We start from the raw sequence: 72,089 nt of genomic DNA on the forward strand, positions 1-72,089 counted from the left end.
CGCTCCATCCGCGTCACAATCGCTCCACCCGCTCACTCGCTCCACCCGCTCACTTCGCTCCACCCCGCTCACTCGCTCCACCCGCTCACTCGCTCCACCCGCTCACTCGCTCCACCCGCTCACTCGCTCCACCCGCTCACTCGCTCCACCCGCTCACTCGCTCCACCCGCTCACTCGCTCCACCCGCTCACTCGCTCCACCCGCTCACTCGCTCCACCCGCTCCCTGCCCACTCGCTCCACCCGCTCACTCGCTCCACCCGCTCACTCGCTCCACCCGCTCACTCGCTCCACCCGCTCACTCGCTCCACCCGCTCACTCGCTCCACCCGCTCACTCACTCCACCCGCTCACTCACTCCACCCGCTCACTCACTCCACCCGCTCACTCACTCCACCCGCTCACTCACTCCACCCGCTCACTCACTCCACCCGCTCACTCACTCCACCCGCTCACTCACTCCACCCGCTCACTCACTCCACCCGCTCACTCACTCCACCCGCTCACTCACTCCACCCGCTCACTCACTCCACCCGCTCACTCACTCCACCCGCTCACTCACTCCACCCGCTCACTCACTCCACCCGCTCACTCACTCCACCCGCTCACTCACTCCACCCACTCACTCACTCCACCCACTCACTCACTCCACCCACTCACTCACTCCACCCACTCACTCCTCCACCCACTCACTCCTCCACCCACTCACTCCTCCACCCACTCACTCACTCCACCCACTCCACTCACTCCACCCACTCACTCACTCCACCCACTCACTCACTCCACCCACTCACTCACTCCACCCACTCACTACTCCAACCAATCACTCCTCCACCCACTCACTCCTCCACCCACTCACTCCTCCACCCACTCACTCCTCCACCCACTCACTCCTCCCACCCACTCACTCCCTCCACCCACTCACTCCCTCCACCCACTCACTCACTCCACCCACTCACTCACTCCACCCACTCACTCACTCCACCCACTCACTCACTCCACCCACTCACTCACTCCACCCACTCACTCACTCCACCCACTCACTCACTCCACCCACTCACTCACTCCACCCACTCACTCACTCCACCCACTCACTCACTCCACCCACTCACTCACTCCACCCACTCACTCACTCCACCCACTCACTCACTCCACCCACTCACTCACTCCACCCACTCACTCACTCACCCACTCACTCACTCCACCCACACTCACTCCACACTCATCCAACCACTCACTCCTCCACCCACTCACTCCTCCACCCACTCACTCCTCCACCCACTCACTCCCTCCACCCACTCACTCCCTCCACCCACTCACTCCCTCCACCCACTCACTCCCTCCACCCACTCACTCCTCCACCCACTCACTCCTCCACCCACTCACTCCCTCCACCCACTCACTCCTCCACCCACTCACTCCTCCACCCACTCACTCCCCACCCACTCACTCACTCCACCCACTCACTCACTCCACCCACTCACTCACTCCACCCACTCACTCACTCCACCCACTCACTCACTCCACCCACTCACTCACTCCACCCACTCACTCACTCCACCCACTCACTCACTCCACCCACTCACTCACTCCACCCACTCACTCACTCCACCCACTCACCACCCACCCACTCACTCACTCCACCCACACACTCACTCCACCCACTCACTACTCCAACCCAATCACTCCTCCACCCACTCACTCCTCCACCCACTCACTCCTCCACCCACTCACTCCCTCCACCCACTCACTCCCTCCACCCACTCACTCCCTCCACCCACTCACTCCCTCCACCCACTCACTCCTCCACCCACTCACTCCTCCACCCACTCACTCCTCCACCCACTCACTCCTCCACCCACTCACTCCTCCACCCACTCACTCCTCCACCCACTCACTCCCTCCACCCACTCACTCCTCCACCCACTCACTCCTCCACCCACTCACTCCCCCACCCACTCACTCCCCCACCCACTCACTCCCCCACCCACTCACTCCCCCACCCACTCACTCCCCCACCCACTCACTCCCCCACCCACTCACTCCCCCACCCACTCACTCCCCCCCACCCACTCACTCCCCCACCCACTCACTCCCCCACCCACTCACTCCTCCCACCCACTCACTCCTCCACCCACTCACTCCTCCACCCACTCACTCCTCCACCCACTCACTCCTCCACCCGCTCACTCCCTCCACCCGCTCACTCACTCCACCCGCTCACTCACTCCACCCGCTCACTCACTCCACTCGCTCACTCACTCCACCCGCTCACTCACTCCACCCGCTCACTCACTCCACCCGCTCACTCACTCCACCCGCTCACTCACTCCACCCGCTCACTCACTCCACCCGCTCACTCACTCCACCCGCTCACTCACTCCACCCGCTCACTCACTCCACCCGCTCACTCACTCCACCCGCTCACTCACTCCACCCGCTCACTCACTCCACCCGCTCACTCACTCCACCCGCTCACTCACTCCACCCGCTCACTCACTCCACCCGCTCACTCACTCCACCCGCTCACTCACTCCACCCGCTCACTCACTCCACCCGCTCACTCACTCCACCCGCTCACTCACTCCACCCGCTCACTCACTCCACCCGCTCACTCCTCCACCCGCTCACTCACTCCACCCGCTCACTCACTCCACCCGCTCACTCACTCCACCCGCTCACTCACTCCACCCGCTCACTCACTCCACCCGCTCACTCACTCCACCCGCTCACTCACTCCACCTCGCTCACTCACTCCACCCGCTCACTCACTCCACCCGCTCACTCACTCCACCCGCTCACTCACTCCACCCGCTCACTCACTCCACCCGCTCACTCACTCCACCCGCTCACTCACTCCACCCACTCACTCACACCCACCCTCCCTCACTCACCTCCACCCACTCACTCACTCCACCCACTCACTCATCCACCCACCTCCACCCACTCACTCCACCCACTCACCCTCCACCACTCACTCCTCCACCCCACTCACTCCCTCCACCCACTCACTCCCTCCACCCACTCACTCCCTCCACCCACTCACTCACTCCACCCACTCACTCACTCCACCCACTCACTCACTCCACCCACTCACTCACTCCACCCACTCACTCACTCCACCCACTCACTCACTCCACCCACTCACTCACTCCACCCACTCACTCACTCCACCCACTCACTCACTCCACCCACTCACTCACTCCACCCACTCACTCACTCCACCCACTCACTCACTCCACCCACTCCACTCACTCCACCCACTCACTCACTCCACCCACTCACTCACTCCACCCACTCACTCACTCCACCCACTCACTCACTCCACCCACTCACTCACTCCACCCACTCACTCAACTCCACCCACTCACTCCACCCACTCACTCACTCCACCCCCACTCACTCACTCCACCCACTCACTACTCCAACCAATCACTCCCTCCACCCACTCACTCCTCCTCCCACTCACTCCCTCCACCCACTCACTCCCTCCACCCACTCACTCCCTCCACCCACTCACTCCCTCCACCCACTCACTCCACTCCCTCCACCCACTCACTCCTCCACCCACTCACTCCTCCACCCACTCACTCCTCCACCCACTCACTCCTCCACCCACCACTCCTCCACCCACTCACTCCTCCACCCACTCACTCCTCCACCCACTCACCCCCCACCCACACTCACTCACTCCACCCACTCACTCACTCCACCCACTCACTCCCTCCACCCACTCACTCACTCCACCCCACTCACTCACTCCACCCACTCACTCACTCCACCCACTCACTCACTCCACCCACTCACTCACTCCACCCACTCACTCACTCCACCCACTCACTCACTCCACCCACTCACTCACTCCACCACCCCTCCCACACTCCTCCACCCACTCACCCCCCCCCACTCCCCCACCACCCCCCACCCACCACCACCCACACCCACCACCCCCCACCCACTCACCCCTCCACCCACTCACTCCTCCACCCACACCCTCCACCCACCACACTCACACTCCCACTCACACTCCTCCACCCACTCACTCCTCCACCCACTCCACCCACTCCCCTCCACCCACTCACTCCTCCACCCACTCACCTCCCCCACCCACTCACTCCCCCACCCACTCACTCCCCCCACCCACTCACTCCCCCACCCACTCACTCCCCCACCCACTCACTCCCCCACCCACTCACTCCCCCACCCACTCACTCCCCCACCCACTCACTCCCCCACCCACTCACTCCCCCACCCACTCACTCCCCCACCCACTCACTCCCACCCACTCACTCCTCCACCCACTCACTCCTCCACCCACTCACTCCTCCACCCACTCACTCCTCCACCCACTCACTCCTCCACCCACTCACTCCCTCCACCCACTCACTCACTCCACCCACTCACTCCACTCCACTCACTCACTCACCCACCCACTCACTCACTCCACCCACTCACTCACTCCACCCACTCACTCACTCCACCCACTCACTCACTCCACCCACTCACTCACTCCACCCACTCACTCACTCCACCCACTCACTCACTCCACCCACTCACTCACTCCTCCCACTCACTCACTCCACCCACTCACTCACTCCACCCACTCACTCACTCCACCCACTCACTCACTCCACCCACTCACTCCACCCACTCACTCACTCCACCCACTCACTCCACCCACCCACTCACTCCACCCACCCACTCACTCCACCCACCCACTCACTCCACCCACTCACTCCACCCACTCACTCCACCCACCCACTCACTCTCCCCCCCCCCCGCCCCCCCCCCCCCCCCCCCCCCCCGCTGCTGGTCCGTCATGGTCCCCACCCGCTCCTGGTCCATCATGGCCCATGCACCTCCTACGTACATCATGCTCATTTTTATGCTAATTCCTTTGTCAAGCTTTTTGCTTCCTCCCACATAGCTTAAAGGACGCGACATGGGCTTGGCTGTTTTCACTCCAACGCTGTCCTCATGACAGCACGGTCCCTTCACCTGATGAAGGCCACTTGTGTTGTGGCCGAAACGTCGTGATTTTTGTTATTTTCTTTTTTACCTACGTGACTTTATAGAACCAAAGAGTATAATGCTTTTTTTCTATATTTCACCATTACGCCCTGTATGGGTTGGTGAAGCGAGGGGGGGCAGGACTGATTCTTCTTCACTCGACTGCTTTCAGGCCATGGGTTTGTCATGTGGTGCATCTAAGCACTGCAACTGCTCCACCTGATATTCCTTTGCACCGTTGCACGTAAGATATTCTATCGCAATAGATTTTCCAGATTAAATATTTTCTAAAATAAAAAAATGGAATGCAGGAAAAACAGAAAAACTGCCACGACACGGTGGGCAGGTGTGAGATAGAATGGATTAAAATGATCACGACTGAACACCCATCCCGAGCACACCGTAGTGGTGTTCACTTCATCTGGTGGCGAGATGTTAATGAACACCTTGTGAAAGGCCCAAGGCAGATCCCTGGGTTTGATCTTCCAAGAAGCTCATGGTCCACCCTAAACCGCATCCACTGCACAAACCATGGCAGATGCAGATACCTGATGCACAAATGGAAAATTAAAAACTCTCCAGTGTTCAACTGTGGTCATCCAGAACAGACCAATCAACATACAATGAAGCAATGTCTGATCCACATGACAATGACACACTGCGCTACTCTTTACGTAGTTATCTGGCTTGACCACCTGAATGTGAAATTGTAGTTGTTACTCTGCATCTACATCAGCCATCTGAAAACAGAAGACAAAATGATAGGGGAGGGAGGGGTAGAGAATGGGAAATGGAGAAGCGGTGAGGCTTTAAGAGAGGAACAGAATGAGGTTAAGGAGGGGGACTGCTTAATGTGCTGGGGAAGGTTATTCCAGTGGAGGTGTCCAGAGAGAAGGATTGGGCGTAGGGAGATGGAGGGACAGGGAAGATTGGGAACGGAGAGGACGAGAGGGCACATGGAAGGAGATGAGGGGCAAGATGAGGTGGGGCAAGGCCCTAGAAAGATTTGAAGATGAGCATCAGGCATTTTAAAAGGCAGCGGTAGTGAACGGAAAGCCAGTGAAGTTGAAGTAGGAGAGGTAAAATGTAAAAAATAAATGGTAGATTGAAAATAACTTGCGTGGAAGAATTTTGTATTTGTGGAGGAGAGTAAGGGTTGATTCAGGGAGACCAAGACGACGAGAATAACAGTGGTCCAGACGGTTAAAGATCAGAAAATTAACTAGGAGTGGGATAATAGTGGGAGGGATTAGTGGTATAGTGGGCGTGGCAAGCTGTGAAATTGGCAGATCTTAATGGTAGTGGGCTGGGTTAGTGATGAAGTGGGTTGGGCTAAGTGAGGGAGTAGGCGGGCCTCGTTGGGGAGTGTGCGGGTCTCATGATGGAATGAGCATCCCTAGTGGTAGAGTGGGCGGTGCTAGTTGGGGGGGGGGGGGCTCTCTGTATGATTCTCTGGACGTTTTCGTGAGTCTGTAGCTTTGAGTTGATATGAGTCTCTTTGTGAGTGTGTTTGTCGAAGCAAGACTGTGCCTTGTGTGAGTCTATGCATCCCTGTAAGTCTCTAGCTCAGTGTGAGTACATTTCTGTTTGTCTTTTTGTGTCTATATGAGTCTTTATATCTAAATGTGAGTCTGCGGATATCTCAGTTTATGGGTCTGTCTGAAACCGAGTGTTAGTGGAATGCATTTGACTGGTAGCTCTGTGATATCCACTTTTGTGGGCCGCTATCGAACACAAATGCTTGCACTGCACCGTGAGATATCCAAACATTATGTTATTAGTCTCGTGACACCATTAGTACGGTCGATGATAGCATTGGGTACAATATCAAAACTATTCAATAACATTGAAATATTTAAATGGCAACGCTGCATAAGTAACCAGAAGAGTCCTCTTGTGAGTTACACCGAGTTTGTATTCTCCAGCACGTAGTCCATGCGAGAAGTTAGAATGCTTGACAAGCAAGAGAAGCAAGTGGAGTCAGACAAATGGACATTTCCTAAACCTCCTGCATCAAAAGCTCAACGCGCTGACACTGGGAGCGGAGGAGTGGAGTCACTGGGAGTCTCTTCTCTGTTCCCGTGTTTCATCATCACCATCTAAACCACGGCTACCCCCACACACAAGTACAACACAGATCCCCCATATACAGTACACACACACACACACGGAAACATACACAGATTCCCCATGTAGCCTCCACAAGCTGTTGGGGAAAGTCCAGTTAGTTAGCACCTATTCAGGCTGACATGGCACACGAGGGTGTGGTGTGGCCAGTGCCACGCTCGGCCACCTTTGTCTCCCCAGTGCTGATGTTTACACACTGCGATGGATACTCAGTTAAGGCTGAGTAAACAAATATAAATCTACACCTAATAGCAGAATCTGAACATTTATACTGGAGTAATGCAATGAGTGCAGTAGAGACAGGACAAAAGTTACAACAACCAATACAATACAACACGATAAGAGTGCACAGTAAAGTAAAGGTGAACAAATCACTTAAAATATACAAATGAAACTAAACTCTTTTTTTTATCTTACCAGGAAAGGCCCAGAGCTATTATCTAATTTTTCAGAAGCAAGCCACTAATAATAGCTCGAGGAAGTGGATTATCACGTGAAAATTTATAGCAGCAAATACATCTAAACGGATGTTTCTAAATATGGAGAGAAAAACTGGAGAACCCAGAGGAAAAAAAAAACAAGTGACCACGGAGAGAACATGCAGACTCCAACTATACAGCAGGTGTCATCAGGGTCGAAATCCAACCCCTGAACTCTTGCATACCAGGCGAGGAAGATGACATCACACCACCATGGCGTTACTTAAACAAATACCTAAAAGTATGCAAGTTCAAATTGCATCAGTTCCCAAGCTTGGGAAAGGCAGTAAAACAACAGCAATAAACATTCCCAGACCACACCCAGACAATGACAGTCTGCCAATAAATGTATACATTACAATTTAATTATTGATACATTGTTAAGCATTTCGAGGCTGTTGAAGTGCTGTTATTTGGTATACAGATGTGTATAATCAAAGATAAGAAATATCAAGTGTATTTGTTTAGCCAGGTTTTTAACCTGGATAGTTTCAATTGCAAGTGTGATCCGAGGCACCAAAATCGAAAACTAATCAATTAGAGCAATGAAAGAGAATTCAGAGTAAAACAACTTTAAAACAATCGTTAATAAATGTATTCTATCTGAAGTCGGCTTGGAAGATTATTTTTAGACCGATCATAGCGCAACTGAAAGTTAAAATACATGATTATAAAAAAGATAGAGGGTGAATATTGAAGTCATACATAAATAGACGAGGATATCTGCATGAGTGTGATACACACCCCTATGTACGCACATTCATGAAAAACATTCCTACTCAGTGAAACAATGGTGAGCTGCCAGACCATTTAAAAGCCACCGACACCCCTTCCGCATGCCACCAACATCGCTTCCCTATACAACATATTCATAAATACACTTACACATTATTACACATTATTGGAATCACCACACTCATCAGCATCTTGGAGTCGCGTTCACCCTTGGCTCCATGTGGAGCTCACAGAGAAAGCTCCCAGCTCATTGTCGTCTCAGAGTCAGGGTCGACGATCGGTGCGGTGGAGGTAAAATGAGCCGGGCTGCTGTTCAAGTCGTGCGTGGACCAGCTCCATCTGCTGCAGGGCCAGCACGGCCTCTCAGCTTATATCTAAATATCCAGGCCTCCTCGGTGAGTCCATCTGCTCCTCAACTCCTGCTTCCCTTCCTCACTGAAGCGATTGCCATCCACCCTGCAGCACAGAGAGAGGTTCACGCTGACGCGGGTTCACACAAAGACCCACGCAGCCCCCACAACAACCATGCTGGATGAAGGTCTCTCCATGCCATGAGAGCTGCTTCACCATACTTCACCACGCGGGTCAGTGCAGGCCTGTGATGGCAAGGACTGCAGATCTAGGATCGTAGTGAAGTACAACGGTGGATTGTGCTGCACACTGCAGTCTGTTGTCTGCAACTTAGCTCTGCTGCCTATAACTCCTGTGGTTATGCGCGGTGGTCACCCGTCTCAGCACTCCAGGCTAAAGCCTGCTTATCTTGCAGATTTAAGATCAGGCGCATTTCCAGTCGTTTGGACATGTTCATTGGTCTGATAATGAATATTGTGATTATTTGGAGGAGCGGGGTCAGCCAGGTGGGGTGTTGGCTGTTGTGCTGTTCGGTTCTGTGTTGTGTTGCATTGTGTTTCTAAGTTTGCTATTTTTTTTCATTCTTACCTGATGATGGTTGCTTGTGTTGCAATCGGAACGTCTATTCTATTATTATTTGATTTTATTTTCTACGTGACTTTACCGAAAGAACCAAAGAGAATATTAAATGCACTGGAATACACTCCACTACTCACTCCACTTCTGGCAATGGCTCTCATAGCACACAAACATGCTGTGAAGGTCAATTTCCAAAACGTTGCCTTTTCCATATTTTCTCCTGCTAAGGCCACAGTGTTACTGACGAATCTAAGTTGTTTTGTTTGTAGCAACAATCAGAGCGCGTATGAGACACAAGCTGCATAACTTACCCGAGCTTCCTCAATGCTTTGTTGGTGATCATGATGTCATGGAGAGCTGGGATCGATTTGTCCGTCAGTGAGCACTCTATCAGACTACAGGGAGAGAAGAGGCACTGAGTGGGGTGAAACTGGAAAATAAAAGTGTACACACTCACAAGACATGGAGAGCAACTCAACACCTTTTAGTACAATAAGGGTGGAAATCTCGTAGAATCAGCTAAACAGAGGGAGTAATCATTTCGGACCCAGGAACGCAATCCTATTTGTCTATTAATTGTTTAATGTGGCTTTGTCCAACACGGCATTTTACAGGAACGTAACCCACCGCATTTGGCGAGGTCTGCAATATTTTGTATTAAAAATCGCGTTTGTCCATGCAAGGCCACTAGATACAGGCAGAGGAGCCAGAATATAAATCTGAATATTTATTTATATTAGAGAATCTGAAAAGCTAAAAAGCTCTTTTTCACAGATGTCCACGTAACCCATCACGAGGCAAAGGCTAGTTTAAACTGTATATTGGGTAAGGTTAAAATAATGTTCAAATGTATCGGGTTGGCGAATAAGAGCCATTGGTGATTTATGGCTTTAATAAGAGTTAGGTTGTGGTGTTATTAATGTAAACGTATGGGTGGGCAATTAATGTCAAGATTGCAGCCGTTCATTATATAAAATTCTTAATTGTAATCTATGACATTAAATACAGATGATCATTGATTATATCCAGAGCGTGCCTATCTGGGTTCCAACATCCGATGAAACCGGTAAAACCGCTCCAAAAGCTGAACCAGTCCGGCGATCGGCACAAAGTGCGTGACAAAACAAGCAGCTATGCTTTATTTCAGTGTCAAATAATATATACAGTTCATTACACACTACATACAACAACTTAAACAATGAAAATACTGCACGTATATAAATGTTTCATGACTAATAACTAGTCATAGAAACAGAAAGTATAAAGTGCGATCTGGTGAAAATTGAGTGGAATTCGGCATTCACCAGAGCACCGGTCTGAAGGCTACATCAGTCCAACTATTGACAAACACAAGTTTTTGTTGTTGTCAAACACAAGTTGTTTAACAAGAGCATAGTACACACATCACCCCATGCAGAGTCTTTGATATTGGAGTGGTGAGTGCGGTTAGTAAATGTTGTGGCCAAAACGTCGCGATAATTTTATAATGTTTTATTTTTATTATTTTATTATTTCCATTCTACGTGACTTTACCGAAAGAACCAAGAAGAGTAAATAGTCACTTTTTACAGCAGGATATTCATTTTGTCTTTGTATATTTACTTTTAGCGATTTTTAGATCGCAAACTATTTAATAACATTAAATATATATACAGAACACCTAAAAATATAATCGTATTTTTAGCTCTTTCGGTAAAGTCACGTTGAAGGGAAACAATAAATAATAAAATATATAAAGCAATAAAACATATATTGTTTTATATATATTTTATTGTTTCCCTTCAACGTGACTTTACTGAAAGAGTTAAAAATATGAATTACTGCAGTCACGAAAGCTTTAAATCAAAATATAATCGTATTTAAGAATATGCAAAAATAAGCTATTTTAAATAATTATGCGATTATCTGGTTGTGTTTGAAAATCTGGCTGCCGGATAATCGATGATCTAATATATTAACATAATATAATTTAAAACAATATCATTGGTTAGAGTTGGTTATGTGACCATTGTAATTGTATTGTTATTTAATAGTGGTTAACAGTGCTGTAATAAGTGTGGCTAATAACTTAATTGATAAGTGCATACAAATTAAGTTATAATCGACGTTAAATATACAACATTATCATGCTATACTGAGTATCTTGGTGTTTTGTGTCTGTATATGTGTATATATTTGTTCAGGTGTACTTATATTAGTGTGTGTGCATCAGGACATTACTCACACTAACGTCTCCAACCTCCCTTCTCTCTCCAACATCCCGTCTGCTAAAAGTCGGAGGCCGCTGTCTCCAATCTCGTTGCGACGCAGCCTAAACCCGGGTGGACGGGAGAAGGGACAGCGCTGACTCACTGAGCCCACGGGAACCGCGGAGTGAAACACGCGGTGAGTGAGGGACACTCACAATGGCGGTGCACGTGACCACAGCACACACGTTCATGAGCAAAGCTGCTCATTGTTTAATGCTTCTGTTAGACATTTTATATAGAATAGGTGGCATTCACAAATATCAGTTTACTCGCGATCATCCATTCAATTATACTGCACTGTACCTTTATAATATGAAGTGTTTGTGTTTATATAAACACAAAGTTACAAGAGAGGATCACACACAAGTGAAGTACATTTTCATCGAGAACACAGGGAGATGTTTTCAATTAATGTATCTGCTAACAATGTTGTGAATATGAATATTGCTTTAACCTATGTGATAAACTAAACAAATGTGTTAAGATTACAGTAAAACATTTTTAAAGTGGACTCGATTAAGCAGGACAGCAAGATTAAATGTGTTCACATTCAAATGTTTACTTCACAACGCGTTGCACCAATAATTAGCAGTTAGTGCACAGAGCGCAAGTGAGAAACGAACAGCAGAGCTTACCTGAGAATCTTCAAACCTATGTTGGCCTTGAGGATGACACTGAGAGAGGAACCCGACTTGTCCGTCAGTGAACAAAGATACAGACTGCAGGAAGAGAAGAGGTGGTTAGTCGGGGCAGAGCGGATGGGTGGAGGGTCGGGGCACAGAGTGGGGGATGGTGAGGGATGGTGAGAGGTGGTGGTGGTTGATGGGATAGTGGTTGAGGGTCGTGTTTGTGGAGACTGCACAAATTAACCTCGTGTCAACTTTAATAGGAGCTTGCAAATAGCAACTGCTGTTTAGATTTTTGGGTTGAATGTGATGTGTGTGTGAATGTCTACTATGTGTGCATTTGTGTAAGTCCATCTCTATGCGTGTTTGGTACATGTGTATCTTAGTGCATGCATATTTGTGTGCATGCGCATGCGCATGGGAAGTAGTGGTGCAGTGGTTAGCACAGTGAGCCACAAACCTGGTTCGATTGCCGCTCATGGCTAACTTCATTGATGAATATCTAAAACGGCCGTGGACCTCACCTAGGTCGACTCAGCCTTAAATTACTACCTGGTGTAGTAAGTAAACATCAGTTGGCTGAGTGTGGTGCTGGCCTCCCAACCCCTCATGTGCCGTTCTGGTCTTCATTAGGTGTTCCCGAACAGTATATGACCCAAAAGTCTGCTAAAAGTTATCTGTAGAATCTGTGTGTATGTATATATAGATCAAATAATCATGATTTAATTTCGATATTGCATCATTCTGTAAGCGGTCACACCTGAAAGCGTTTCATTTAACATCTCATCACAATGTAATTAAAGGAAACCCCCAGTGACAACTGTCTGGCACAAGGTAACTTAGCACCTGGCCTGCATATCGGCATTTCCACTACAACTGTTCCAGTAGCCTCTCATTCCTAATTTCCTCAGAACATCCTCCCATTTCCGCATCAAAAAATGTATACAGTACATTATACACTACATACAACTTAAACAATGAAAATACTGCACTTATATACATTTTCATGACTAACAACTACAGTAATAGAAAGAGTAAATATACAGCTTGATCCGGCGAAAATTGCGTGCAGTTCGGCGTTCGCCAGAGCACCGGTCTGAAGGCTGCATCAGTCCGGCGATTGTCAAACACAAGTTGTTGTTGTCAACCACAAGTTGTTGTTGTCAAAAACATGTTGTTGTCAAACACATGTTGTTGTTGTTGTCAAACACAAGTTGTCAAACACAAGTTGTCAAACACAAGTCGATGTCTAACACAAGTTGTTGAACAAGAGCGTTGTACGCACATCACCCCATGCAGAGTCTTCGATATTGGAGTGCTGAGTGCGGTACAGTAAATAGTCACTATTTACAGCAAGATATTTATTTTGTCTTTGTATATTTAGTTAAGCGATTTTTATATCGTAAACTATTTGAAACAGTCAATATATATGCAGAACACCTAAAAACATAATCTTATTCAAGAATGTGCAAAAACAAGCTATTTTAAATAATGATGTGATCATCTGGTGTTTTTTGAAAATCCAGTACCCCTCCCCTCCGATGCTGCTGGATAATCGATGATCTACTGTATTAACACAATATAGTTGAAACAATATCATTGGTTATAGTAGGTAATGTGACAATGGTAATTGCATTGTTATTCTTTGGGTCTTTCGGTAAAGTCACGTAGATAGAAAAATAATCAAATATTATTTTCTATCTACATGACTTTACCGAAAGACCTAAAGAGTATGAATTCCTGCAGTCACGAAAGCTTTAAGTCAATATGTAATTGTATTGTTATTTAAGTGGTTAACAGTGCTGTAATAAGTGTGGCTAATAACTTAATTGATGAGTGCATATAAATTAAGTTATAATCGACGTTTAAATACATTATTATGGTATAGTGAGTATATTTGTGTTTTGTGTCCGTATATGTGTATATATTTGTTTAGGTGTACCTATATTAGTGTGTGTGCATCAGGAAATTACTCAACACTAACGTCTCCAAACTCCCTTCTCTCTCCAACATCCCGTCGGCTAAAAGTTGGAGTCCGCTGTCTCTGATCTCGTTCTCACTCAGCCTAAACCCGGGTGGACAGGGGAAGGGACAGCGCTGACTCACTGAGCCCACGGGAACCGCGGAGTCAAACACGCGGTGAGTGAGGGACACTCACAATGGCGGTGCACGTGACCAGAGCACACACGTTCATGAGCAAAGCTGCTCATTGTTCAATGCTTCTGTGTTAGACATTTTATATATCATAGGTGGCATTCACAAAAAGGAGTTTACTCACAATCATCCATTCATTTATACTGCACTGTACCTTTATAATCTGAAACGTGTTTGTGTTCATAAGGGTGTTGTTTTGCAAGACCTCATCTTACAAAAAAGACAAAGATCCCCCGTGTAGCCTTAACAGACTGTAGGGGCAAGTGCTGTTAGCGAGCACCTATGAAGGCCGGAACGGCACACGAGGGGGTGGGTGGTGTTGTATATGGCCCTTTTTCCACAATTAAAATCAATAATAATATTTGCCGATATTTTTAAAATAGTAACTGAAATAAATAAATAAACACCGCTACGACAAGGACCAGCAAACAGCAACGGGAGATCGTAAAAAGGTCGTTTAAATAAATAAATAATAACCTCCGGGGCAAAGAGAGGTTAGCGACTATCTGCAAAATCTCCAGATTGCCAAAGGACAATTCACAAACAAACCTGTTTGATGTAACACAGCCGCCCGGGGTCACCAAGAGGGGAGGGGGGCAATCACGCGCGCGACCGCGGTGAGACAGCGGACGGGGAGGGCATCTGTTTTTTTCTCTCTCTCGCAAGAGACGCGGAGAGAGGAGAGGGAATTTCACATTTAAGCTCCGCAAAGGACAGCGAGACAGCGTTCGGAAGAAGACATCAAGCCAGCTCCGAGGCATGGCCTCGAGACATTAGCAATGGGTGCTGTGTCCCGCAGAGAAGAGGGGCGAGGGGACGTTAGGTGCTGAGTTCGGCATGGGCAGACAGAGTATCGCTGAAAGTTATTATACATTCATCCTGATGTTTTGAGTCGCTTGCAGAATCGAGGATTGCGATAAGCTGTATCGTACTAAGCTATCAGAGTTGTGTAAGAGGTGTGCAAATACAATTTTCAAGTTTTGAGAGTGAGCGACAATAGCACACTCGACAGTTCAACAAGACAACAGCTCAGCAAGCGCCAGAAGAGGGTGGCGAGCGGCAGGCTCCAAGGGGGCCCCGCGATCAACCGAGGATGAGAGGCTGGCAGAGTAGCGATGTGCCACCGAGTGTGAGTTCAGAGCTGAAATAAATATCGCTAAAAGACTTTTATTCTACATTGAGTGCCAGCTGCCAGCAGCCAAGCGTGTGCTGACTTGGCTCATCCAGCAATGGAAAGAGCCTGACCAGCCGCCCATGAGCAAAAGAGTCAGCGAACCAGCAAAGAGCGCGTTCGAGCATCTCCACAGAGAGCACGTGCGGCGCAGCTACTACATCAGTGGAAAGAGACCGTATCTGCCAGCACGAGCAGCCAAGCCGACGCCCCGAGCAAGAGAACAAAGCAGTTCGTATAACCCTCCCCCCACACTCTCACCCTCACGACGCATCACCCTGCGTCTGCTTCACGAAGACACACAACACGCATATCGGGACAATCAAGAAGAGTGACATTCCAAGGTGCTGATCGTGAAGAACATTGCTGCCTATTGAGTTACGTGGATACAGTCATTTAGAAGTATCTCAGTCGTTCGTTTTCTTTTAATGGCATAATCTTGCCGATGAATCCATTGACGTATACTTTTGCCTTTGAGAATAATAATTGTTTTGACTGCCTTTTCGCATGAATATCGTCGGATGAACTACTAAGGACTTTTTATTCGTATTTTCCATATGCTCGTGGTACCCAGAGGAAGCAATCAATTGTTCCGTTACCCAATTAACAACGTGATTATTGAGGGTTGAAGAGATGGATCAATGAAATGAACATTGCCTGTAGTACTATGCTGACAATTTCAAGTACAAAAATTCCCATATTAGAGTGTTAAAGTTTTTGTGTAGAATAGCGTGCCTGCATGTTTTAACGACTCTCCCTATCACCAATTAAGCTCGCGTTACGCAGTGGAATTAATGATATGTGCAGTTGTCAAAGTGAAACAACGCAATCGTTGATGTTTACTGTGTTGATGCTGTGTTGAAAATTCCGAGCTTGAGAGTTCGCATATCCTTATGTTAAAGTTTTGTTTAGAATAAAATTGATTAACGCAGAAGTGGTTGCGTGTGTCCTTCCTGATTTCGTGCGTAATAATCTTATTTATAAGAACTGTATTCTGCGTTGAGATCTCAATTTGGAGACCTGACATAAACACACTAATACACTCAGTAAATGTTAAAACGAGAATAATTGTATTATACCGATCGATAATACGAAGTTAAACAAGGAAGCCGAGCTGACTCTGGCATGCTCACAGCACCTGCATAACTTCATACGAAGAATTGTATTATTCCGATTGATAATCCGACCCTCGTCAGCGAGGCGGGGCCTAATCATAATAACGGATTGCAATAGCATAATCACACACACGAGCATTAATGAATATGATTATATCTCGAATTAGCATAATTTATGCGCATAATTGCATCACCTAACATAATTGCGGATAATTACGCAAATTCCAAATTTCATTTAATTTTTATTATTTTCATCAAAATTTTCACAACCAACATATACAACAGTGACCTACACCACCCCGACCGCCTTTGTATCCTTAGTGGCAATGTTTACACACCGCACCAGGTCCTCATTTGAGGCTGAGTCGACCTAGAGGGAGGCCCAGGTCCGGTTCAGATAATCGTCACCGGTGTTGGTCGTTAGCGGGAATCGAACCCGGGACGCCGGGTTCATAGCGTAGCGTAGCGCTAATCACGACACTACTACTCCTCGTCTACACACCTACATACACACACAGTAACGAAAGTAAATAACGCACATACATGCGTATATTCACTAATTTGTCCATGGCGCACTCATATCACTGGATGAATTGCGCCTCATGAATGTGAATCCTTATTATATGAAGATTCCTTGCATTCATTTTCATGTAAAAAAATACTGTCACATTAAAACTGCAGACTCAAACAGGGGTGTGTAAAGTGTGTACATGTGAGTGAGTGTGTGTATATTCATATATGAGAGTGTGTATATTAGTGTACATGTGTAGTGGAGTAGGAAGGTGCATAGTGGAAACAGCGTGATTACATAACACAGACAGTACGGGTTATGTTGGGTCAGCCTGTAGCGAAGGCAAATACAGTGCAGGTTATATTAGGGCAATTAAGCTGGGTGAGCCAAGGACGGCTGTGATTGGCTGGAGCTGTTGCCAAGTCTAGAGTCGCGCCTAAAGGTCTGGAGGAGAAGCAGGTGCGAACGACGAGGAGCGTGGTTGGGACGCGGACTAATTAATTGGGGAGTAATGAGAGCGGGGATAAATTGGGGGGTCGGCAATTGGAGCGAGGTTGTTGAAGTTGGAGAGCTTGGAGTGAACAGCGGGGAATTGAAGTTGGAGTCAACAGCAGGGAATTGAAGTGTGGAGAGCTTGGAGACAGAGAGTGGAGAGACAGAGTTTGAGAGACAGAGTTGGAGATGGAGCATGGAAACAGCATAGCGATAGCAGAGCTGAAGAAGAGAAGCAGCCAGCAGTGGAGAGAGCGTAGCGATGGCGGAGCTGAAGAAGAGAAGCAGCCAGCAGTGGAGAGAGCATAGCGATAGCGAAGCTGAACAGAGACGAAGCAGTTAGCAGTGGAGAGAGCATAGTGATGGTGATAGCGGTGAACAGAGACAAAGCAATTAGCAGTGGAGTGAGCATAGCGACGGTGATAGCGGAGAGCGGAGACAAAGAAGTTAGCGGCGGAGTAAGCGAAGTAATCATGGGGAGTGGAGAGACAAAGGTGGCGAGCGAGTCGAGTGAAGCACGGTGAGCGAGCCGTGACGACATGGATACTGTAAAATATTGAGGACATGCTGAAAGTTGTAAATAAAGCGGTGTTCGAAGAAAGACAAAAGTTGTCCGAGTGAAATCGAACACTACATTTCGTGTCAGAGTGACTACGAACCATGCCGAGATGTCAAGGAAGGCGGCCAAGAAGAAGAACGTGCCGGTGGACTCATCCGACGACAGCAACGACGAGGACGTGCTTGCCCGTGTCCTGCCAAGTGGCCGATACTCCTCCGGAGGGCCTGGTTGAACGAGAGTCTAGAGAATGAGACAGCGGTTCGAGCGAGGCCGAGACCCCCGCACCGTCGAGTGATTGGAGAGTCCTCATGGCCCAGTGGGAGGCCAGGATGGCGACATTGACGGAGGCGTTTAACCGCTTTGTGACATCGGACCAGGTGCAACCGACGGTGTCAAGTCGACCAGCAGATGTTGCCGCGGGGTCGGAGCGATTGGAGAAATCCGACGACGATGAAGCACCACCATCGGGAACAGCACGGCGACTTCATGTGCAGCGGTTCGAGGCCAAAGTTGGGGATTGGACGGCATTTACAAGACGGTTCCGAGCAGCTTATCAATCTCTGGAGTGGACTGAGGGTGCCGCTCTGCGGGCACTGCCGACGGCCCTCGATGATGATACCTTGGCGACATTTAATGGATTCCCTGCCACCGTCAGGTCAACACTGGATGGGGCATTCGCGGCAATGAGCAAGGTGTACGAGCCGCGGTCGGTCGCCAAACGTAGATTCCAGCAAAGGAAGCGGGAGGACACGGAATCCCCTCTTGCATTCCGCAGCGCGCTGTTGGCCCTCGCTCAAGTAGCATACCTGGCGATGGACCAGGAGGCCCTGGATTCCTTGCTGCAGGAGAAGCTTTTGCAGTTGGCCAAGGAGCTACGAGTCATCCTTTCGCTTCCTGACAGCAACAACGACGATGACATGTCTCTACAGATCGCCAGGAACATCAAAGTCAACCTGGACCTCCGCGATGAGCCAGCGGTGGTGGGTGCGCAGCTGCTGTTGCTGAGCGCTGCCGCGTCCGAGAGCGCGGTGGCGGTGGGCGAGGCACCGCCGATTGCAGCGGCGGCCGGGGTGCCACCCGCGGGCATGCTGCGTCGCCCCGCGGTGTATGGATGTACTACGAGTGCGGACGGAGAGGACATGTTGCCCGCGACTGCTGGTGGCGCAGGGGCGGCCTTCCAAGGGCGCCGACCAGCTACAACCGAGGATTCTCCCAGGACCGAGGATTCCGGGTGAGTCGCGATACATTCAATACACGGCCGCTCTTTCCACATCACCAATCTGCGTCATCTCACCCATTCACATCTCATTCATATGTTGTGCACGGTCAGGACGTGTGGGGCGCGTTGGTGCATCGTGTTTTGGGAGCTGCGCCGGGGTCGTCGGATGTGATGGCACTTATTCAAGGGGTGATGGTCAGAGTTATTGTTGACACGGTGGCTTCTGCGACCCTTATCTCGTTACAAACTTTTTGCTTATTGCCAACTTTGCCCCAGGCCCTAGAACCGGTTGATGGGCCGTGCATAGTAGCAAATGGTGGCAGTCTCGGTATTATGGGTTGTATGGTCGCGACGAATCAAATTGGCGAAGTGAGCGTTACGGGGAATATTTTGGTTTCCAAGGCCTTGGCGGTACCGTGTTTGTTGGGAACCGATTATTTGCAAAGGATGCCACTTAGAATTTCTATAGAGAAAGGGGTGTTTGGAATTGCCATCGGGAAAATGTCTAAAATTTTTGGGAACGCCTTCTAAGCTTGCGGTTGCGAATGCCGTGGTGCAGGCCGTGGTGAGCCGCACCGTTCGCGTTCCGCCTGGCACGCAGATGCTTGTGCCGCTGCGCTTTAAAAAACAGTTGCCTTTCGGCGAGCAACAGGAGGGTATATTGCTGACGCCCTCAAATGCTGTATCACGGATGCCCACTTTGGTAGGGGCTTTGACTATTGTACCGGCAAATTGCGACCCTTTAATACAAATTGTAAACGTGGGACACGAATCGGTCGTCATTCTGGAGGGTACAACGTTGGCGCATGCAACGGCAGCGCCGGGTCCGGAAGGGGAGGCGTGTTTGGCAACGGGACAGAGTGAGATGTTGCCGGGTGATGGAGATGATCCGGACTGGTTGCGAGATCTATATATGCAAAACCCTGAACTAACGCCTGTGCAGCGGTCGCGTCTCTATGGGTTTCCCTTTGAATTCAAAGATGTGTTCAGCGTGATTACATGATAACACAGACACTACGGGTTATGTTGGGTCAGCCTGTAGCGAAGGCAAATACAGTGCAGGTTATATTAGGGCAATTAAGCTGGGTGAACCAAGGACGGCTGTGATTGGCTGGAGCTGTTGCCAAGGCTAGAGTGGCACCTAAAGGTCTGGAGGAGAAACAGGTTCGAACGATGCGGAGCGTCGTTGGGACACGGACTAATTAATTGGGGAGTAATGAGAGCGGGGATAAATTGGGGGGTCGGCAATTGGAGCAAGGTTGTTGAAGTTGGAGAGCTTGGAGTGAACAGCGGGGAATTGAAGTGTGGAGAGCTTGGAGACAGAGAGTTGGAGAGACAGAGTTTGGGAGACAGAGTTGGAGACGGAGCTTGGAAACAGCGTAGCGATAGCGGAGCTGAAGAAGAGAAGCAGCCAGCAGTGGAGAGAGCGTAGCGATAGCGGAGCTGAAGAAGAGAAGCAGCCAGCAGTGGAGAGAGCATAGCGATAGCGAAGCTGAACAGAGACGAAGCAGTTAGCAGTGGAGAGAGCATAGTGACGGTGATATAGGAGAGCAGAGATGAAGAAGTTAGCGGCTGAGTAAGCGAAGTAATCGTGGGGGAGTGGAGAGACCAAGGTGGCGAGCGAGTCGAGTGAAGCACAACGAGCGAGCCGTGGCGACATGGATACTGTAAAATATTGAGGACATGCTGAGAGTTGTAAATAAAACGGTGTTCAAAGAAAGACAAAAGTTGTCCGAGTGAAATCGAACACTACACATGTAAGGTCTAATAAATCTGAAAATCTAAATAGGCTCGAGGCTGGATGGTGCTTCTACCCAAGACTAACATGTATAACAACAGTTGTTGTAGCCTGCGGAGCTGCGTTATGGCAATGGAACAACATTCATCTCTATGCTCTACACCAACCCACACTGACAAGATTGGTGATGTCTGGTCAAATAACCCCCAAGACCTGCATGGTGTGGGAGTGCCTTATCCAGCAGTAGACTGACCAAAGGCTGTACTTGTACATGTGTAGGAGTGTGTGAGTTTATATGTACACTATGTGTACGTTTGTGTGTGTACATGTCTGTGTGTATATACGAGTGTCTTTGATTGTGTATTTATATGCGTTTAGGGGAATGGTGGGAAAGTCGTTGGCACATTACATTACAAACGAAGTGACCTGGGTTCAATATCCGTAAACAGCATCAGTGGTGAGTGATGAAAAAAATTCTGGTCCTGGAACTCCCGTAGGGTGACTCTGCCTTAAATGAGTACCTGGTGGTGTGTCAACATCAGCAATGGGGAGAGAAATACAGCCAAGGACGGTGCTGGTCAGGGAAGTGCGATCAGCACTTGCCTCAAAAGTGTATGCAGGCTCCACGGGGAGATTGTCTTTGTGCTCTAAAGTGCAGTGTAATAGTGTGTGCTTGTTCCCTGTCACTGGCTTCACTTTCCCCACCAGTTTATATGGGCTACTTGGGGGATCATTGTCTCTTTAATGCTTTACAACTAAGATTAACACCCATTACCAATTAGCTGTCTCTGTAGTGGTGAGCACAATCACTGACCATGATCCACTGTGAACCAGGGGCTTGAATCGGACACGTGGATCAAACCGTTACCCTCACTCTCCACCGCAGTCGCAATCAGGGCTACATTTTCTCAGTATGGCCTAAGGTCACCTCACTCCCTGCATATAGTGCGAGGGCTATCATTATCGCTAATTAAATGTTGCTGAAGATGATGGAAAACTTTACAGCATCCATGAATATGCATAACTTTTGTTTTTCCTTTTGTACTTTAACGTACAGTGAGTGCAGCATTCACTGTGGACCCACCTACTCACTGTACATTTACTTACCCACTCACACTAATTCACTCATTCACCAACCCACTCACACACTAATTCACTCATTCACCAACCCACTTACACGCCACTCACATCCTCACTTAACTCCACATATTCACTCATCGATCCACCCACCAAGTCACCCACCAACTCAAGCAGGCACGCACTCACTCACCGAACCTCATCCCTCAGTGGATGAGTGGGAGTGGGTATGCGGCTGGAGAGTGAAGGTATGGGCAAGGGTGGGGGATGGGTTATGGAAAAGTGAAGGCAGGAGCAGATTGGGGGTTAATGGGAGGTATCAAGGGAGGGGTGAGCGTGGCGTGCGGGGAGAGGAGTGAAGTGAGTGAGGACAATGATGGCAGTGGAAAGGGGAAGAATTTGTCAAAATTTGTGTTCATGCTTGGGCTACGCAAGACCGAGTGTTTACGTGAGAATGGAGTTACATTGTACTGTATGCACAGTTAATAAGTGAGGATTCTTATAGACAAAGATCTGCCGTATAGCCTTAACAGACTGCTGGGGAAAGTGCCGTTAGGGAGCACCTATGAAAGCCGGCATGGCATATGATGGAGTGGGTGGCCAGTATCACGCCCGGCTGCTTTTGTCTCCCGAGTAGCGATGTTTTACACACTGCACCTGGTGCTCAATTGAAACTGAGTTGATATCACGCACAATTATGCACACACAATTTGTGAAGTAGTGAATGCAAGGTGTGCCAGTCTTACACTAGATGTTTACATCTGTGCAGTCCACGCTGAAGCCTCTTCATTTCCTCGGTGCCGATGCCACAGCCGAACAGGTTGAGTGTCTCCACAGGTTCTTCTCGCTGCAGCAGGATCCAGGAGATGGCAGCGCAGTCTGGCAGGGACAGCCTTGTGAATGACAGGTCTATCTCAGTCATGGACCGAGTGACATCACTCAGGGACTTGCGGTCGTGCAGCTCGTGCACGCAGTGCAGGAGACTGTTGAGCCTGTGTTTGTCAACCATCCGATTCTTCATGCTGCGATTGAGCCACTCGATTATTTCCTTTTGATAATCTGCAGATGGAGGATCCAAGATACCCTCAAAGAACTTCCATGGAGTGCTTGATGCCAGTCCACAAAAAAACCTCTGAAACACATCAAACCTCCCATCTTTGCTGTCCTTAATAGTCTTGATGACGTCATTCACTGGCCATGTTGAATGTGACAGATGCACAGCTATCGCTGCAAAGAATTCCTGCATTGTCAAGTGTGAAAATGAATAACAACTCCCTTGTTTAATGCCCTCACATGTGAACACTTTGTTGATGAATGTACTTCCTAGTTCAGAAGAACTAACAACAAACTCTTCTAGATCTTTTTGGCTGAACATCTGGATGTTTTGCTGAACCCCCTTCAGAGCCATATTGCCAAGAGACGATACAATTTCCTTGGCACAGCAGCTGCCACGTCCATGGTGTACTATGAGCCCAAACACGTATTGTGTGAAGAGGTCGGTCATTGATTTGAGGATAATCTCAGAATGTTCAGACTTGTGTAAATGTTCCTTCAGTGTAATGGCTGCTATATGGCAGAATGAAGGGTTCTGGGACAATGTATTCACTGTTTCATTTTCCTGCAGGAGCTTGAGTGCCCTTTCTGCTAGACTCCTATCTTGGTAAAATTTGTTAAAAAATGCTATTTTATCTTTGTTGGAAAACCCAGTGATTTCAACAGCTCGATCAACATTCACTTGACTCAGTTGTTCCATGGCAATGGGTCTGGTCGTTATCAAGACCGAGGCCTTGGGCAAGAGATTTCCATTCACTAGGGCAGCAATGATGGCTTCTACTGTTGCCGTCTTACGTGGATCGGTGCACGCATTGGCATAGTCAAGGCGCTTTCCAAACTCGTCCAACCCGTCCATAACAAAATGGGTTCTCTCTTGGTTTGCGAAAACCTCATCCGCTTTGTTTCCCAAACATGAGTGCAGCTTAGAAAACAGCTCTGCCAGTGACACCTCTCCAATATCATTTATCTCCCTGAACCTTATGAGCACGATGTGCTCAAAGCGTCGTGCAAATACTTTCTCACCTGACAGCAAGCTGTGCACAATGAATTTGCTCAACATGGTTTTACCGCTGCCTGGAGTCCCCACTACAATAACCAGTCGGGGGTGTGTTTTTTTTCCAATGTGATCAAAGAGCTTCTTGTAAGTAATCCCTTCTCTCTGTGCTCTCTTCATCAGCTCCTCGTGCTGCTTGCCTCTCGCTAGTAACTCGTGCTCCTTGGTTTCTTGATGGCGGTAGTAGGGAACCAGAATTGGCTTCACCATCCTCTCCAGCAAAAACACTGCAGGTTCTCCAGGTCGTGCGTCGTAGTTTCGTGTTAATGATGTCAGCTTCAGCAATAATTCTCTGAAATCATCACCAGGCTTATCTAAATGACACAAATAATTTAACGAGCAGATCAGTTTCACTTACAATAAAAAACATATTCCTATAGCAGACAAATATGTTTAAAATAAACTATGTAAAAAAAGCGTAGCGAATTCATTCACCATGGATAATGCAGCAACATCATGTACATCATGAATTATTGTGTGGAAGTTTTCACGATGTGTATTCTCCAAATGCAATTTTTATAAACACTGTACCTTTTGTAAAAAAATATGTTTTATCATAACAAAAATGCTACCACCATGTGTCTTGTTTGTTTTGCCTGTGAAAAAGATAGTACCACATTTAGCATTACCGTGTACATCAGCATCATCACAACCTAATTCTATCAATCTGTGTGTAAAATGCACTGCTTGCCTTATCCTACAATTATCGATTTTTTTTTGTCTAGGATGTTGATTTTTTTTATATTTCACTGGTATTGGGGCTGTGTTTCCTCTCCCATCTCAAGCTGGCCTACATCACGTAGCACGGGGGCTACACTGGTGGAGTGCAGTACACCAGCCACGGTCCTAGCAGCAGAGAAGATGAAGTGCTGTCACTTCCACAAGAACAGACACATGAATCACAACACTCGTAGCATCCCACGTGATACATCGTAGGTTCACTTGAACTTCAACTAATCTGGCTACTGCATCATCAGCAAACACTGTGGCAGCCACTACATTGTGGAGAGTGTCGATTTCCAATGACAAATTTGCTCAACAACTTCCATCAGCTTTCCAAGGAAACATTGAACCCAGTCTCTCACCACTTGGGCAATGGTGACCATGAGTAGCCTGATCCCTCTGTATCTGATCTTATTTTAATTTCTCGGGAATCATATATTCGGAGTCATTATCTCCCGTGGACTTTTTTACAAATGACGAGGTCTACAAATTTGACGTTGAATCTGGAGTGAAGTATAACCAATCCAGTTTCAGTTTCATTTATTTTGTATAGCCCTGTGAGCCATTCGGCTCTTGAATCGGGTGCAACTGCAACAAGCAAAACCAGGAACAAGAAACATCTTAAAGTGACTACGCGCAAACAGAAAAATCCAGGAAAAAACAGCAAAGTCTTCCGGAAAAAGCACCGTATATCAATGCTGTGTGCAAACATCCCAGTGGGATGCAAGCCAAACAATTACAACCATAAGACAATTTAGATTAAAGTTATCAGTCTAACTCTGTACTACAACAAATAAATATGGCTAAACCAAAACGTTTTAGAAATCACTAAAATAAAGCTATAAAAGCAATGTAACAGTGATCATAGGAACTAATTTAAATTTTACAATAAAAGATACACATAACATGTACTACCAAACTTTGCAGCCATAGCTTGCTGCATGAGTCACTCCATAACAGCAGGAGTATCAGTAGGAGTATCAACATTTTTCAAGAGTTAAGAGGAGAGAGTAGGTTCCGTTTCATGAGTCAATGGCATTAAAAGGCGGGGTGTCATTAGAAATAGCAGTCATTTCTAGATTTAAAGCTTTCGTGACTGCAAGGATCCATATTCTGGTTCTATTCGGTAAAGTCACGTTAGTAAAAAATAAAACAACAAAAATCACGACGTTTCGGCCACAACACAAGCGGCCTTCATTAGGTGAAGGGACCAGGCTGTCTCGAGGACAGCGCTGGAGTGAAACACAGCCACGCTCAGACCGCGACCTTTAAGCTGTGTGCAAGGAAACAAGGTGCCTTGACAAAGGAATTAGCATAAAAATTAGCATTTGATTGGCCGACTTAGCATGATGAACGGTGTAGAGGTGGTTTACATGCGGGTGCACATTCCGGTTGGCGTGGGGGGGGAGGGGGAGTTTACCTATTGATGGTGTGAAAAAGGAATTTTTAAGAGCTGCGAAAGTTTGGGGTACCACTACTTGAAAAATATACTGTACCATTGAAAATTAGTTTAATGTTTGGTTCGATTTACAACATCTTTCCAATGGTTGCTTAATTTGAAACCATCTTCTCGGTTGAAATTGTGTCTGTGTTTGTAGATCTGAATTGCCTCGTAAACAAATTTCTGATAAAAACCCGTGGGTTTGCAAAGAACCTTGGTATCGGAGAAAATTATATCGTGATCACCCACAGCGTTGTAACAGTGATCAGCTACGGCAGAAGAATTCGTTCTGCCGTGTTTCAAATCTGATTTGTGCTCGCGAATTCGGTCAGAGACATGTCGCTTTGTCTCCCCGATATAGCAAGCACCGCAGGTAAAACTCAATTTGTAAACCCCGGGGTACTGTAAGTCAGGAATGACATCCTTCACGGATGGGATCAGATCACGAATTTTGTGTACTGTATTGAACCGGACCTGGATCTTGTGTTTGTTTAGAATTTTGGAAATCTTTTTAGTAACGCCTGCTATATATGGTAGTGTGATGGTTTTCACCGGAGTATCAAGTGGTTGTTTCTGTATGGAGGGAGAAACAGCTTGGCGGATGGTACGGTCAGAGTATCCATTCCTTTTGAGGGCCAGGTGTACATGTTTTAATTCACGGGTCAGGTGGTGTTGGTCCGAAATGCAATGAGCTCTTAAAAATTCCCTTTTCACACCATCAATAGGTAAACTCCCCCTCCGCGCCAACCGGCATGTGCACCCGCATGTACACCACCTCTACGCCGTTCATCATGCTAAGTCGGCCAATCAAATGCTAATTTTTATGCTAATTCCTTTGTCAAGGCACCTTGTTTCCTCGCACACAGCTTAAAGGTCGCGGTCTGAGCGTGGCTGTGTTTCACTCCAGCGCTGTCCTCGAGACAGCCTGGTCCCTTCACCTGATGAAGGCCACTTGTGTTGTGGCCGAAACGTCGTGATTTTTGTTGTTTTATTTTTTACCTACGTGACTTTACTGAATAGAACCAAAGAGAATAGCAGTCATAGCTAGTCAATATAAAAAAAATTAGGAGTAAAAAATGTCCACAAAGGAGGAGACATTATACTGAGAAGAGCAGATAGCCAAGGACCGAGCCACGTGGAACACCATATAATTGGGACTTCTGAACAGAAGGCAGTCCTTGCTTGCAAAAATAGGGCTCACTTTTAGAGGGGAAGCAGAAGCAATGGGGAAGTGTGAGAGATGCCTGCGTAGCCATGCCGATTCAATAGGATGGAGTGGTGTGTGGTATCCAAAGCAGCCCAAAAGTCAAGAACTAGAAGCAGCTTCCATAATTTAAGAGAGGTGGTCATTCACCCTCAATAGGGAAACAGTTTCAACGAAATGGCCTTGGTGGAATCCAGATTGTACCAAGTCATGGAGACCAAGGCAGCTGATGGGTTTGCTGCCATGGCCAAACATATTGGGCTTGACACTTGAAAGAGAGCTTCATAGCTCATTATATTCTTCCAGCTCAAATAAAATGCCTGTGTCTGAAGAGGTGAGAGAAAATCACCATGTTTTAGTCATTTGCAAGGAAAGGGAGGTGTAGGATAGGACAGAAATTCAGGAATGTTGGGGTACAGTGTGGATGCAATGTTTTGATACTGACACACATTTCCATTATCCATCCATCCTTTCCTCCAAATTTCTGATCCCTTGTACATACCCTGCTATGGAATGGAATATGAATGTCCTCCTCCTGAGAGGGATGTTGTTATGCAAGAGTGGTGCAGTTTGCGAATATCAAATGACAGTTCATATCAGTTCAAAGCAATTCCTTCGCTTAAACTTGCCAGAGACATGCGAATGGTTACGTGAAGTTTAGCATCACTCACGAGAAGCTGCTCCAGGGATGGCTTTACCCGCAGTTGTGCTCAGATCGACACCCATCACGTTGAGCTGCTGCTCATGCTGTGATATCCACTGACCCAAGAGAGGGATCTCGGATCTCAGTGGCACCAGCACATCTTTAAGGAATCTCATGCACACTTCTTCTCCATTGTTGAGCACCAGGTCAACCAGGTCCCGTGTTCGTGCCATGGGGTTATTCTCGCTTTTGAGGGACGCATATACACTGTCCAGGACTATCCCTGTTTGATAGGAATAGTCAAGCACTTCTGAAGACTTCGCCTGGAGGTATTTCTGCAGATTCACTTTGTTGGTTTTAATGCTCTCACATGCAGAAACTTTTGATGCCATCACGACAAATGCATCGAGTCACCTGAAGAAAATGAAAACAAACCACGTGTCACCTGTAAGCATAGTCGTGTAATTTTAGACAGGTACGGGAAAGAATAATAATTATAAAAATAAAATGTTGCTACTAAAATCTGAGAGGTCTCGGTTAGGTACAATTGTGACTTTAGGTATTTGATTGTGAATACATTGAGTTATTTAAATTGTAATGAAAGCTTAAAAATTGTCATTGGAATATATAGAAATACATACAATTGCATCGAAACACTTTAGGCATCTCAAAACACTCTTCAGTGCAAGCATTTGAACATTCACATGAACACAACACTACGATAAAGAAAAGTAAACCTAATTCAAAACACCACACAGGTTTAACAGATTAAGCAGCTGCGTGACACCACGTGCTCACTGCCTCGACCATCGTGATGCCACGCAGACGGCAAATTGCGTTGTAATGTGCAATGATCGGGATAGCGTCACCTCTAGTTGAGTGACGATTAGAGGGTGGGAGCCAGGTTTGATCTTGGGTAGTCCCTATGTAGTGGGCACTCCCATGCTCTCAATGTATGGGTAGAGGGTGCTCTGAGGTTGTCTAGCAGTGGTATGACGTCACATACCGCGCTCCCAGCAGCGGCTGGCGGGGCCATTTGTGAGGGGGCTGGGGGAGCCGACGGAGGGAGCCGATGGAGCCAGGAGGCCGACGGGGCGGGGGAGCCGGGGGGGGGGGCGACGGAACCGGGGGGAGGGGGGGGCGACAGCGCGGGCAGAGGGAGCCGACACTGACTTTCTCATACATCATACACTGACTCATTCACACCATGCACTGACTCACTCACACATCATGCACTGACTCACTCACACATCATGCACTGACTCGCTCACACATCATGCACTGACTCGCTCATCATGCGCTTACTCACTCACACATCATACACTCGAACAACCACTGACCCATTCACTCATCATACACAGGTTCACTCATCGTGTGCTGGCTCACTCGCACATCATACACTCACTCTGCCGCTGACTCGCTCACACATCATACACTGACTCACTCATCATGCGCTGACTAACACATCGTGCGCTGGCTCACACATCATGTACTCACTCAACCTAATACTGACTCGATCATCATACGCTGACTCGCACATCATACGTTGACTCGCACATCATACACTCACTCACGCTGCTGCTGACTCACTCACACATCATACACTGGGAGTGTCGTGCTGCCAGCTATGGCTGCAGGTTTTGTCGTACATGTTATGTTTATCGTTTGTTAATTTTAAAATCACAGTTCCTATGATTACTGCTGTTACATTGTTTTTGTAGCTTTATTTTGGTCTGGTTGTGGTTTAATAGTTTTCTGCAATGTAGATTCATATTTTGTTTGTTGCGGTTGCACCCGACTTAAGAGCCGCATGGCTCACAGGGCTATACCTAATAAATTAAACTTGAATACGCTTCACAGAAATGAGTAAACATGACCTTTTGTGGAGGTAGTGTGTTTGTGTGGGGAAGCCAAAACTTAAAGTACACACATGAGGCAGCGTCAATGTTACTGTAATGTTCATTATGTTAAATAAATCACTTATACAGGACAGCAGTGGTCCAGGTGTCTGTGCAATCACCTTCCTATGCCTTTGAATCTCCACTTGCACCGTCTCTTAGGAATCCTTCAAAATGAGCGGCATGTTACATCATCATCAGCAGCCATTGTCTCTCTACCGCTGAATGAACGCCTCCCTATATTTGTTTAACGTGAGAAATTAATGAAAAAAATTATTAATTTTACATTTTTTATTAGTATCAATAATAACGAAGCATCTGGTCAGTGAGTATACACCACGTGCATTTACAACAGCATGCAGAGCATGAGACTATAACGAGTTTTGTACATCATGTTTGTAAACCCAAGTAATCCATTCTTTAGTATGAGATATTTATACATTTAACTCTTTGTGTATTGAGCTGTGTGTATTGCATCGCTGCAAACTAAATATCTATACTGTACATATACAGGCCGGTCTGACTTAACCAGCGTTCTTTCTACAAGAATGTGCTATAACAAGCAATATTAATTTATCCCTGGGGTGTCACTATATACGTATGATTTTATGAGTAGTCAAATAGTACGAGGAGATAATGCAATAGGGAGAAGGGGGTGAGGGCGTGGGCTCAGTCGCTTTTTCTCTCATACAGCACACATCTCCACAGGAAATGAAAAAAATAACACCTGGAAAATGGACATACATTGATGTTTACGCCCAAGGCGCAACAACTCTATTGGTTTCACTATCGTGCAGCTCCACGCTACACACAGCAGACGCGTGCTCCCTACAGAGGATAAACTGTCGAGCGTCTTCTACGCCGACAGAACGAGCTTCAACACAAACATCCCCCATGTAGCTCCACAGACTGGTGGGTCAAGTGCTGTTAGTGAGCCCCTTTGAAGACCCGCACGCAAAGTGGGGTAGAAATGGCCAGCACCACACCCGGCCACGTTTGTCTCATAGGTTATACTGATTACCCATTGTACCAGGCACTCATTTAATGCAGACACAACCTAGAGGACCCAAAACCGGTGTAGATATCACGTGCTATTGATAACTGTGGCTGAGTTTGTTGTGCAGCATGGCTCGCCACAAACACACATAGGCGATGTACACAAACATACAAGATACAAATGAGAAAAATCTCCCATATCGTTTTTTACATTATTGGGATTAGTTCTGCTAGCGAGCACCTAAGAAGGCCAGTACGGCACATGAAGGGGTGGGTACATAAACACAATAACAATAAAAGCCATTCGCCACTCAAAATTGGTGACGTCAACAAAGTGTTTGTGCCAGGCTAAGTGCACATTGAGGTCATGTGGACTGTCGAAGGCTCATGGGCAGGAGGTTACAGGATAGATAAAGGTGTCATGGGTTGAGTGACAGGGATGACTGGCAGATCTACCACCTGTGCTCCCTACTGTTCCACCTTGCTGCATTTTACTCATTCTGCACTCCGCTCGTTGTTGTGAGCATCACTCCTCCGCCCTCCGTTATTGCTGGAGGATGACATCCTTCACAAAACTCCTCCAGAGACGCTGATCTTGAAACCACTGGTCGAGCTGTTGGCAAGCCCAAACAGCTCCACCATCCTTCTGTTACACAGCAGTCAAACTCTTGGCTATAGCGATAAGCCCCTTATATCTGGACAAACAGAAGCTGTTTGGGTACACAGTGACTGGGCATTTGGGCTACATGACTCAGCCAATGCTGCCTCACCTGCCTTAGTATCTCACTGATGGGCATTTGTCCAGATCATTCAAGGATCTAAGCTGCTCACATAATCTAGTTTGTTAAGCCCACGGTGGATCGTAGACAACTTGAATATGCAAAACCAGTGTGGATGTTCCTTTAAAAGGGATCCAAATTTCTCAAATGTAGAGAAGGGAGGGGATATCTGGCTGAGAAGACCCAGAGCTTTACATGGAGTGACAGGCAATGCAGCATTCACAGTGTGTTACGCAGCTGAGATAATTATGTTCAACCGATTCGGAGCATGACCTCTGCTGCCAAACTGGAGCTAGTCACATGCACCCTTTCCAGGTATGGAAAATTGTTCTGCTCTGTCCAAAAATGCCCCACTGCTCATGGGGAGTGGAGGGATGGGAGAATACGATGACACAGAATACCCAGGCAGGTGCTTTGTTTTATGTGGGGATGAACGTAAACCCCATTTCTTAGTAGTACTCTCGAAGTTCAACAAAAGCTTCTCCAGCTCATACAGGATATAATTCTTATAGTGGGGATGGTTGTAATGTGGAGGTGGGCAGTGGTAATGCACGCTCCTGTCGAATGAGGAACCAACAGTTTGGGACAATTTCAAGGTTATGTAAACAACGCCGCCAAGACCTGCCCAACAACTTGTTGCAATATTGGAAATGAATGAATTAGTGATTAAACGTGGTGTTAATTGAAAAAAGAACGTAAAAACTGCTACAAGGGCCTAAGAAGGCAATGCAAAACTCAGATCTGGCATGAACAGAGGGGGCCTGATGGAAAAGCTGCAGCAGTTGAATAATAACTCTCAGTCAAATAAAGGATGACTTTGCAAACTTCAGTCAGCTCAGGGGATATTTCCTGCGCAATTACAAATGCCAGTGGCAAGCTCCTCAGCAGTTGAAGGCAGAAACTAGCATGCTAGAAGTAATTATGCTCCCAAATGCAGAATCGCTCGTCATATCCCTTTGAAGAGCTCATGCAAGCCACAGCAACCAAAGACCCTACACCTTCTGCATTGAGCCATTTGAGTATAAAGTGAGAGGTACCCTAAGAAAAATGAAAGAAATCACTAGTACCCAACACTTGCAATATCAGAGCAGAAATGCTGACACCCAGAGGCTCAACTATCATCACATGGGTGAGTAAGATATTTTAACACACGTGGAGGGCAGGCTTGAAACCAGCTTTCAATGATGCAGCCTCTTTGGTTGGACTGCAGGCAGTCTTACTCATGCCGTGTCAGTCATAGAAGTTGTTGGACCATACTTATATTTGCCTCAAGCAAGTCTTGACGAACAAAGTGGGGTATAATCTGCTGAGTAGTGTAGTGGAGGCTGTGAAATGAGAAATAATCAATTAGAGTGCCTTTAAAAAGAGCCTCTGTCAGGTGATGTGCACATCAATGAGATACAATCATCATTGGGAACAAGGAGGTGTACATTCAGCCTACATTTCTAAAGAGAGAACATACAGTGATGATCACAGGAGAAATCTGTGGATAGTAAGTGACAGGCCCAAATAATTGCATCAAAATAAAAGGGAATGAGCGACCTCCGAATGAGTAAAGGTTGATTAGAAGTTCCAACAGGAAGCCTTGGTTGCTGGGCGGAGAATGAGTGAAGGGGAGTAAAGCGAGATGGTAGGGACGATATAGGAGAACATTGGGAGGGGAATGAGATGATGGGAGAGGCAAGCAGGAGCGTGTCCATGGTGGAACTTGAAGACAGCAAAGGGGATATTGTGCTTGATGCAGAAATTAATCGGATACCAGTGGAGGGATCAAAACGAACACAGCTTTACCAATTAAAAAACAGGCAACAGAAACAAACATGAGAACATTATTACCAAAGACAAGACTGTCACACTATATAAAGTCCCACTCATTTCATGGATCGTTATTAAACAAAGGTGTCGCTTTAATCGACATTGTGAACTCGGGATGTTACGGGACAATGAGTCCCATAGGCAACGCCACGGGCTGAAGGGCACAGTGGGGGCTATCACTCCCTCGACTGACTGTGCGCGAGTAACAGACTTCAGCCTCTATTGACGATCTCTGTGAACAGGGAGGTGAAAGCCAATAGAGTTCATGTCAACAAAAAAACCGTGACCTTTAAAGAGACAATGCTCCTGTTAAAATACGATTACAGTACATTACCATTTTTACATGCTTCAGAGGACTATGCCCATTTTAGAAGCAGCGTTGCTTTTGTGTTACTGATGGAGATAGTAAAAAAAGCATGTGGCAAGATGAGACGTTCATTCGAATCCGTGTTCTCAATGTCCTAGCCCCTTGGCATAGCCCCTAGGCTCGAGCACAAGACACTGATACTATTTTACTCAACACCCACCTCTATAACCCCCCTAATCGCTCCCCCTCAATCCCACTATCTCCCCCTCCCCCCATCGCGATGTTATTTATCTTCCAAAAAAACTTCTTCGATAACACCGCTTTGAAATGAAATGCATATAGTAAGAGACGATTCAGGCAATGGCCCTTTTGTCACAGCACTTCAGTCTCCTCGACTTGTGACATCGGCACCACCCATGAGGAGGCCGCATTTGTTGCACTCCAAGATGGCTTGGTGAACACCCCTCCCCTCCACTACCCCGACTTTTCCTTGCCGTTTGTCCTTGATACAGATGCTAGTAACACTGGCATTGGAGCTGTTCTGTCTCAAGTTGTCAATGGCGTCGAGAGTGTTATCGCATAAGGAAGCAGAGTGCTGTCTCCGGCTGAACAGCGGTACTGTGTCACACGCTGATAACTGTTAGCTATCGTGTTTTTCTTGCAAAAGTATCTTCCATATTTGTATGGGAGAGACTTTGAGGTGCGCTCGGACCACGCGGCGCTGCAGTACGCGCTGCAGGTTGACCAGCCATCTGGCGAACTTTCACGCTGGTTGGAGGTCCTCCAGGACTACTCTTTTCAGGTTACCTATCGCAAAGGCTCCCATCACACGAACGCGGATGCCCTGTCGCGATTACCCATGAACGAGAGTTGCGCAAGTTTTTCGGGCTCTGGTCACTGTAAGCCGCGCAACGAACACTCGCCCTCTACCCTTACGGCATCGGCCGAGGTTGTAACATCTGAGGGGGCTGGGGATCCAGTGGCACGTGATGCTGTCATTGGATTGGACCACGAAGAATGGGGGCGCCTCCAGGTTGAGGACGCTTCCCTGCTTAAATTGCGATGCCGTGTCAGAGAGACTGATGGGGGCGAGGATCGATGGGGTGTCGCCTCTTTCATTCTCAGAGGCGGATTGCTCATGCATTGGGGCGGAGAGATGCGATGTTCTAACATTGTTGTGCCCACCGCCCTGTGGAGTAAGGTCATTTGGGCGGTGCACGAGCGTCTGTTGCACTTGGGTGTGCATAAACTAGCATTGGCCACACGTAAGTCGGATTTCTTCTGGCCTGGCATGGCTGAGGATGCTGCTAATTTGTTGAAGGGGTGTGTGCAGTGCACGCGGTAGAAGCCGCTCGTGGGAATAAATATTTTCTGGTGGGAGTCGAGTATTTCTCATGATGGCCTGTGGCCTGGCCGCTTCCCAAACAGTTGGCGGCAAAGATCACTGAGGCATTCCTCAATGGCTACGTAATTGTAGTGGCATGGTTGAACATGATCGCCACTAATCATAGCTGGCAGTACTAGCTTGTGTCAGTAGGGAGCAGAGGGGAGGCTGAACCTGCGGGATTAATGATGACGGGCCGTTGGCCAAGGCAATCCCTGGGGGAGCATCGTGACCAACGGTCGGGACCCCAGATCCCGGGAAGGGGGCTGGGGAGATGATGTCATTCTCCAGACCCTCGGAGACGGTCCTAGAAGGAAGGCGTGGCCAGGGGCGGAGTGAGCCAGGAGCCTATATATAAGTCAGGTCCCTGAGCGGTCCCAGCAGTTGTTGTCCGGCCGAAGACTAAAGAGCATCCTGGAGCCCTGAAGAGAAGAGCCCAATGGGCAGAGCAGAACCCCTGGCTAGGGTCGGCTCGAGCTTGTACCAGTGAAAGCTCCAGCTGATAACCAGTGAAGACTCAAGGGAAGACTCAAGCCCCAGCAGTATAGATGCCGTGATAGCGTGATAGCCAGTGAGAGGCAAGCTAGTCTGGAGGGACTACCTCCATAGAGTATCGGGTGAAAGGGGCCATTACCCCATTGTGTAATAACCTGTTAATGTTATAATAAATGTGTTGCCTCAGAGTAAGCTTCCTCCAGTTTATTACCCACTACATTATGGACAAGAGTGCTCCCGAACGTCTTCTGAACAATCAGGGCAAAACATTTTCTTCAAAATTATTGCAAGAGGTGTGCGTTAGTTGTGAACCAAGAAAGTACGCATGTCACCGCACAATCCGCAGACGGATGGTATGGTTGAGGTGGCTGCACAGGACTCTGACCTCCATGTTGAGTCATCAGGTCAGCGAGAACACGACCCCCTGATTCATGTTCAGTTACAAGCCGCACCCAACAAGGCAAAATCTTAAATCTCTGACTCTGTGTGCTGTACCCTTCAAAAGCTTTCCGAAGTGCGGGAGACTTCCAGGGTAAATTCTGATTCGTGCCGATTGGCCAATGAATGGCTGAGAGGCTTCCGTACTTCAAAAGATGAGTAGGCACCTGGGTACAGAGCTTGGTTGCACTGTCCACAGGTACCGGTGGGTACATCGCCCAATTTGCTCAAACCCTGGAGAGGGCTGGTTGATGTGATTTGGGTCATTCGACCGCAGTGTGTCCAGATCCGCTTGGAGCGGCGGAGTTGGTTTGTACACTCCTCTTGCCCTAAGCCCTTTATTGCTCCCTGTGAGTTTGTTCCATCTCCACACTGTGGGCGCCGAGGGACAGATGTGTCCGGCGAGCTGGCATGTGTGCCCGTTGAGGTTGGTCCTCAGCGGAGTCGTGTGCTTCCTCCCTCAGGTGCCGCACGCCTGATGTCCCCCGAGCCGCCGCCTGCGCTGTCTTCACTTTATTCAGGAGAGGAGAACCCGTCGACCCGGCCTACTGCTCTTCGTGAGGAGCCGGATTCGACTGGACAGTTGCATATTCCCCCTGGGCCCTCCAGGGAGAGTGAGCCCACCTCCACTGGAGGCCCAGCCACGAGGACTCGCTCAAAAACTCTTCGGATTTTGTGACACCCATGCACACACACTCCCACACCATCAGTTGCTTGTCACACTCAGTAGGCCATATCGGTTATTGGCTGAACCTAGCCTTTGTTGTGCTTATGGGTATTGTTACACGGTGAGGATGGGAGTTGTTGGTGATGGAGGGGATTCCGTGCATTCGCGTTTTATATTTTCGCGTGTTGTTCTGTACATTTGTAGCTAATGTATATATTGTATAGGTGGGCTTGGGTATTTATATGCTATTTGTTATTGTTAATTATTGAGGCACACATAGCGTTTAGTCACTTTTACTCGCTTTTTATCACCTTATTCACTTAAGCAACCATTGGAAAGATGTTCTAAATCATACCAAACATTAAACTAATTTTCAATGGTATTTATCTAAATAGTGATATACCAAACTTTCATAGAAGCTTATTTCACTTCACACCTACATTTGTAAACTTCCCCCCCGCCCCGTGCCGGTCCTCTACGTTCCACTTCACACCCCCTCCCCCCCTCCGTGCCGGTCCTCTTGTGCGTTACGGTCATTTTATGCTAATTCCTTTGTCAAAGTATTTTGTTTCCTCCCACACAGCTTAAAAGGACGCGACCTGGGCTGGACTGTCTTCACTCCAACGCTGTTCTCATGACAGTACGGTCCCCTTCACCTGATGAAGGCCACTTGTGTTGTGGCCGAAACGTCATGATTTTTGTTGTTTTATTTTTTCCCTACGTGACTTTACCGAATAGAACCAAAGAGTATGGATCCTTGCAGTCACGAAAGCTTCAAATCTAGAACTTATTCACTTGGTTAGTTTTAAGGGGGAGTTGACAGCCAGGACGGCTGAATGCTACGAATGGGGGGGGGGTAATGTAGTGACATCGGGAATGCCACTGTGTAGTGCCGGCCTGAGAGGCATGGCGTGCGATGTAATTACATCACCGACACCCCATATATGTGGGTGTAGTACCAGCCCTAGTGGGGCTTGGTGAGCGCTGAGTCATGGCGCTGAGTGGCACCACGCGTAGCGTGCAGTGCTGTTCTCTATAGGAGGGGTGTGAAAGTGTCAGCCATGAATGAGGTTAATGTGGGCCATTGCACTCTGGTTGAACCTGGAAGGTACATGACGGGTAAAGTCTACACAGGGGCCCCAAGTTGGGGCTAGTGGGTAGTCACGTGTCAGGGCGAGATCTTGCAATAGGAATCGGGAAGGTAGTCGTGGCCAAGGGCGGAGCCGGCCACGACTGGTGAGCATATAAACCGGGTCCCCAGAGGGACCGGGGTTCAGCTTTGCTGTTGTCTTCTGAAAGATCTACATTCAACGTCCGTGAAGAGTCACCAACACATGGGCAGGACTCAAGCTGGAGTCCTGCTCGTTGTAGCTATCCCAGAGTGTTAGCGCAGATAGCCTGGTGGTCCACCACCATAGGTTGTTATCTGGTAAAAGGGAAGTTACCCCTTCGTGTTGGTATAAATAAATTTGTTGCCTCCAAAGAGTATGTCTGCGACTCAATTGAACCGACTACATAATGGTGCAAAGGTCAGTAAAGTGACCGAGGCCACCAAGGGCTGTACCAGTATACCACATCAGACTAACAAGGGGCTCAGTGGTGGCAACAAGTTATCCCCTTCGCCTGGAATGCAGGAGGTCGTGGGTTCGATTCCTACCCCAACGCCTGGATATTTGGAGTTTGCATATTCTCCCCGTGGTGGCGTGGGTTTTTCTCTGGATCCTCGCAGTTTTTTTCCCTCCACATTTAGAAATATGCGTTTACAGTATTTGGCTGCTACAAATTTCCACGTGATAAGCCACTTCGTTGAGCTATGATTTGTGGCCAGGTTGCTTTTGAAAAACAGCTATATAGCTCAGTGGACCTTACTTGGTACAATAAAATAAAAATCTGCCGATTCCTGGAGTTATACTATAGGAAGGCCTGGGTACCCAAGGGACCAGGTTACAGCATCTGTCAGTTCAATGAAAAATCTAATAGCTTATTGGACTTTGCCTGGTTCATAAAATAGTTTTTTAGTGTTTAACCTCACGTGACAAACAATAAATCCAACAAACACACCCAGTGCTGAAATGCACTGAAAAACAGTAAATGTACCAGAATGAAGCAGTACACATCTTGTCAAGTTGTATTTATGCAACAAAGATAACTGAAGAAAAATAACCAAATCCACAATTAGATGTGGATGTGATAATAAAGTAAAGCCCTTCTGGATAATGGGCACCCTATGCCCTGTTGGTAGTGTTGATTTTTTTACCATATTTCACCACGCTGACTAGTGCGGGTTGGTGAAGCGAGGGGGGCAGAACTGATTAATTTGTCACTCGCCTCTGGATTTAGTCCATGGGTGTGTAGTGATGTGCGCTAAGCACTGTGCAATTGGACGACCCCACATGCCCTGGGCACCCTTTCGCATGAGATATTCAAACTCAATCTATTTTGCAGGTGAAATATTTCTGAAATAAAAATGCAATGAAGGAAAAACAGAGAAACTGCCATGACACGGTGCACAGGTGTGAATTAATATATTATAATAATCAGTCACACGACTGACCATACAAGGCAAGCACACCATCGTGGTGCTCGCTTCATCCACCCAACAACACATTTCAGCGCAATTGTTTCCCAGCGCCTATCTCGTGACTCGGTATGGGAATCGCTGCGGCGGTGTCCGCTCGTGCAGCTCCATGCGACCCACAGCAGACGCGCGCTCCCTATAGAGGATCCACGGTCGCGCGTCGTCTACGCCTACAGCACGAGCTCCGACACAAACATCCCCCATGGAGCTCCACAGACTGGTGGGGCAAGTGCTGTTATTGAGCTCCTATGAAGGCCGGCATAGTACACGAAATGGTAAGTGGTCAGAACCACGCCGGACCGCCTTTGTCTCCCCAATGTGTGATGTTTACACACCGCCCCAGATACTAATTTGCGTTACACACACATTTACGTCCCTACCCCCCACCGCACACACACTCACACACTACACCGTCTTCCACACACACACATTTAAGCACCAATCAAAAATCCCCCGTGTATCCTACACAGGTGGTTTATATTCTGGACCACACCACCCACCGTCCCCCATGCACCACGAACTCCCCACACTCACCCACGCTGTGAAGTGTCGAGTCGCCCCGCGTCTCTCGCCCCTGACGCGGCCCAGCTCCCCGTGTAGCCTCCTCTGCCATGCTCTCAGCCTCTGGCCCTGCCGCAGCAGAAAGGAGAGGGGTGGAGGGGTGACGGGAGGAGTGAAAGGAGCGTTGAGGGGAGGGTTGGGGGTGGGGTGGGTGGGGTGGGTGGGATGGGTGGGGTGGGTGGGGTGAGTGGGGTGGGTGGGGTGGGGTGGGTGGGGTGGGGTGGGATGGGTGGGGTGGGTGGGGTGGGTGGGGTGGGTGGGGTGGGTGGGGTGGGGATGGGTGGGGATGGGTGGGGATGGGTGGGGTGGGTGGGGTGCCCTTTGCTTTCTTCGGCCCCTCCCCCCACCTCTACTACTTATTTTAAGCCTCTGTCTGTTCATTCCTCCGGCCCCCTTTTTCTTGCTTCTCTGTCCGTCTTTCCTCTTCTTACCTCTTGTGTCCCTGTATATGTATTTCTGCTATATTATACCTCATATTTGTTCACTCTGTCTATGCTGGTATGTTCAACCCAGAGGATGAACATGAAATTTAGCATTCTTCTGAAATTCGTGGTCTGCCAGGCAAGTGTCTAACTGTGTCGTTGGCCGACTGGTATTGCATCACGTAAATTTTTCTTAGGTTTTTTGAATTCTCGTCTCTCATCTTGTTGTTGTATTTACCTCCGTGCAGTTTAACGCTCTCTATGTGTTGCGTTGATGTCACCCTATGTGCTATTTGTTTTTACACCTGATGAAGATCACTTGTGTTGTGGTCGAAACGTCGTGCTTGATTTATTTTAATATAATTTTATGGTATTTCTACATACGTGACTTTACCGAAAAAACCAATGAGTTAATCAATGGTTCTCTGTGTGTGTGAGTCTATGTGTCTCCATGTGAGTGAGCCTATGGCTCTGTGTCAGTGAGACTTTGGCTCTCTGTGTGAGTGCTCTCTCTCAGTGAGTCTATGGCTCTCTGTGGGAGTAAGTGGGTCTCTAAGGTCACAACCATCTTGCTCCCTGCCCAGTGCGTCCACCTGGTTGAGCTGCAGAAGTCTATTGTCCACCGCTCCAGACCGCACAGATATCCGACGTCCACCTCCAGCAGACACCAGCAGATTCTTAAACCTGGTGGTGGAAGGACACGAGAGGGGTAATAGTCAACCACCATTACCACCATCAATACCACCATTACAACCACCAAAATCACCGCTATCGTTAACACCACCATCAATATCACCACCTCCACCACAACGATCACAATCAAAATTACAATGACAATACTCTTTGGTTCTTTCGGTAAAGTCACGTAGGTAGAAAAGATAATAGATCATGACGTTTCGATCGCAACACAAGCAACCATCATCAGGTGAAAAAATATAGCGAGAAAGCTGCTGAAACACGAAGTTATATTGGCTTGAGATAAACTCAGCCCAAGGGTAAGTGGGCGGGGCTAGAGGTAGAATTTGCATGTAAATACCACATCGTGGAAAAGGAAAGAGAGACACAGACACCGAGAGACATCCACACACAGAGAGAGGCACACACAAAGAGACACACGAGAGATGCATATAGAGAAAAACACACCGGCAGAGAGAGACACCCACACAGACAGATGCAGAGAGAGATAGACACAGAATTACATAATTGCCCATGAATTACTATGGTGTGACAATGCCAATTACCAATGTCAAAGGGAACATCAATGAATGGTAAATGTGGGTTAATATCCCCAGCAGAGCATGTAGACTACATTAAAAATTAAAATAATCAGGCAATATAATATCACATATGGGTTCAGTTTAAAGTTTACTTATGAAAAATAATCCTGAAATAATTGTGCACCATAGATAATCTTAATGGTCAAGTTACATAAACATCACGGAATCACTTAAGCTGACCATTTAAAAAGACATTAATTCCAAGATGTTGAGCAAAGGAAATTGTTTGGAAGTTCATCTCACACCAAGTACATGTTACTATAAATCTAAATCTGCATAGTTCTCAATCAGCAAAGTCGCAAACATGTTTTACCACAAGCAAGGAGTTCGGTGTAAAGCTGTTAAGCAAATTAACCACTGCACACGGTTTTAAAGTTCTCTGCCTCAAAGACAGCACTCTACCAAGTGTCACGATGCAGCTGCACACGCCACATGATAATAGGCGGAGTGAGTGAATCTAAGTAGACACTGACCCTGTCAAAGGGGATCCATGTCTAGAGTATTTGTGGCTGGTGCTACACATTTCTATGTGATTAGCCATTTCGCTGATCTATCATTTGTGGAAAGGTCGCTTCTGAAAAACAGCCACATAGCTCAGTGGGTCTCACCTGGTAAAATAAAAAGTTTATAGAGTTCGTTCTGCCTCAACGCGTGTTTTCATAACGCCATTTGGATATAGCACGATAGATGTATTAGGGAACACGTTTTATAACGCGGATGCCAAGTGGTTGAGTCAACAGAACCACGTCGCGCGAGTAGGAATGTGCGGTTGTTCGGCTGCCTGGGCACAGCGTCACACGAGGCATTGGGATGCTGCTGGATGCTTCCTGATGCTCCCCACGCGCCTGAAGTCTTTGTTCAGCCGACACACGCATCTCACGCTGTTATCACGGACTGTGCTTTACCCTGTATTAGTCATTGTAACGAGGGAGTTTACACAACGCGGTGTTCTTCAGCAGCGCAACTGCCGCGTTATAGAACACTGCAGTAAATATTGTCGCGGTGTGGAAGGAGCAATGAACGTCATCTTGTGGCATGGAAAGGCATCGCAGCCCTAGCGAGCAGACAGAGACAAAGCCTGCACGCACGGCAAAGTTGTGATTGACCCGGGGACTATTAGCAAGTGACACGTATGGACTAATAGTTACTCTAAATGACGATGTTGACGTTGGTTATAACGTGCTACAAATATGCTAAACGCACATCGCATTAGCTCTGACTAATAGCGTACGTTTTTTAAAAGTTATAATCGTTTACAATGGTTAATTTGTATATCATGCCAAGTGAGTAATTTGCGTGTGGACCCTGACAGCGGCACTCAATGTCCAACTCTTGCGAATGCTCTCAGGGGATCTTTACCGTGCGCTGCGTTCACTCACTCAGCCCCAATCTCCCTGTCGTGAACTCACCACTCAGCCACTCACTCACCTCACCCTTCAACTCACTCACCCTCCTCACCTATTAATTCTCCTCATTAACTCACTCACCCTGCAATCCACTCCCTCACCCCCCTCCATCACCCGGCACTCACCGCCTGTCCGTGACCACCTCTCCCGTGCCTACAACCACAAACACCACCACCACCACCTCTCCCGTGCCTACAACCACAAACACCACCACCACCTCTCCCGTGCCTACAACCACAAACACCACCACCACCTCTCCCGTGCCTACAACCACAAACACCACCACCACCTCTCCCGTGCCTACAACCACAAACACCACCACCACCTCTCCCGTGCCTACAACCACAAACACCACCACCACCTCTCCCGTGCCTACAACCACAAACACCACCACCACCTCTCCCGTGCCTACAACCACAAACACCACCACCACCACCTCCTGCTGCTGCTGCTGTCGCGGTCTCCGCGTGGCGCCGCGGGCCCAGGGGGAGGCCTCGCGGCCCAAGAGCGGCGCCACGGCTCCCCCCCTCCCGCTCCTGGCCCCTCCCCCTCGTCCCTCCTGGCCCCTCCCCCTCTTCCCTCCTGGTTCCTCCCCCTCGTCCCTCCTGGCCCCTCCCCCTCGTCCCTCCTGGCCCCTCCCCCTCGTCCGTCCTCCTCCTCCCGCTCGCGACGTGGAGTGAACTCAGCCCCGCCCCCCCCCGCCCCCCCCTGCGCGGCCCCGCCGCACATTGCAAGAATGGCGGGAAGCGGTCGCGGGGCCTACCACGCGCCGCCTCTCGCGTGATTGGCTCGCTTCGCGTCACGTGGGGAAGGCGGAAGAAGAGTATGGGGGAGGAGCTGCGCGGTTAGGGGCGGGGCCGTGGAGTCACGTGGTGGGCAATGATTGCCAATAAGTGGGCAGGGATGGCTGTACGTCACATCCGGTGATATAGGACACGCCCCTTCGTGACGTGCATCACACTTCCTTCCGTCCCGCGTGCCGTCAACACGAGCTGAGCATGGCGCTGCTGACCGTTGGCGTTCTGTTAGCCCTGCTTGGGATGGAGATCTTAATTTATCTTCGTTTTACGCTTTCCATCTCAGACTTTTACCGCGAGACCACGACGCTGCAAACGGAGAGGATGGGCCTGCAGAATGTGGAGCTCTGTCAGAAGAACAAGACCATGGAAGTGGAGAAAGATGGTAAGCTACCATTTTCTTTGGTTCTTTCGGTAAAGTCACGTAGAATGAGAATAAAATAATAAATTGATAAAATAAAATAACAATAATATTCTCACGACGTTTCGGCCACAATACAAGCAGCCTTCATCAGGTGAAGGGGACGAGACTGTCTGGAGGACAGCGCTGGAGTGAGAAAGCCACGCTGAGATCGCGATCTTTAAGCTGTGTGAGAAGAAACAAAGCGCCTTGACAGAGGAATTAACATATAATTTAGCATTGAAATGGCTGAGTGATTAGCTTGTGACTGTTCACAGAAAAGGCTATGTTAAGTTAAAGCATACACATCCGCAAAGGCACCCCTTGACAAAGGAATTAGCATAGAATGTAGCATTGAAATAGCTGAGTGATTAGCTCGTAACTGGTCACAGAAATAGCTATGTTAAAGTCAGAGCATATACATTCACCGAGGCACCTAGTACACATCAAACATGAGAATTTAGCATTGAAATAACTAGGCGAATTTAGCATTGAAATAACTGAGTGATTAGCTTGTGACTGGTCACAGAAATGGCTATGTTGAAGTTAAGGCCTACACATCTGAGCTATTCACAGTAACTGGGTATACAATACAATATATAATGAATACTATATAGTGAACCAATAAATATTACAAAAATATAAATTACCTCAATGTTATCAATAAACTCTATATTCTCCAATCAGCTAAGCTACCAACAATAAGTTGTTATATATCACAATGCTATATGGCGAAAAATGGGTGGATTCTTACCCTCAACTTTAGCAACACGGATAGCTACGGGTCCCATTCAGACGGACGAGTTAATCGATGGTCGGAACAGAGGAGGGGGAGAGAGACAGCTGCGAGGCGCTGTTATACTCCATGTTGTAAACCATACCATTAACCACGGTTAAGCTATCCGTGTTGCTAAAGTTGAGGGTAAGAATCCACCCATTTTTCGCCATATAGCATTGTGATATATAACGACTTATTGTTGGTAGCTTAGCTGATTGGAGAATATAGAGTTTATTTATAACATTGAGGTAATTTATATTTTAGTATTTTTTATTGGTTCATGATATAGTATTCATTATATATTGTATTGTATACCCAGTTACTGTGAATAGCTCAGATGTGTAGGCCTTAACTTCAACATAGCCATTTCTGTGACCAGTCACAAGCTAATCACTCAGTTGTTTCAATGCTAAATTCGCCTAGTTATTTCAATGCTAAATTCTCCTGTTTGATTTGTACTAGGTGCCTCGGTGAATGTATATGCTCTGACTTTAACATAGCTATTTCTGTGACCAGTTACAAGCTAATCATTCAGCTATTTCAATGCTAAATTCTATGCTAATTCCTTTGTCAAGGAGTGCCTCTGCGGATGTGTATACTTTAACTTAGCTATTTCAATGCTAAATTCTATGCTAATTCCTTTGTCAAGGGGTGCCTTTGCGGATGTGTATGCTTTAACTTTAATATAGCCTTTTCTGTGACCAGTCACAAGCTAATCACTCAGCCATTTCAATGCTAAATTAAATGCTAATTCCTTTGTCAAGGCGCTTTGTTTCTTCTCACACAGCTTAAAGGTCGTGATCTCAGCGTGGCTTTCTCACTCCAGCGCTGTCCTCCAGACAGTCTCGTCCCCTTAACCTGATGAAGGCCGCTTGTGTTGTGGCCGAAACGTCGTGAGAATATTATTGTGTTATTTTATTTTATCAATTTATTATTTTATTCTCATTCTACGTGACTTTACCGAAAGAACCAAAGAAGATGAATCCTTGCAGTCACGAAAACTTTAAATCGAAATTTAAGCTACCATTCTTAGATGTTCTGTTTGAGAGGAGACCTAATGGCTCATTGGGGCATTCTGTCTACAGGAAACCCACCCACACAGATTCCTACTTGAAACCTGATTCCCACCACCACCCAGCCCAAAATAATTCTCTCATCAAAACTTCATACCATAGGGCTCATTGCATTTCGGACCAACACCACCTGACCAGTGAATTAAAACATGTACACCTGGCCCTCAAAAGGAATGGTTACTCTGACCGTACCATCCGCCAAGCTGTTTCTCCCTCCATACAGAAACAACCACTTGATACTCCGGCCAAAACCATCACACTACCATATATAGCAGGCGTTACTAAAAAGATTTCCAAAATTCTAAACAAACACAAGATCCAGGTCCGGTTCAATACATTACACAAAATTCGTGATCTGATCCCATCCGTGAAGGATGGCATTCCTGACTTACAGTACCCCGGGGTTTACAAATTGAGTTGTACCTGCGGTGATTGCTATATCGGGGAGACAAAGCGACATGTCTCTGACCGAATTAGCGAGCACAAATCAGATTTGAAACGCAGCAAAACGAATTCTTTGCTGATCACTGTTACAACGCTGTGGGTGATCACGATATAATTTTCTCCGATACCAAGGTTCTTTGCAAACCCACGGGTTTTTATCAGAGATTTGTTCACGAGGCAATTCAGATCTACAAACACAGACACAATTTCAACCGAGAAGTTGGTTTCAAATTAAGCAACCATTGGAAAGATGTTCTAAATCGAACTAAACATAAACTAATTTCTGTGGTACAGTATATTTTTCAAGTAGTGGTACCCCAAACTTTCGCAGCTCTCAGCTCCCCCCCCCTCCCGCTCCTGGCCCCTCATCCCTCCTGGCCCCTCCCCCTCGTCCCTCCTGGCCCCTCCCCCTCGTCCCTCCTCCCGACTTGCGACGTGGAGTGAACTCGCCCCCGCCCCCCGCGCCCCACCCTGAGCGGCCCCGCCGCCCATTGCAAGAATGGCGGGAAGCGGACGCGGGGCCGACCGCGCGCCGCCTCTCGCGTGATTGGCTCGCTTCGCATCACGTGGGGAAGGCGGAAGAAGAGTATGGGGGAGGAGCTGTGTGGTTAGGGGCAGGGCCGTGGAGTCACGTGGTGGGCAATGATTGACAATAAGTGGGCAGGGATGGCTGTTACGTCATAGTGTACGTCACATCCGGTAATGACGTCACGATAAATAACACGCCCCTTCGTGACGTGTCTCACACTTGCTTCTGTCCCGCGTGCCGTCAACTCGAACTGAGCATGGTGCTGCTGATCGTTGGCGTTCTGGTCTTGGCCATGCTTGGGATGGGGATCTTCATATATCTTCTTTTTACGCTTTCCATTTCAGACTTTGACCATGAGACCACGACGCTGTCTACGGAGAGGATGAGCCTGCAGAATGTGGAGCTCTGTCAGAAGAGCAAGATGCTCCGTCTGGAGCTACAGCATCAGCTGGAGGAGTTCATGGAGAACCGAGAGACTCTCCAGAGAGAGATCAGGAGCCTGGTTCAACAGCTTAAAGAGCGCCAGTTGGAGCTGGAGCCCACGAGAGTGCCTTGCAGGGAGAGCAAGTCTCTGCATGCGGATTTTCTCCGAGACTGCAATGCAGCACAGCGGCAAATGTCGCTGCGCTGTGAAAACGAAGATCTCCGGAGGTCGCTGCACGCCCACCTGAGGAAGTTGAACTTCCTGAATCCGCAGAGAGGGCAGGAACAGTTTAGGCTGCGCGGGAAGCTGGTGCGTCACGAGGACATGTGGCATGGGGAAAAGAGGCTGCAAGAAGAGAACCTGCATCTCCGTAGCCAGCTGAAAGAGCTAATATGGACCGTGTCTCAAATGTACAATGATGCCACCACCACCGACGCCACTTCCACCGCCGCTGCCACAGCTTCCACCACCGCAACCGTTTCCACCACCACTTCTGCCACCACTACCAAGCCCAAGAAGATGAAGAGATTTAGCCATTGGTTCCGAAAATTGCTGAAGCGCAAGTCGGCCATTTAAAAATATTGGGGAAATTGTGAAAATGACACCACCCTAATTAAAACATTACTCAGAAAGACAAACATACCCCATAGAACATCAACAAAGTCATATATACTACAAAATATCGTACATTTGCATGCAACACTCTAATAAATACTGTATTGTGAGCAAAACATAAAGTTACTTAAATGGAAAAAAAATCTGTTATTGTCACTTACCTTTAGTCCGGATGCCGGTCTGCTTGTCGGGAGGGGGCGTAATGAGTCCCTGCACACACGGGGGCGGTGGGAGGGGGGTGAACGTCCATACACACACACAACAGCGACAATCATCCGCTGTATAGCCTTACCAGAATGTTGGGGCAAGCGCCTATGAAGCTCTGAATGGCACACGGGGTGAATGGCCAGCACCCCGCCCGGCTGCCTCTCTTTATCTCTCCATACACGAGACTCACAGGCGTACATGCGTCCGTGCACACACGCACAACAACAACGCAACAACCGTCGTTAACCCCTAAGTGGCGGTGACATCACCACAGCACTTGTGCCATGCTCGGTGCATTTTGAGGCCATGTGAAGTGTCGAAGGCTGGCTGGCAGGAGGTCATGTAATAGACGCAGGTGCCATGGATTGACTTAGGAAGATGATGGGCAGATGCAACAGCCGTGCTCCCCACTGTGCCAACTTTATTTGTGTCAGTTGTTTGGCGCTCTGCTCGTTGTTTTGAGGCTCGCTCCTCTGCCCTATGCTGTTGCTGGAGGGCAACTGCCTCCACCTCCCCAGCAGCGCCTTTCATGAACCTCCTCCACAGAAGCCGATCGTGACACTGCTGATACCAGTCATCAATAAGTCCAATCAGCTCCACATCCTTCTGCACCACATCAGTCCAACTCTTCTCTACCCCGTACCACGCCCATTTAGCACCATCTATCCAGCCAAATTGAAGCTGCTTGGGGATGCCGTGACTGCATACGGACTGCATGACACAATCAACGCAGCCTCGCTTGCTGGAGGAGCCCACAGATGGGCATTTGTCCAGATATTCTAGGAATCTGTGAGCTTACAAAGTCCAGTCTGGTTAAACCCTGAATAGATCGTGGGCAAGCTAACCTTAATGTTCCTTTCGAGAGAGATAAGGGAGGGTATAACTGTGGCCGAGAAGACATGAAGATTTTTATGGAGTGACATGCCAGGTAGCTTCCACACTGTTGAGCAGCTGATGAAAATATAATGCAGCTCGAATTATTTTAAATGAGACCTCGGCTCCCAAAACGGACTTGATCATCAGCACACTGCCCACTCCACTCTCTCCTCAGGTGCCCCAAATACATGAGGAATTGAGGAAGGGAGCATTTTTATGATGGAAAATACCCAGGGAGGTGATTTGTTTTCGTGGGGCTGATGGTAACGGCCCATATTTTAGTAGCATGCTTCATGTTTAGCTGTAGTGTCTCCAACTTCTCCTTAGAGTGGGCAGTAATCACCAGATCATCCGCATTCATAATATGGTTTAACAATAGCGAGCCATACCATGACTGGCTCAGGCATCGATCAGCCTCCCATTATATCTATACCAGAAATTCTACTGGTACATCCATGGAAATCGTCTCAAATTATGTAGTCAAAGAAAATGTTCAGTCGTGTAGGGGGCAGAGGACATCCATGTCGCACATTACTCACACATTCTATCATCCCTTAGCTCCATTACGTCGATTTTTCATGAGACAGCAGTTGTCTTTCTATTTATATATGCTTTATCGAAAGAAGAAAATAGTATGTTTGCTTTAATTACTGTAACTCTGTGTTTTATTTAGCTTTGGTAATTTTGGTGATCCAGGTCTCTCTTGCAAATGAGACTCATCCTGGTCGCTTTAGTTCTCGCCTTGTTCAACTCAATAAACTGGTACTCACTCCATTATGAACTCACCCACTTCCTTAAATCTATGACTCACGTAAATACTCCCTCTCTCTCCTCATGAGTCATATATTTACCTGATCACACAATCACCCGATCATTCACTGTGTCAACCTCACTCACGCACTTTTTCATGCTCTCAAGAATGACCCACCCATTCTATCACTACATTAATCATCATCCCCTTCCCTCATTGACCCACTGGTAAAATTAAAATACTCGACAGCAACAACACGTGAGATTATACTCAGGCTTACACTCACATGTGTAAAGAAGCTCCTTTGCAGGTTCCATTTGATAGATGATTTATTTCACGATGACGTATTTACAACGCAAGAGTACGACTCACACGAACCTTCCCCCGTACAGTAACCTGTACCTGTTTCAACCCATCTCCACTGCCCCCACTATAAACTTTGCCATCCAAGAGAAGTGAAGTAGAAGACAATAGAGTCTGCTGAGAGAATCTACTGGGGAAAACTGCTGGAAGTTACCAGGGCGTGGCCGTGCGGGTATATAAGGGGGAGCGTGGCCCACAAATGGGGTGATGCCTTGGGGACTGAAGAACAACTGCAGGTGGACGACATCGGGGCCGACTGTTGGAAATCAACATGGTGGAAACCATCAAGAAAGACTGTTCGAGATTAATCTACTCTATTAGAAACCACCGGGACTGCAGATAGTCATAGCCTTGTGCAACGTGTGAGTTGCACTCTCACCTTGTAAATATGTTATCGTCGGGAATAAATCATCTAGAAAATGAAACCTGCGAAGGAGCTTCTTTACACATGTAAGAATGCAGGACGTGCTTTATCAGCAGGCCGTTGTTTTTGTCTACAACAGACCTACACTAAAAAAAATGATAATTGGTAGTTGTTGGTCCAAAGAATGTAATTATGTTTAAATTAAATAATGCTCTAACGTTTGTGCATTAAAATTAAAACAGTTGTGTTGACAAAATTAGAAAAAGTGATATTTCCCATTTACACAGCTCACTTGTGTTAAATGAATGACATTCAGTTGTGTTGCTTCTGCAGTACCGCACTTTGGTCAGCAGGTGGAGCGATATCTGCGCATGCGCAGATGGAAAGCACATCCAACGATCAACTTTGATCCTTCAGCTCACTCAAATTCCCTCATCGCCATTTTGTGCATTCAAATGCAACATTTCACAATCAACGTTTTGTCTTTGTGGACACAGAGGTGAGGTATTTTACTTTTATGCATTTATATAGGCTATAGGCTGTCAGTAGATGGTTTATCGCGGATATCGTGTTTTGTATGGTATTTTAATGAAGTTGCCGCATTCGTGTGGTTTTCGCATTTTTGTTAGTTAGGCATATAACGTTACATTCGTGTGTTTCGATCTTATATAATATATACTTGTTGAACTTTGATGTGAATTTCCCCACACAAAGACACAAATTACTTATTAAATTGCTAGTTAATAAGAGTTTCTCCACTTATGTGTTAACGGATTGGTGTGTGTGATGTTACTGTATAAAGCAAAGCACTTTTTCACATTTTAGTAATGTCAGTTTTAATAACTGTCTCAAATAATGGTGTTGAGCATTTTTATTTAATGTAAAATGTTAACATTCAAACTTTGGAAGACCCAAATAACAGCTATAAACACATTTGACACATGAATAAAATGGCATTGATGTTAGCTAACAAGTAATGTAAGCTTGGCAGTTAGGCCTAATCTAAAGTGTAAACTCATAATAACGGTTTTTGGGTTAGAGCGCGTTTATTTATAAATGTGTCGTAACCCTCCACCACCCGACACGGCCAATCAGCAAAAAAAAGTGTCACGTTAACAAAAGACAAATAATTCACTACTTTAGCCCACCGGTGTGTTGAAGAGTGAATCCACATTTACAGTTATGGAGAGGGGATTTCTTTAAACAAAAGGAAGGAGCAGCAATGGGTTCTCCTTTATCCCCTGCTATAGCAAATTTGTACATGGAAAACTTTGAAATAAGAGCACTTGCCTCGAGCACATTAAAACCATCCTTTTGGTTTAGATATGTGGATGACACTTTGGTTGTCTGGCCACATGGTAAAGATACACTTAATGATTTTCTAAATCATCTCAATGCACAAAACCCGGCCATCCAGTTCACCATGGAAATGGAGGTGAATAACACACTCCCATTCCTAGATATTTTGCTTGGACATGGCCTAAACGGTAAAATAACACACAGCGTTTACAGAAAGCAAACGCACACTGATGCCTATCTGAATGCAGAATCACATCATCATCCAGCTCAGAAATCCTCTCTTATCAAGACGCTCATACATCGGGCTAAAACAGTGTCAGATGGTGAGAGTCTAGTGAGAGAGATTAAACACGTTAAAGACGCACTACGACAGAATGGCTACAATAATGCTCAAATTAACAGAGCACTGAATGCCAAATCACGATCGCAAAGCAATACTGCTGAAAGCGACCAGATTGTTAAAACAATAAAAATTCCATATATCTCAGGAGTAACTGACAAATTAGCCCGCGTTTTGCAAAAGCAAAACATTACAGTAATATTTGGTACAGTACACAAAATTCAAAAACTAGTATCTTGCACTAAAGACGCATTACCTAAACTATCAACAGAAGGTGTATATCGGATTAATTGTTCATGTGGCAGCTGCTACATTGGGCAGACGGGACGTAACATCAGTGTAAGACTAAAAGAACATCAGAGAAATATTAAATTATCTCAAACACAACTGTCGGCAGTGGCAGAACATGCTTGTCAACAAGGACACTCAATTGATTTTGACAATGTTGCAGTGGTGTGTAAAACTAATTATTACTGGCAAAGACTAATTAGAGAATCCATTGAAATTGAGAGGAACAAGAATAACTTTAATCGCTCTGACAGCTACCGGCTTAGTGCGGCCTGGAAGCGTATTATTAAATAATACACATTACATTTTGATTTAAAGAATTACTAATCTACAACTCATTACTAATCATAACCAATGACTGATTACTAATCGATTATATAATTACATTACCCCCCCCCCTCCGCCTCTAATCACTGCACCTGATATGAGTTAAGTGATGACGTCACCCTGCTGCTCTATATAAAACCGGGAGCAAGCGAGGGCTTTACCATTCTGGCAAATTGCCCGATGATGCTGGAAGTATTTACCAACGAAACATCGTACTCAAACTGTAAATGTGGATTCACTCTTCAACACACCGGTGGGCTAAAGTAGTGAATTGTCTTTTGTCAACGTGACACTTTTTTTGCTGATTGGCCGTGTCGGGTGGTGGAGGGTTACGACACATTTATAAATAAACGCGATCTAACCCAAAAACCGTTATTATGAATAATATTGGTCGCGAAAGCCTACGTGTTAAACTAAAGTGTAAACTATTTACCAAGAATATATACAGATTTTTACTGTATAGCATACCACTTATTAATAATTTATGAACCTATTAACTAATAATTTATAAATGACTTATATCTGAATTAACAAAAGAATAGAAAAATGTAGCATATCACTTATTAGTCATTTATGAATGTATAGTCATGTTTTGTAAATGATTAGTTCATCATTAATAACCTTACAACTAATTTAACAAAACATTCATAAAATGTTAGCACATTACTTATTAATCATTTATGAATGTAGACATGTTTTGTAAATTATTAGTTTATCATTAACTAATTACTTATAAGTCACTTATAACTGAACGTTATTATAAAGTGTTACAGTGTTTCATATTCTTAGTTTTTTCGGTAAAGTCACGTTGAAGCTTTGTTACAGTGTTGTTTATATTATTATTCTTTGGTGACTTACATCTTTTTTTTCTCACAGAGTTTTGGAGTTCTAGAGTCCCACATGTGGCTGTGCAGAGATTGTGGCTCGTCTCACATATCTAGATCAAAACTTTTAAAACACTTAAGGTTGGTACATGGACAATATGGCCGCAGACACGCATATCCATGCGCATATTCTTACTGTCCATGCACTTTTAAAACCTGGAATGCACTGCGGTCCCACTTATGCAGATCACATGGTAGTGAGCAGCAACCTCAAAAGCATGTTTGTGGTGTTACTGACATTCGTTCAGTAAATGATTACTTTCTCCACATAAATAAGCATTTGCGCAGTCATGAGACAGTAAGTTTTATGTTTGACTGCTCGTTTAAATCAAATGTGTATAGCACATTCAAATCACATAAGAGGCGAAAACATTGTCAGTGTTCGTTGACTGATTTTAAGGAAGGAATAGTGAAAACAAGAGGTAAGAGGAATATCTGATGACACTCTTTCAAACGAAGAAATCAACACATCTACGTTAGAGGAGGATTCCAGTTGTATTGATACAGGAGAGGTTCCAGAGAACTTTCCAAAGTTGGTAGAGCTTAAATTTGCTTCTTTGCTGTTGAAGCTGGAGAATCACTATCATGTCCCAGGCACAGCTGTCGATGAGTTGTTGGAGGACTTGCATTATTTACTGAGTGATGCTTCTTTCCCTTTGTCATACAGAATTATTGTAGACACCTTACAAAAGCACAGGATTGACAATGATGAGTTTCTAGTCAAAGACCTTGTTACATCTTTAAGTACAACAAATCCTTTACTCACTGCAATAAAGCATGGTGGTCCACTCGCCTCTGCATTTAAGCGTAAAGAATATTACAGGGAAAATTTTAAAGTTGTAGACTCCGTGGAGTATGTTCTTGAGGCCAAGGGAAACAGAACTTTTGAATATGTTCCAATACTTGAGTCTTTACGGAACCTACTTGGTCAGAATGACCTACTAGACAAAGTGGTCGAAAGTCACAGTTCTCAACAGTTAAGAAGAGATGTCCATCAGTACAGGTCAATTCAGGATGGTCAGTTTTTTAAAGCAAATAATTTCTTCTCAGATGAGTTGAAGATATCTGTGTGCTTATATGTCGATGACTTTGAAATTTACAACCCTCTCGGGACATCAAGAAAGAAGCACAAGATATGTGCAATCTACTGGATTTTGGGTAATGTGCCATCCATGTTTCAGTCAACTTTGTCTTCAATTTATCTTACCGTTTTGTGCAAAACAGAAGACGTGATAACATACGGATTTGAGAAAATCTTGCGACCTCTTTTGCAAGATCTTCAAACTTTGGAACAGCAAGGTGTTTTTGTCCACCAGCTGGGAACATTCCTTAAAGGAACAGTTCAATTTGTTGTGGCCGATAATCTTGCTGCACATTCAATGGCTGGCTTCATTGAGAACTTTTCAGGAGAGTACTGTTGTCGATTTTGTACAGCTTCTCGTGCAGATTCTCAGACCAATGAAGTGAAGGCAAGTGAATTTACACTAAGGACTGCAGAAGAACACCAGGGACATGTGAAACTTGCAAAGGAGAAAGGTGTAAATGTCATGGCTGTGAAAAAAGCATGTGTTTTCAGTGACAGCCTTAGCTACTTTAATGTTACAACAGGCTATCCTCCTGATTTGGCTCATGATCTTTTTGAAGGCATAGTACCAGTTGAGCTGGCAGAGTGCTTTTCTGTACTTATTTCAAATAAGATCTTGTCTCTTGATCTGCTCAATGAACTCATCCATAATTTTCCGTACAAGTGGGGTGATAAGACAAATCGACCTCAATTGGTGCCACAGACATTTGCAAGGAGAAAATCAGTTGATGGCAATGCGCATGAAAATTGGTGTCTGTTAAGACTGCTGCCATTTATTATTGGGTATTTGGTGCCTGCAGATGAAACCTGTGTGGCTTTTGATTTTAAACTTGAAGGATATTGTGGAACTGGTTGTGTCTTCAGTTCATACAGATGAGACCATTGCATATTTGGAATGCAAGATCTCTGAACACCGTCAGATGTATCAGGAGCTTTTCCCACTTAAACAGCTGCTTCCAAAGCATCACTTTTTGGAGCACTATCCAGAAATGATTCGCTGCTTTGGTCCTTTAGTTTTTCTTTGGACATTGCGTTTTGAAGCTAAGCATAGCTACTTCAAACAAGTAGTTAGGCACACAAATTGCTTCAAGAACATAACACTAACTTTGGCAAGAAAACACCAATTGATGGTTGGATATAACCTCCACATACCCAGCCCTGAAAAGACCACCTTACAGGTCAGACGTATCTCTACCATCACGGTCGAGGTCATGAAAGAGGATGTCGTACGTTGCCTTAATTCTAGATATCCTGGCATCACCACTGTCAATGTTGCTCAGAATGTTTCTTATGATGGCATTATGTATCGAAATGGCATGATAATTGCCCATGGGTCTCTTGGTGGACTTCCAGAATTTGCAGAAATTGCTCAAATTTGTATAATCGAAGACAACCTTGCTTTCATTGCCAAAAAAATGTGTTCATGGTATCGAGAGCACTTCAAGGCGTTTGAATTGGTACCAACTCTTGAAATGTGCTTAATTACCCTCACTGAGTTGAAAGACCCATACCCTCTTGCAGATTATAAGGTTTGCGGTGTCCGAATGATTACCCTAAAACGACACATACTAATAGATGAGGTGTAATAACCAGCCACTGAAGTCCTCTGTGGACTTGTATATTTTATGTATATTTCATTTTATACTAAACATCTATTTAATGTCAATAGTTTGGATTGGTCTTCTGGTATTATATTCATATATTCATCCCCTCTATCTCTCTTTCAGAAAAATTTGACAGGATGGGTACCCCAGCCAAACTTCTAGTAATCTTGGGAGAAAATAATTGTGAAAGGTTAAATCTCCCAACTGGTATACCAAACTCGTTGAATGACCTTAAAAGAGAAATCCAAACACAACTGACAGTACTTGAAGATTTTCGACTTCAATTCAAAGATCCGGACTTTAATGATTTTGTCAACCTCACTTCAACTTCAGACATACAGGATAAAGCTACACTCAAGGTCATTCAGTTACCTTCATCTACAAGTTTCCCAACTACTTCATCTGTGCCAGAAATAAATGAGACCTCTTCAGTATCATCCTGTGACACAGACATAATCTCATACTCACAGTCATCTTTACTTTCAAGTCCAGAATCTGTGTCCTCAGAAGTCAGGCATGGCCTGAACGTTTCCCAATACCACAGTTTAGTTTTGATGCTGAGATTCAACTGCAAAAAGCTCAACTTGCTTATCAGGCTGATGGTATTGTCCTGCGCCCCAATGCCAAACTGAAGTCTGATATTTTGGATGCTTTAGCTTCAGAAATAATAAAGTACAAGGCATACCCTACAAGTGCAGATCTTGATGATGTTGCTGCTGCTTTGGTACAGAAGCACCCATGCCTCAAAGAAAAAGGCTCTGTGAGCGGCTACTTTGGCTGGAAAATAAGTCTGAAATATAAGATGGCAAACTACAGAACAAAATTGAGGAACATGGGATGTTCTGAGTTAAACATCAACTCCCACAAGCGAAAAGGATCCATGGGAAGTCCCAACCAAGTGAAGAAACCTAGAAAAGCCGAGGTTAATTACTGTCCAGATTACCCATTGGGTGGAACAAAGGATACGCTTGAAAAGCAAAGGATGACACTACTGTCTGAGGTGACTAAAATAAACAATGAGCAGGTTATCAAGGTCCTGATGGAGAGAACATTTGTGCTCCGGAGGCATGAGGTGGTAGAAGATTTGCCGTTCATCGTTGAGTTTAGGAACAGATGGCCAGCACTCTTTACTGAGAGAGAGGTAAGTCTTTGATGTAATGCCAGTTATGATTAAATACTTGGATGGTTTTTATAATTCTAAAATATGAAAATGTTCATTTGTAATTTTGTATGTCATCTGTAAGTGCTGGAAAAAAAATGTTCAATGTTTTTTAAACATGTTTATCAGCAGCCAACATGATTTGTCCTTTCAAAATTGTATTAGGTATCTGCAGAATTCAGTAGGATTACAACTATCCCTTTGGTGTCCAAATTTATGGGTCAGCTGGATAATTTCTCAACCCAGCTCCTCAGAATCTTCAGAAAGAAAGGAGGAAGAGCAACACAGAAGATGACAAACATCCTGTCAGGTATGGATCGGGTATGTTCTCTAAATTCATAATTTTAAATCTGACAATAATTAATATTATATTTTAAGAATATTTAACCCAAAGATGGAAATTCAGTCATTATGTATAGCCTCATGTTATCGAGGTGGTTAATTTTTGGGTTAAGTATCCCTTTAAAGTCTGGTATATACAGTACTCTGCAAAAGTCTTAGGCATGTTAATATTTTCACCCCAAAAAGAAATGGTTTTAAGCCAGTTATTTAAATCTTATACTGCAGTGTGTCAGTACAAAATATCGTTTTACATTTCCAAACATTCCTTTTGCCATTAATTGTAATAATCCAGTGACATTTTTATATACACAAGGAGTCTGACAATAGCCAGTATGATCCACACAGAGATTCGATCTCATCATCATCAAGTCTGTCTGTGATTACATGAAGAAACAGAAAAACTGAGAAAGATTAAATCCAGAAGAACTGCGTCAACATCTCCAAGACACCTGAAGAAACCTTCCTGCGAAGCTACAGTACTTTTTGTACTGCTTTAAAAAATGCCATAAATAGATTTTATTTACTTAACTTCTATTAACTACATAAAATCAATACTCGGTGTGACCAGCCTTGCGTTTAAAAAAGCTTTTGTCCAGGTACACTTGCTCATAGTTTTTCAGGTAGCTTTGCAGGAAGGTTTATTCAGGTGTCTTGGAGATGTTGACGCAGTTCTTCTGGATTTAATCTTTCTCAGTTTTTCTGTTTCTTCATGTAATCACAAGAATGACAAACTTGACTTGAATGAAAACAACACAGTGGGATAATCTGTATAATGCTACTTATAATGGTACAATAACAAGTCTAAAAAGCAAAGTGCTAACTAATGCTCATTTCATTTTTTTTCAGAATGACACCATCGAAAAAAAACGTGAATGCATCTTGAAAGCCCTTACTGTTTACATGAACGAAGACCCCTCAAACCTTGTGAAGGAGAACTTGGTAAGTTATTTTTTTTTTAAACCTATTGTATGTTTCTTTAAAACCAACTCCCACTTTCAGCCCTGATCTGTTATTAATTGTTTCTATTTGTATTTTACTTTTTTAGGACGTTGAACATGATGAAGCCCAAACTTCAATGCTCAACACCACCCTCGACATTTATGTCATCGTACATGAAGGGGCAGATGCTACAGACCCTTATGAAGATGTTGGCATTATCATTAAAGGCGTCCAAATACTTGAAGACCTGAACAATGTGGCAAATGCTTGTTCTGTGATGCTTGGTCTAATTTACGCTTTAAACTTGGCTTACCCACAAGACCTGAGGTACACTTTTGAAGTATTTCAAAAGATTTTTATGGAGCTAGATGCAAACAAGCTGTCAAACAAGGTCCAGGTCCTGAAAAATAAACTCCTTTCGTAAACGCTGTAACTTGAGGTCAGGACCAAGACCCAGGACTTATGTTTTCTCCATAATGTTGCACTGTTGGTTTGGCTGTTGCAGTACATATATTTATGTACATAATACTGTTTTTTTAATTTTTGTTCTTGTGCAATTAAAAGGAAGCAAAAGAAGACTGCTATTATTTTTCAAGTATAACACTTGTATGTGCATATTTTATTAATCCTTTAATTTAAAGACAGTATGCTTTTATTTATTTTAATTTTCTTGTAATAAGCAGATTCTTTTCATTTTTAAAAGTAAAGTTAGTCTTTTGAGATTACAGATTTTGTACCAGTTATTCTTTTTGGAAAAATGTGTAAAGTAGATGCCTTTGATTTTGAAAAGTAAAGTTAGTTTTTTTTAGATTACAGATTTTGTGCAAGTTATTCTTGTTATAATTTTTTTGTGAAAGTTTTCAGAATTGTTATTGAATGGATTCAATAAAAAAACTGGAACAGAATGAAAATGGATTATTTATTTTGGATGAATTTAAAAGTATTAATTTTAGGATAATTGTAGTTAATTAACTTTATTGTTTAAAACAAAACCAAGACTGTTAAGTTGATTCAACTAAACAACATTGCATTTACCTTAAGTAATTCACTTACGTTTACCGAAATAAATAATGTTACTTAAATGCAACATAACCCAGTTGTGTGCATCCTGTTGACATAAAAAAGTTAAGTTAGTCCAACATATCATTTTTTTGAGTATGCACACGATCTTGAAAATGGCATTTGATTAGGATTGTCACCTGCAACCCATTCTGAAATCGTCCAACTACCAAAACCCTTGTCTGCATTATACCTAAGACTTTTGACTTGTACATCTCGTAATTTTCAGACGACGGGTTGACCAACGTGGCAATGTTATTTTCTCATTTTATTGACAGTAAACAAAAAACATGGCATAGTTTTTAATTTCCCTGTTAACTTGTACATACGAGTGGAACGGTGTCACAATGGTTTGTGCATTGCACTATGAATCAGGCCACTTGCGTTTGATTCTCGGTTATAGTTAACATCAAACAAACTGGCCATGAGCCTTTTCGTTATCAACCCACGTTGAGAAGCATGATGGCGTATGGTGAAACAATCTCCATGACTGATCCAGTATGGGAAGACTTCACCCATGACAATGGTTATACATTTATTATTGTTTTTGTTGTATATTACCACCAATGGAGTAGCTTCATACCTGTCAGCCAGCCTATATATACTCATAGATAAACTTTCGCCTAAACACCACCATTGGGATGAAGCTGACTTGGTATCTTCCATACTCTTTGGTTCTTTCGGTAATATCGAAGAGTGGTGGAATCCAAAGGCATGAGAGTGCAATCCAAAGGACATGTGAGCATGAGAGATCTAAGAGAGAGGCATAGAGAGAGACACAAAGAGTCGGAAATAACAGCTGACATAGGCAGGTAGGATGGAAATATCAGTCATAAAGAAGGTACACCACTCTGTGCCATCGTCTCCACCAAAGAGTATGAATCCCTGCATTCATGAAAGCTTTAATTTAAGATTATTCCAGCAGACTTTACCGTCTTCTACCTCGAACCTTCCCTCGTACGGTACCATGCACCTGTTTCCACCCATCTCCACTGACACCACTATAACTTTTGCCATGTACAGTACCCTACATCCCTCTTCTGCCCATAAAAATATATGTCCCGGCTACAACTCTAATTTATAATAGGGAACTCTATGTGGGAATCAATGGGATCACACACGGGATTCAATGATGTGGGCATGGAGTACAAAACATTTAACCTTTGGGTTAATGCATAACATAGGCGCTTGAATCAAGGGGGGAAGGCATTACAACCCAACTTGACCATTCACTATCATCACCAAACTCTTACGTGGGCTGCCCTATTGAAGGTGTACATTCTTAGGCAAACAATACGCAACATCATTAGCCCTACATTTACAACAAGCCATCAATATGTACTGTAGGTGTGGTCGAGCAGCACATTCGACCCGGTGACACTCCTTCTCGGCACCTCTCTAAATTAGTCCGTCGGCCTCCCTCATCGTGGCCATCTTCATTCTGGTCGATCCTGAGAGGAGAGTGCGAGGGCAGAATTTCTGTGAGGAGGATGCTCCCCTCCCTGGCATTCGTCACGACGCCCCTGGACACGGCATTGTGAGCCTGAACGATCCCTTGTGACGTCAGTTCTCTATATGGTTTAGGGCGACTCGGATTAACCACCCATCTCTGGCATCCCATTTGGATGCGAACACTTTGCGGGCAGAGTATTTTAACAATTTCACTGGGCTTTGCCAAGGATGGTGTAGTTTGGCGGATGTGCTTACCCGGACCTCAGGACAGTGTAACCAGGCCCGATCACCCTGTTCAAAGGGTACAGGCGTCTCCGTTCTTTTCCGCAACCGTTTGTTTGCTATTTGCGATCTGTCTGACTCCGCTATCGCGGCTTCACGAGCTTCACAGAGCTTTTGTAGTGGCAGTCTGAGGGAGGCTGGCGACGACACAACTTTAGCAGGGAAAGCCACCAGTTGGTCCTCAATAGGTGGCTCAGGGTCTCTCCCATACATCAAAAAGAAGGGGAAGAGCCCGGCCGATGCATGTGGCACTCTACAACATGCCCCTAGGACCCCTGGGATGTGCAAGTCTCAGTCCAGCTGATCACCATTTACAACATGGCACAACATTGCGGACAGCGTGCGGTTAAGCCTATCTACTTGTCCATCACACTGCAGGTGATACGGTGGTGTTCGAATTTTCTTAGTGCCCACGATATTACAAACCTCTCGCAACAGGTTAGTAGAAAACTTCTGACCCTGGCCTGTTAGACGTTTCTCAGTGAGGCCTTTGTCCAATACATAGCCATGGAGAAAGGCTTCTGCTATTATTGCAGCCGTTTGGTCATGTATCGGCCATGCAACGAGCCAGTGTGTGCAATACTCCATCCCCTCGAGCAAATATTTATTTTATCCTTGCAGTTTTAGGAAATGCACCCAGGATATCCAACGCTACTAGTTCGTTTACCCTCACCACTGCGATCGACTGCAGTGGAGGCTGCATAGGATGGGGAGCAGGTTTCCTTTTTGCACACTCCTGACAATGATTATCCGCTTTGCGTACATCTTTTGACATCACTGGCCAAAAATATCGAGCCTGCAGTGTGAGCAATGTGTTAGGGTGGCCCAAGTGCATTTGTTGTTTGGCGTGCACTTCTAGTAGCAACTGTTTTTGCAAGGGTTTTTGCACCACTAGGCAACAACACTGCATATTCATGTCCCACCTCATCAGGAGTCCTTGCCATGGGATGAATGGCTCCCCCTTTTGACCAGTTTGAGCACATTCAGCTGCCTGTGCAGCCAATGACTGTATAATTTCATCCTATTTTCTGCAATCGGATTCATTCGGTCCTTATCAGCCCAAGATCATGATCTGCGGGTGGTACATCATTTTCTATCGTTGCTGTTTATTGACATCACCTGTCTCGGCGAGTCAGGGAGGGTCGGTTTACACCATGCTGCTCCTGTCGCTGCTGCTACGACTGATCTCACTAACTTTTCCAACTTAGCCCGAGAGTGGTGTGCTAGTGATGTTGGTGATGAGGGTTTTGGAAATGAGGTGCACGTGTGATCTGGCTGGTTGTACAGGCGACATGCCTGGGTGTTTTTTGGTTGTCTCGGGATGACTTCACCTCGGCAACCTCTCGCGATGTGGCCCGGCCTCCCGCAGTGGTAGCAGTATATCACCGCATGGTCCTGGATTCCTCCGTGGTTGTGCCATGGTCGCTGATGCTGTAGTTGACACCTTGAATCGTTGAACCCCTGGATGGCCACAGCCATCTCTTCCAAGGTCGCCTGCAGATCACCCTCCATGCTGGGCATTGCGGCGGTCCCTGTTGTTGCTGTCCCTGTTGGCTCCGTTGGTCCTCCTGCTCCTCCATTCTCCATCACCCTTGTCACATGGGCTGCTACTTCACATGGTGCCCTGGGATCTGTGTGTGCCCAGAGGCATTTAGCAAACTACATTGAAGTTTGCTCACTCTCTGGCACAATCGGCAATGTAATGCCACTTTGATAGAGGAGAGTTTGTAGCCGCTCCGCCACTAGCACGTCTCAGGTCGTCATGTCCATCCTTGGAAATGCCACATCTGCAACCGCTTGCAAAGTACTTCTATAAGCCATCAGTGGCTCGCTCTCTCCTCTTCTCCAGGCCGAAAATTGCTGCCTTGTGCTGGACGCAGGACAGAAAACATCGGCCATCCATTGACAACCTTGTTGGGTTGTGGCAGGTTGATTTTCCGGGATCATAAAGAAGGCCAATAGTGCTCTGTCATCCAACACCGTAAGCAGCAGTCGTAGCACTTCATCGTCAATCAATCGGCTGACTCTGACAGCTGTTTCAAATCTTTTGATGAATGCAATCCAATCGCCTCCCGTATTTTTCTGCATGGTGGTCAAGGTCTGTTGAACAGCTGCTAGTTGTGGTTGAGTCATTTGATTGGTTCCCGCCTGCTGCTCGACGGGGGGAAGCGATGGCTGCTGCCCTATGGCGCTTTCTCCTCGCCATTGCGGTCCATGGTGGAGATGGATCTGGCTTAAGCTGCAAACTACCTGTTCCTTCCTCTTCTCTTTTCTTCATCATCGAAATTATCAGTCGATCCACCACTGAGGTAAGGTGGCCCAACCTGTCCAACAGCTGCCGCCAATTTTCTTTGTTCGGTGATGCTGGTTCTTGGGTCTTTGGCGGAGCATCCACTTCCATCGGGAACTTGGCTGCCAACGGGGTCCGGCTCTCACTCGCGCCATTTGCCGAGTCTCAAAAACCCGGAGTGCTTAGGGTTGATAACCCGTCCTCTGCAGGAGCTCTTCGGCGGGTCTTCCTTCTTGAACTTGTAGACTGTATCAAACCACTGCCACCAGAAGCTCCTTTGCAGGTTCCATTTTTGAGAAGAGAGTGCAACTCACACGCTTCACAAGGGTATGACTATCTGCAGCCCCAGTGTTTTCCACTACATTCATCTCGAACAGTCTTTCTTAATAGTTTCCACCATGTAGATACCCAACAGTCGGCCCCGATGTCAGCCACCTGCAGTCGTCCTTCAGTCTCCGAGCTAGCGCCCCAATTGTGGGCCTCGCTCCCCCTTTTCTACCTACTCAGCCTCGCCCTGGCAGCTTCCAGCAGTTTTCCCTGGTACATTCTTCCAGCAGACTCAACTGTCTTCTACTTCCTTTCTCTTAGATGGCAAAGGTTATAGTGGTGTCAGTGTTGATGGGTGGAAACTGGTGCAGGGTACTGTACGAGGGAAGGTTCATGTGAGTCGTACTTTTGCGTTGTAAATACGTTATCGTGAAATAAATCATCTAGAAAATCTAACCTGCGAAGGAGCTTCTTTAAACACGTGAGTGTTAGACTGCGTATTTCCATTTTACCAGTGGGTCAATGAGGGAAGCGGATGGTGAGTAAGGTAGTGAGTGATGGGATGAGTAGGTCATTGGTGAGATTGTGAAATAGTGCGTGAGTGATGTTGGCACAGTGAATGATCAGGTGGTTGCCTGGGTTATCAGGTCAATATATGACTCATGAGGAAGGAGAGGACGTATTTATGTGAGTCATAAAGTAAGGGAAGTGGGTGAGTTCATAATGGAGTAAGTAGTAATTTATCTAGTTAAAACAGGCGAGAACTAAAGAGACTAGGATGATTCTCATTTGCAAGAGAGACCTGGATCACCAAAATAATAAAAGCTAAATAAAAACACAGAGTTACAGTAATGAAAAGCATATATAAACAATAGAAAAACAACTGCTGTGTCTCATGGGAAATCGATATAATGGAGTTAAGGGATGATAGAATATGTGAGTAATGTGCGACATGGATGTCCTCTGGCCCCTACACGACTTAACATTTTCTTTGACTACTTAGTAATGAGATTATTTCCATGGATGTACCAGTAGAATTTATATCTGGTATAGATATAATGGGAGGCTGATCGATGCACGAGTCTGGTCATGGTATGGCTCTCTATAGTTAAACCATATTATGAATGCGGATGATCTGGTGATTACTGCCCACTCTAAGGAGTTGGAGACACTCCATCTAAACACGGAACATGCTACTAAAATATGGGCCGTTACCATCAGCCCCACAAAAACAAATCACCTCCCTGGGTATTTTACATAATCAAAATGCTCCCCTCCCTCAATTCCCCTGTATTTTGAGGCAGTTGTGGAGAGAGTGGAGATATTTCCGTACTTGGGCAGTGTGCTCATGACCAACTCTGTTTTGGGAGCCAAGGTCTCACTTCGATTCATTCGAGCGGCATTATATTTTCATCAGCTGCGTAACATTGTATGGAAGCTACCTGATCTGTTACTCCATACAAACCTTCATGTCTTCTGGACCACAGTTATGCCTTCCCTTATTTCTCTCTATAGGATTATCTGCAATGGTTTGAAACATTTGGTCTAGCCTGCCTACGATCTATCCAGGGTTTAACCAGACTGGACTTTGTGAGGAGGCCAAAATTTTCTGAAATATCTGGACAAAGCTCATCAGTGGGCTCTTCCGGCAAGTCAGGCTCCATTGGCTGGGTCATGAAGTCTATATGCACTGTCACCGCATCCCCAAGCAGCTTCAATTTGGGCGGATAGATCATGCTAAACAGGCGCGGCATGGGCTACAGAAGAGATGGACTGATGTGGTACAGAAGGATGTGGAGCTGATTGAACTTGCTGATGACTGGTAGCAGCAGTGTCGCGATAGGCCTATGTGGAGGAGGTTCATGAAAGACTCTACTGGGGAGGTGGAGGCAGTTGCCCTCCGGCAATAGCGTAGGGCAGCGGAGCGACACTCATAACAATGAGCAGAGCGCTATACGACTGAAACACTGAAAGTTGGCACAGTGGGGAGCACGGCTTTTGCATCTGCCCGTCATCACCTTAAGTCAACCCATGGTACCTGTGTCTATTCATGACTTCCTGCCAGCCATCCTTCGACACTTCCAGTGACCTCAAAATGCACCAAGCACCGCACAAAAGCGCTATGGTGATGTCACTGCCACTTAGGGGCAAACGGCGATTATTGTCTTCTTGTTGTGCGTGTGTGCACGGACGCATATACCCCTGTGAGTGTGTGTGTGGGGAGAGATAGTGCAATGGTGAACACTGTCTACCATCCCACCGATCCCAGTTCGATTCCCACTCACGACCAACACCTTTAACGATTATATTAATGGTTGCTGGGCTTTCCGTCGATCGACTCAGCCTCAAATAAGTGCCTGGTGTGGTGTGTAAATATCATCCACTGGCGAGACAAAGGCAGCCGGGCGTGGTGCTGTCCACGCACCCCCTCGTGCGAGATTCCAGCCTTCATAGGCGCTGCTGGCTAACAGCACTTGCCCCAACATTCTGGTTAGGCTATTCGGGGGATGACTGTCGCTGTTGTGTGTGTGTGTGCTTGCGGGCGTTCACCCCCAAGCCTCCCGTGTGCAGTTATGGGGACTCATTATGCCCCCTCCCGACAAACGGGCCCACATCCAGACTCAAGGTAAGTGACAATAAAAACATATTTTTTTTCCTATTTACGTAACTTTATTTTTTTACCATACAGTATTTATTACAGTATTATTTGCAAATGTATAATATTCCGTGTTATGACTTTAACAATGCTTCAAAATTTTTGTTAAACCGTAATACATTTTACAACACATCCAGTATGTGAATTTAAATACAGTACACTATTTTATTCAGACTTATGAACTGTTCGACTCACTAACGATTCTCTGTAATGGAATCCAAAAGTTGTACTATTCATTAACAACATCTCCCATTGGTATGGTTGACTACATGTGATGCAAAATAAGTTAAACATAAATAAATATATATTGTACAACACTTTCCCCAACAGTGTGTTGAGGCTACATGGGGGACCTTTGTGTTTGTGCTTGTGATTGTATTGTGGAGGCCTTCTTAGGTGCTGCTCCTTGCTAATAGCACTTGCCCCAATAGTCTCTTGATTCTATACGGGGAACGTTTGTCTTTGTGAATAATGTTTTAATTGGGGCGGTGTCATTTTCAAAATTGCCCCAATGTTTTTAAATGGTCGACTTGCGTTTCAGCCATTTTAGGACCCAATTAATACATCTCTTCATTTCTTGGGCTTGGTGGCGGTGGTGGCAGCTGTGGCAGCGGCGGTGGCAGTGGCGTTGGTGGTGGTGGCATCTTTGTAAATTTGAGAAATGGCGCATTTCAGCTCTTTCAGCTGTCTACTGAGATGCCGGCACTCTTTGCGCATCTTCACTTCGCCGTGCCAGTTTTCCTCGTGACGCGCGAGCTTCCCGCGCAGCCTAAACTGCTCCTGCCCTCTCTGTGGATTCAGGAAGTTCAACTCCCTCAGGTGGATGCGCAGCGACCTACGGAGACCTTCCTTTTTACAGCGCAGCGACATTTGCCGCTGTGCTGCATTGCAGTCTCGGAGAAAATTCGCATGGAGGCACGCTCGCAGCGAGGCACTCTCGTGGACTCCAGCTCCAACTGGCGCTCTTTAAGCTGTTGAACCAGGCCCCTGTTCTCTCTCTGGAGAGTCTCTCGGTTATCCATCAACTCCTCCTGCTGCTGCTGTAGCTTCAGATGGGGCGTCTTGTTCTTCTGACAGAGCTCCACATTCTGCTGGCCCATCCTCTCCGTTTGCAGCGTCGTGGTCTCGCGGTGAAAGTCTGAGATGGAAAGCGTAAAACGAAGATAAATGAAGATCTCCATCCCAAGCAGGGCCAAGAGCAGAACGCCAACGATCAGCAGCGCCATGCTCAGCTCGTGTTGACGGCACGCGGGACAGAAGCAAGTGTGAGATACGTCACGAAGGGGCGTTATTTATACTAACGTCATTACCGGATGTGACGTACGCTTTGACGTAACAGCCATCCCTGCCCACTTATTGTCAATCATTGCCAACCACGTGACTCCACGGCCCCGCCCCTAACCGCGCAGCTCCTCCCCCATACTCCTCTTCCGCCTTCCCCACGTGACGCGAAGCGAGCCAATCACGCGAGAGGCGGCGCGCGGTCGGCCCCGCGACCGCTTCCCGCCATTCTTGCAATGGGCGGTGGGGGGGCGAGATCACCCCACGTCGCGAGCGGGAGGAGGAGGGACGAGGGGGAGGGGCCAGGAGGGACAAGGGGGAGGGGCCAGGAGGAACGAGGGGGAGGGGCCAGGAGGGACGAGGGGGAGGGGCCAAGAGAGACGAGGGGCCAGGAGGGACGAGGGGGAGGGGCCAGTTGGAACGAGGGGGAGGGGCCAGGAGGGACGAGGGGGAGGGGCCAGGAGGAACGAGGGGGAGGGGCCAGGAGGGACGAGGGGGAGGGGCCAGGAGGGACGAGGGGGAGGGGCCAGGAGGGACGAGGGGGAGGGGCCAGGAGCGGGAGGGGGGGTGCCGTGGCGCCGCTCTTGGGCCGCGAGGCCTCCCCCTGGGCCCGCGGCGCCACGCGGAGACCGCGACAGCAGCAGGAGGTGGTGGTGGTGGTGTTTGTGGTTGTAGGCACGGGAGAGGTGGTGGTGGTGTTTGTGGTTGTAGGCACGGGAGAGGTGGTGGTGGTGTTTGTGGTTGTAGGCACGGGAGAGGTGGTGGTGGTGTTTGTGTTTGTAGGCACGGGAGAGGTGGTGGTGGTGTTTGTGGTTGTAGGCACGGGAGAGGTGGTCACGGACAGGCGGTGAGTGCCGGGTGATGGAGGGGGGGTGAGGGAGTGGATTGCAGGGTGAGTGAGTTAATGAGGAGAATTAATAGGTGAGGAGGGTGAGTGAGTTGAAGGGTGAGGTGAGTGAGTGGGTGAGTGGTGAGTTCACGACAGGGAGATTGGGGCTGAGTGAGTGAACGCAGCGCACGGTAAAGATCCCCTGAGAGCATTCGCAAGAGTTGGACATTGAGTGCCGCTGTCAGGGTCCACACGTAAATTACTCACTTGGCATGATATACAAATTAACAATTGTAAACGATAACTTTAAAAAAGTCCGCTATTTGTCAGAGCTAATGCGATGTGCGTTTAGCATATTTGTAGAACGTTAACCAACGTCAACATCGTCATTTAGAGTAACCATTAGTCCATACGTGTCACTTGCTAATAGTCCCCGGGTCAATCACAACTTTGCCGTGCGTGCAGGCTTTGTCTCTGGCTGCTCGCTAGGGCTGCGATGCCTTTCCATGCCACAAGATGACGTTCATTGCTCCTTCCACACCGCGACAATATTTACTGCAGTGTTCTATAACGCGGTAGTTGCGTTGCTGAATAACACCGCGTTGTGTAAACTCCCTCGTTACAATGACTAATACAGGGTAAAGCACAGTCCGTGATAACAGCGTGAGATGCGTGTGTCGGCTGAACAAAGACTGAGGCGCGTGGGGAGCATCAGGAAGCATCCAGCAGCATCCCAATGCCTCGTGTGACGCTGTGCCCAGGCAGCCGAACAACCGCACATTCCTACTCGCGCGACGTGGTTCTGTTGACTCAATCGCGTTATATCCACTTAGCATCCGCGTTATAAAACGTGTTCCCTATTACATCCATCGTGCCATATCCAAATAGCGTTATGAAAACACGCGTTAAGGCAGAACGAACTCTATAAACTATTTTTATTTTACCAGGTGAGACCCACTGAGCTATGTGGCTGTTTTTCAGAAGCGACCTGTCCACAAATAATAGATCAGCGAAATGGCTAATCACGTAGAAATGTGTAGCACCAGCCACACATACTCTAGACAGCTTTACACCGAACTCCTTGCTTGTGGTAAAACATGTTTGCGACTTTGCTGATCGAGAACTATGCAGATTTAGATTTATAGTAACATGTACTTGGTGTGAGATGAACTTCCAAACAATTTCCTTTGCTCAACATCTTGGAATTAATGTCTTTTTAAATGGTCAGCTTAAGTGATTCCGTGATGTTTATGTAACTTGACCATTAAGTAATCTATGGAGCACAATTATTTCAGCATTATTTTTCATAAGTAAACTTTAAACTGAACCCATATGTGATATTATATTGCCTGATTATTTTATTTTTTTATGTAGTCTACATGTTCTTCTGGGGATATTACCCCACATTTACCATTCATTGATGTTCCCTTTGACATTGGTAATTGGCATTGTCACACCATAGTAATTCATGGGCAATTATGTAATTCTCTCTGTGTCTATCTTTCTCTGCATCTACCTGTGTGGGTGTCTCTCTCTGCCGGTGTGTTTTTCTCTATATGTGTCTCTCGTGTGTCTCTTTGTGTGTGCCTCTCTCTGTGTGTGGATGTCTCTCGGTGTCTGTCTCTCTCTTTCCTTTTCCACGATGTGGTGTTGTATTTACATGCAAATTCTACCTCTAGCCCCGCCCACTTACCCTTGGGCTGAGCTTATCTCAAGCCAATATAACTTCGTGTTTCAGCAGCTTTCTCGCTATATTTTTTCACCTGATGATGGTTGCTTGTGTTGCAATCGAAACGTCGTGATCTATTTTTTTTTCTACCTACGTGACTTTACCGAAAGAACCAAAGAGTATTGTGATTGTAATTTTGATTGTGATCGTTGTGGTGGAGGTGGTGATATTGATGGTGGTGTTAACGATAGCGGTGATTTTGGTGGTTGTAATGGTGGTATTGATGGTGGTAATGGTGGTTGACTATTACCCCTCTCGTGTCCTTACTTCCACCACCAGGTTTAAGAATCTGCTGGTGTTTGTGCTGGAGGTGGACGTCGGATATCTGTGCGGTCTGGAGCGGTGGACAATAGACTTCTGCAGCTCAATCACGTGGACGCACTGGGCAGGGGGCAAGATGGTTGTGGCCTTAGAGACCCACTTACTCCCACAGAGAGCCATAGACTCACTCACAGAGTACACTCACACAGAGAGCCAAAGTCTCACTGACACAGAGCCATAGGCTCACTCACATGGAGACACATAGACTCACTCACACAGAGAACCATTGATTAACTCATTGTTTTTTTCGGTAAAGTCACGTATGTAGAAATACCATAAAATATTAAAATAAATCAATAAATCAATCTTCATCAGGTGTAAAAACAAATAGCACATAGGGTGACATCAACGCAACACATAGAGAGCGTTAAACTGCACGGAGGTAAATACAACAAGATGAGAGACGGGAATTCAAAAAACCCAAGAAAAATTTACGTGATGCAAAACCAGTCGGCCAACGACACAGTTAGACACTTGCCTGGCAGACCACGAATTTCAGAAGAGTGCTAAATTTCGTGTTCATCCTCTGGGTTGAACATACCAGCATAGACAGAGTGAACAAATACCTGGTATAAGATAGCAGAAATACATATACAGGGACACAAGAGGTAAGAAGAGGAAAGACGGACAGAGAAGCAAGAAAAAAGGGGCCGGAGGGATGAACAGACAGAGGCTTAAAATAAGTAGTAGAGGTGGGGGGAGGGGG

At 46.4% G+C, this 72,089-nt stretch overlaps 2 protein-coding genes across 7 annotated transcripts; one reads left to right on the forward strand and one right to left on the reverse strand.

Annotated features, from left to right (window-relative positions):
* Window positions 1-6,901: 6,901 nt before the first annotated feature.
* LOC142923042 (NACHT, LRR and PYD domains-containing protein 3-like) lies at window positions 6,902-43,825 on the reverse strand. Of its 6 annotated transcripts, XM_076063978.1 has the most exons (8): window positions 43,767-43,825; window positions 41,241-41,331; window positions 40,199-40,294; window positions 22,936-24,610; window positions 12,163-12,246; window positions 11,503-11,589; window positions 9,590-9,673; window positions 6,902-8,804 (listed from the first exon to the last, which is right to left on the reverse strand). In XM_076063978.1, exons 3-8 carry the CDS (start codon window positions 40,275-40,277, stop codon window positions 8,723-8,725), a joined length of 2,091 nt encoding a protein of 696 aa, XP_075920093.1. In that variant the 5' UTR covers window positions 40,278-40,294; window positions 41,241-41,331; window positions 43,767-43,825; the 3' UTR covers window positions 6,902-8,722. The 6 variants fall into 6 exon arrangements, with proteins under 6 accessions (XP_075920093.1, XP_075920089.1, XP_075920094.1 ...); XM_076063974.1 differs by lacking the exons at window positions 41,241-41,331; window positions 43,767-43,825 and adding an exon at window positions 28,336-28,721 and having other exon boundaries at window positions 40,199-40,218; XM_076063979.1 differs by lacking the exons at window positions 40,199-40,294; window positions 41,241-41,331; window positions 43,767-43,825 and adding exons at window positions 24,828-24,892; window positions 28,336-28,446.
* Window positions 43,826-44,285: 460 nt separating this feature from the next.
* LOC142923009 (uncharacterized) lies at window positions 44,286-51,012 on the forward strand. Its single transcript, XM_076063948.1, has 2 exons — window positions 44,286-44,512; window positions 47,696-51,012. Exons 1-2 carry the CDS (start codon window positions 44,329-44,331, stop codon window positions 48,349-48,351), a joined length of 840 nt encoding a protein of 279 aa, XP_075920063.1. The 5' UTR covers window positions 44,286-44,328; the 3' UTR covers window positions 48,352-51,012.
* Window positions 51,013-72,089: the final 21,077 nt, after the last annotated feature.

Source organism: Petromyzon marinus, unplaced genomic scaffold (assembly GCF_048934315.1).
Source record: "Petromyzon marinus isolate PM22_M1 ecotype Great Lakes invasive population unplaced genomic scaffold, UKy_Petmar_22M1.pri1.0 PM_Scaffold_25, whole genome shotgun sequence".
In the NCBI taxonomy this organism is placed as follows: domain Eukaryota; kingdom Metazoa; phylum Chordata; class Hyperoartia; order Petromyzontiformes; family Petromyzontidae; genus Petromyzon; species Petromyzon marinus.

Excerpts from the sequence above, each read along its gene's own strand:
- LOC142923009 (XM_076063948.1), top strand. The coding sequence starts at position 44,329 with ATGGCGCTGCTGACCGTTGGCGTTCTGTTAGCCCTGCTTGGGATGGAG. Across the intron at positions 44,513-47,695 it reads CATGGAAGTGGAGAAAGATG|ACTTTGACCATGAGACCACG; the intron begins GTAAGCTACCAT and ends TTTCCATTTCAG.
- LOC142923042 (XM_076063974.1), bottom strand. The coding sequence starts at position 28,699 with ATGGCATCAAAAGTTTCTGCATGTGAGAGCATTAAAACCAACAAAGTG. Across the intron at positions 24,611-28,335 it reads CATCCCTGGAGCAGCTTCTC|ATAAGCCTGGTGATGATTTC; the intron begins GTGAGTGATGCT and ends TGTGTCATTTAG. Across the intron at positions 8,805-9,589 it reads AAAGCATTGAGGAAGCTCGG|GGTGGATGGCAATCGCTTCA; the intron begins GTAAGTTATGCA and ends TCTGTGCTGCAG.